The 69,957-nt window shown below is 56.3% G+C and overlaps 1 protein-coding gene across 1 annotated transcript; it reads left to right on the top strand.

Moving 5' to 3' along the window:
• Nucleotides 1–17,805: 17,805 nt before the first annotated feature.
• Nucleotides 17,806–51,880, top strand: EPHA8 (EPH receptor A8). The gene is made up of 17 exons (XM_068969613.1): nt 17,806–17,899; nt 23,204–23,268; nt 29,610–30,273; nt 38,044–38,199; nt 40,679–41,014; nt 44,042–44,166; nt 44,242–44,404; nt 45,708–45,801; nt 47,215–47,282; nt 48,168–48,332; nt 48,531–48,716; nt 49,019–49,080; nt 49,640–49,849; nt 50,776–50,925; nt 51,013–51,203; nt 51,456–51,629; nt 51,766–51,880. The coding sequence occupies exons 1-17, from the start codon at nt 17,806–17,808 to the stop codon at nt 51,878–51,880; spliced, it is 3,018 nt and encodes a 1,005-aa protein (XP_068825714.1).
• The last annotated feature ends 18,077 nt before the right edge of the window (nt 51,881–69,957 follow it).

Raw genomic sequence — 69,957 nt, 5'->3', positions numbered from 1 at the left:
GGAAGTCAGCCAAGGTCACACGGCTACTAGGAGGTGGAACTGGGATTGAAACCCAAAAGTCCAATGTCAAAGCTGTCATCTCAGCCTTGCAGGAGGAGTGGGCCCCAGGGAGGCGGAGGGCCGGAGCTGTAGAGCCCTTGTAGAACTTTCCAACAGCAGGGCGCTCAGATTCTAATAATATCCACAGCAGCTGAATGTCACTGTGCAGCGAACCACCCGTCCACACAGCCTCAACCAGTGTGCCCATGTCTCTCTGTCCCCTCACCCTCAAGTTAGCTGTCTTCACCACACCTGTCACCATCTACACGTTCGTACAGTCTCTCCTCACTGGTCTGTCTCCTCACCTACACGGGAAGCACCGTAGGGGCGGGCACCTGGCCTTCCTGGCTCACTGTTGCATTCCCGGCTCCTAAGACAGGGCAGGTGCAGAATGAATGAACACCTCTCATGCCTGTGTGCCCACAGGGCCCGAGCCCTTCACACCTCTCACCCACCCACCCACCCGCCCAGCAGTCCTTGGATGTAGGAGGTTTTTTCAAAGAGGAAGGGGAGCCCCAGAGGTGTCAAGTGATTTACTCAGGGCCTCTGATAGGTGACAGAGCCAGCCAGTGGTCAGGCCCATTGGGTTCCAAAGACTACCCTCTTGGACTTGTTGTCATTCAGCTGCTAAATCACATCCAACTCTGCGATCCCACAGACTGTAGCCCGCCAGGCTCCATGGGGTTCTCCAGGCAGGAATACTGTAGCAGGTTGCCATTTCCTTCTCCAGGAGATCATCCCAGACCAGGGATCAAATCACGCCTCCTGCACTGACAGGCAGGCTCTTTACCACTGTCCCATTAGACACTAGGCCACTAACAAGGAAGCGGGCACCAGAGAGGTTGACGGACTGGCCTCACCCCCAGCCAGCTTCGCCTTTGTCCTCTGCACAGCCCGCTGGTGGGTCTCTGAGGTTCTGAGGCCCAGACCTGGGCCTATCTGTAGCACTTCTGCTCTGCCTTTTGTGAAGCGTGTAAGGCCTGCAGCCTTCAGCCCTGAAGACTGAGTCCAGAGCTCAGCTGTGCCTTTGCCTTTTTGCCCTTTCTAAATGAGCGCATCCTTCAGCGGCTATGCTGTCCTTAATTCACTGGCCTGCCCCTATCCTTGGTGAGTTCTGGATACTCCTTTTAGGCTGTGTGACCTGGAGCAAGCCCCGCCCCCCGCCCCCAACCTATACCACAAGGGCTAATGGTTCCTCCAGCTCAGATGTTCTGAGACCAAGAGAAATAGAACACAAGCCACATGTGTCGTCCTTATAAAAATATTTGTACTATTTATCTATTTGGCAGCCCTGGTCTTAGTTGTGGCTCGCTGGATCTTTAGTCGTGGCATGTGGGATCTGGTTCCCTGACCGGGGGTGGGACCCGAGCCCCCTGCTTTGGGAGCTTGGAGTCTTAGCCACCGGACTACCAGGGCAGTCCCCACAGGTGCCATTTTAAATGTTACACTAGCTGTGTTAAAAGAATAAGAAACAACAGATGAAATTAACATGACTGTACGTATATTTTGGCGGGGGGGAGCGTGCTGGGTTCCACTGAGAAATAATGAGAAATTATTCTCATTTTAACATGCAATCAATATAAAAATACTAACGAAATAGTCGACATTTTCTTCATGCTAAACCATCTCAGTTCAAACTACCTGCTTTTCACGTGCTCTGTAGCCACACGGGGCTAGTCGCTGCCTGTGCGCCCCGTGCTGGGCTGGAGTTCTCATCTCATCCTGGCCCCAGCCTCTGCTCTCACTGACTCCCCAGAGCCCAGTTGGGTGACAGCTACACAGGGCCTGTGACACCCAGAGCTCTGCTCTGAGGCTGGGGGGATGGTCCTTGTGGCCTTGATGGTCTATGTGACCCTATGAGGCTTTCCCCCATGTTCCCATGCCCACTCAGCCTGGGAGGAGGGGACGCAGAGGAGAAGGGGCACTGCCTTCCTCTCCCCCAGGAGGGGAGACATCACGAGGAAGACAGATCTCAGAACCCGGGGTCTCTTTTGAGGCCATGGGTCCCTTTCAGCTCAGATTCACTTGAGCCAGGTGCTGGGCTAAACCCTTTACACGACTCATCTCATTTAGCCTGGCAAGAGCCCAGTGAGAGGTGGGAACTCGGATCCTGGTTTTTCCCAGAGGAAGAAACTGAGGCTCAGAGAGAAGGAGGGACTCTTTGCCTTGCTCCTCGATTCCTCTTTCATTCTGCCCCTCCCTTTCTGGCTCCTTTCTGCCCATCGTGCGTGTGTGTGTGTGTGTGTGTGTGTGTGTGTGTGTGTGTGTGTGTGTACGTGGGGCGGTGGGGAGGACGGGTTGGCTACAATGCACACGGGACCCACACACAGCCTTGGCATCAGGAGTTATCATCCTGCTCGCGAGCTGCGCCATTGCTGGGGGTCAGGACAGTGGAAAGAGGTTGGGTTCAGAGATGGACTCTGGGACCCAGAGACACAGGACCTAAGACCCTCAGCTAAGGTGGGGGCGGGGGGGGGGGCGGTGGGAGCGCAGGGCTGGGAAGGGAGACTGGGAGACAGAACCAGATTTCTTCTCCTGCCGCACCCAGCGCCCTGAGCCATGTCTCACCCCCAAGCCCCGTTTCCCCTGTCTCATTCTCTGGCACCCCAGAGCCCCAGGCCTGGCCCTGCGCATGCTCAGTGAAAGAGCGTCTGCCCGTAATTCTCGTTTGTCTGTCCGTCCATCCTCCCCGCTCCCTCTCCCGCCCTCCCCTGTCCTCCTGCCAGTTCTGTCTCCACCTCCCTCCTCTTTCTCACGCTCACCGCCCCCCCCCCCCCCCCCCCCCCCGCCCCGAGCCTGGCTCTTGGCCTGTCTCTCTGTTTCTTCCCGTCTCTCTCTTTCTCTGTCCCTTCGCTCACCTTTTTCCCTCTGGGCCTTCCCATCTTTCCCCGCATATCTGGGGTGTCCTCGGGGGTCCCTAACCTCACCCTCAGCCCCTCCAGCCTCTCGGTCCTCTCTCTCTGTTCCTCGGTGTGTGCTCTCATCGCCCCCCAGCCCCCTCTCTCCCTGTCACTTGTTTCTTCTCCTCCTCCCTGAGCTTCAGTGGCGCTCCGGCTCCCGGCTTCTCCGTCCCTCCTCCCCGGGAAGGTGGGCGGCCAGCGAGAGGGCCCCAGTGGATGACAGCCGAGCCCCAGCCTCCCTTGGAGCTGTCACCGAGGAAATCACACACCAGCGCCTGAAATTCAAATTAGAGTTTTGCTGAAGCTGCTAAAACTCATCAAATACTATCTTTGAAGTCCCCGAGCAAGCTGGCCATTGCTCTTAAACGAATCTCTGTTGGAAACTGAGGGGCGGGTGGAGGGTTTGAGCCAGGCCACCCTCCCTGGGGACCCCTCCCTCCCAGGCCACCCCAGACCTGCCCTGCCACATGGGTACCCCCCCCCGACCCCCGGACACTCCCGGGTCAGCCACCACGTTCAGCTGGCTGAGATCCCACTGCCCCACAGGCTCCCCACCCCTCTCCAGGGGATCACCCCCCACCCCAGGCCACGGTGCAGGGAGCGTGACTGAGAGCCGGAGGCAAGGGAACGGGTGGGGTATGACCTCAGCTCTGCACAGACTCTGCCTCCAGGTCCCTCATCTCCTCCCCAGCTCCCTGCTCCTCTGACCGCCCCAGGGTGGGTGAGAGTATTTACCCACACGGTGTGGCAAGGATTAAATGAGCCATCACATGACTCGGGCCAGCTCTCGGCTCGATAAAGAACCACCATCACGATAACAGCAAGAGCAAAAACGTGGGTAGCCAAGCAGCATCTCAGTCACAGCAAACACGTACACGCCAGGCCTGCCTCTCAGACCTGGATCTCTGTGGACTCAGAGCTACCCTGGGAAGAGCTGCACGGATCCCCTTCATGTTTCAGAGAAGCACAGCAGCTCGCTCAGTCTCCTCCGCAGGGCTCTCCCCCACCCACCGCTGCTGGCCCCTCAGTGTCCCCGCCCCAGGGCCTAGCGCTCGGTCTTGAGCCTGTCCTTCGCCCACGGCCAGCCCTTAGTTTCCCAGCCGCCTTTGGCCTGCCCCTGTGACCAGATGTCTGGGCAGACGAGGGCCCGTCACCATCCCCTCCTCCGGCCTGGCCTCCCCTCCCCGCTCCGGGTCTCCCCGCTCCGGGTCTGCCCGCTCTGGGTCTGCCGGCTTTCCCGCCATTCCTGTCCCCTCACCCATCTGACCTTTCCCACTGCAGATAATCCTTTGCATCTGGTCTTGTCACAAGCAAGGACAGGCAGTTTTCTGCCTAGGAACTTTCAAAGTTCTTGGACTCTGCTTCCGGTTATCACTGAAAGATGCCTCCTGGAAAGGGCAAAAGTCATGAGGCTGAGACGGGGAGACAGAGCCCCGAAGATCTTGGGAGCATGAGAGAGGGGGTCCACTGTGTTTGGAAAAAGCATACCCAAGAGGGCATGGCTGGCTTTTGTGACTAGCCCTGCGCCTGGTGCTGTAGGGCGGCCCTCAGTTGAGCTTGCCTATGGCACAGGGTTGGAGCCCTCTGGGCAGGCAGCCCCAGGGAGGGGCCTTGGCCCCAGAAATGGCCATGTTTGGCAGATGCTGAAGAGCCAGGTGGATTCTCAAATCATGAGGCGGGAACTAGTGGGGGCAGGAGGGCAGCCGGAACCCACCAACCCTGAGTTTCCCTTGAAGAGGACGCCAGCCCGCTCTCCCCAGTTCCGGGTGGCTGGAGAAGGCGCCTCGCATGGACACGTCACCGTGACAAGTGATGGCAGACGTCCAGGACGCTGAGAGTCTGAGGACGCACCCAGGAGCAGGGAGCCAAAGAAGGCTTTCTGGATGCCTGAAGTTGGAGTAGCTTGAAGCTGAGTTCACCAGGCAAAGGGGTGGGGCTAGGGGAAGAGGTGTGTACCCACTGAGGGACTGGCAGAGGGGAGCCAGAGAGACCACGGCAGCCTGGGGATAATGAAGCTCAGACTGATTATTGCTTAGCATGGGCAAGGAGGCGCGGTGAGACCTGTGGCTGAAGAGGTAATCAAGAGCCAGGATATAGAGCTCTGAAGGTGGAGAATTGATACAGAAGAAGGGTTTTCCAAATGCTGCCTGAAAATTCACTCTTTCAGGAGTTCAGACTAGCCAGACTACCCTGAGTACCTACTATGTGCTCTAAGTGCTATGTGAACAAAAATGACTGTCGACATGGGAACAGCCCTAACAGAGCCTCCTTGGTCCTGCAGGCTCTGAGTGCCCACAGCGGCCAGGCCATCATCCCTGGTCAGGCTGCAGGGACCACAGGCCAACCAACTTTCACCACGTGATTCAGGCAACCATCACCGATGCTCTGGCAACCAGGGCAGCCCGAGGACCTTTCAGATAAGGAAGCTGACACTACAGAGGAGGATGCCTCGGTCACACAAGAAGCCAAGGTCACACCCGAGTTAGTGTCAAGGCCAGAACTCAGAGCCCAGAGCACTCATCCAGCACTTTCAATTCATTCGAGTGAGCCTCAAAGCACAAGGGTCTCGGTTAGGAATTTCTGATGCTGCTGAAACCTAACGCATTCAGCCTACACACATCTCTTTCTGCCAGCTGTGTGCTGGGCACCGTGCTGCACGTTTGGAGGCTGTGCTGTGGACAGGGGAGGGGCAGGGATCAGACAGCGTCTGAGCCACACCAAGGCCCTTTCAGAAGCATACAGGAGACAAGTGAGTGCTGTGCAAAGATAAAGTGTGATCTGAGAGGGGAAGAGGCCACGAGGGATACAGACTATGAAAGGAAGCCTGGACCCCCAGCCCTGGACCCCACCCTTCCAACCCTGAGGCCAGGGGGATTGCTGAAACCATCTGCCAGGGTTTCCTATTCTGCCCTTCTGTGCTGTTTGCTGCGCCTGTGTGCGTGCACGCGTGAGCTCGGTTCGCATGTGCACGTGTGACGAGCAGGAGCTGCTGACAAGTGCCCCAGGTGTATTTCGGGGGCCGTTAAAGCTCCGTGTTTAATGGCTGGAGCGACAGTGGTCACGGCTGTCATCGGAGATTTCACGGGCTCGTTTACATCTTTAGCTTCCTCCTTCGGAGACGACTTCATCATCCCCAGCCCCCCCCCTCCCCAGCCCCTCGGTGGTGGTGCGGAGAGGAGGTGGGGTTCAAAGCTCTGGTGGGGGAACAGGCTGGCAGAACAAGCCCAAAGCCCAGGCTGAGGGCGGGGCAGGCCCTGGGGTGGGATCCCAGGTCAGGCCAATCCCCAGCTGCCCCGCACAGAGCCAGCGGGCTGGAGGGAGCGGGGTCAGGGTTGGGGGGGAGCCAAAGGCGGGATCTGCACTTGGAGATAGGGAATGGGGACCAGCAAGAGCCAGGATCTGGAAACCAGGAGGTCACAGCTCAGTGAGGTCAGGAACTCTGGAGTCAGTTAAGGGGCTACCAAAATGGAGCTGAGAGTCCCAGGAGTAGGCTGAGAATTCCTGGCTGCACTGGGAAGAGTGTATGCCCTTCCCTGAAAGCTGCTCAGAACTGTCAGGTCCCCAGAGGCCCAGGGCTGCCGGGAGGGATGGTCCTGGCACCAGTCAGACTGCCCAGGGCTGCTTCCAGCCAGAGCTCAGGACCAGCCCCCAGAAGCCGAGATATCAAAGTAAGATGCACGCTCGGTCTCTGTCCGACTCTTTGCAACCCCATGGACTATACAGTCCATGGAATTCTCCAGGCCAGAATACTGGAATGGGTTAGCCTTCTGCTTCTTGAGGGGATCTTCCCAACCCAAGGATCGAACCCAGGTCTCCCATATTGCAGGAGGATTCTTTATCAGCTGAGCCACCAGGGAAGCCCAAAAATACTGGAGTGGTTAGGCTATCCCTTCTCCAGTGGATCTTCCCAGTCAGGGATCAATCCCAGGTCTCCCACACTGCAAGCAGATTCCTTACCAGCTGAGCCACCAGGGAAGCCCAGGACGTGAGCTAGAAGCGGGTAATCAGGAGTTTTGAAGTCTTGGTTTACATCAGCCACTTAGCTGCTGGTGCCTCTGAGGACATCATTCCCATCTGGAGCCCCCCATCCCCTCCTTTAAAAAGTGGGTGATCGCAAGGCACTCAAGTATTGTAAGGAGCATGCCACAGACAAACAGGCATTTCCCACACTCTGGGGGGTGCCAGGGTGGAACGAGGCGACGTGAACACAACACTGAGCACACACCCTGCACAACTTGAGACTCCACCCCTAGTGAGCTGCTGTAGGATGGTGAGGATGATCAAAGGGGTAAATGCCAGGATGCTGGGACCCTACCTAGACTTCTGGACAGCAGTTCAGGGAAGGCTTCAAGGAGGAGGTGACGTCCAAGCTAAGACCTGCGGGAGAAGTAGAATTGGGCCCTGTGGGGAAAATGGCGAGGCAAAGAGAGGGTGCACAGAGGCCCAGGGCAGACAGGAGAAGAGGGCAGGGAAGGAGCAGATGCCAGACTTTGAATGGCTTCGCTTCTCAGGCCAAGAAGCCAGGGCTTTCTCTTGGGACTGCGGGGTACCTGCAGCGGGTAAGCAGGGCAGAGTGGTGCTTGAGCAAGGTCACCTGGCCTGCAGTCGGAAGCGAGATTGGAGATGGGGCACCCGGGGCAGACACCCGCGGCAGACACCCGCCCTGGCATGATGGAGTTAAAGAGGGGGTGGATTCACTGGGTGGTCCCAAACCAGAAGAGGGCAATTCCTGGGGCTCCTGGGGAGGAGGCATGGAGAGGCTGAGAGCCCCTGCCCATCGCCATCTCCAGGCGAGGGGCCAGGCTGTCTCCCCCTCATCAGCACTGTCTCCACAGCCCCAGGCCTGTCACCAGCAGCCCCCGAAAACATCCCCTCGGAGAGGAGACGCTAGCCGAGGCGCCTGATGGACCTGTCAGCACGGTGCCGCCCCGCCCGCCGCCCTATGCCCGGTAATCTGCTTTCACCAGAAACGTCCTTCAGTCGCCAGCTCCCCGCTCAGAGCTGCGAGGGCGGGGCGCCCAGGGCGGAGAAGCTGCCTCTCTTCCCCAACAAATGACCTTGGGCCAGGCTGGGAAGAGCTTGGCCAGAATTCAAACAGCCCAGGCCCCTACCTCGCCCCAACCCTCGGCAGCCCTGGGCTCTCAACCCCTCCTCCAGCCACCTCCCCCAGAGTACATCTGCATTTGGGACCATTTCAAACTAAACTGGACTCTTGGGAGCTCTGGCCACTGATGGGTCTCCAGCTCCCACTTGACTCTCTGTCTCAAGAAGCCCTCCCCCCGGGGGTCGTCTGGCCAAGAGTGACACACACCAGTGTGAGCATCAGATATCCTCGGTTTACATCTCAGTTTGGCCACTTGCTGGCTGGGTGAACTTGGACAGCTTACTCTCCCTCTCTGAGCCTCCAGGGAGACCAGTGTACATGGTGTGATACTCTTGGTGTGGGGTTCCTAGACAGCGGAACTGCAGGGCATCCCAGCAGACACCCACCCCATAAACGATAACCCCCTTCCAGCTGCTGATCTCCCCTTTCCGCGCGGAAGCCGCCTGCAACCCCCACCCCACCGCACCTCTCCATTACCTGTGATCAGACCCTCGGCCTGGCCCCCTCTCCACATCCTAAAAAACGCTCCATGTGAGGTGGCCTTGTGTAAGGGCCCTAGCAGTGGACAGGGGGCCAGGAGATTGGGTGCTGGTCCCAGACGTGTGGCTGCTGCTGGCTGTGACCTTGGGGGGAGCACCTGCCCTCTCTGGGCCTGTGATTCCCCCCCTCCTCCTCCCCCCGCAACAGGCGCACCGTCATCTCCCTGTTTAGCTGTCCCACCGTTGGGCCCTTTGGCAGCTTGTCCGTGTTCCTGCTGCAAGGCCCGGAAAGGCTCTATTCTAGCTCTCTCAGACAGGCAGAGACTGGAGGGCTGCTGGTGTATCCCCCACCTTGCCCCACCATCCTAACACTTCTGGACCTCAGAAACCTGGGTGGAGGGGATGGGGTGGGAGTGTCACAGTGCCCGGTGGCAGAGGAGCTGGTGGGGCCGGGAGGGAGGGAGAGGGGGATGGGTGGGGTGCAGTGCCCCTCGGTTTGGAGCAGCTGTGATCACCGAGGCTGCTCAGTGACCCAGCAATGCAGGGCCAGGGCGTCCCCCGTGCTGCGGGTCCTCGGTGACGGCAGTGACGGTGGCACCCACGAGCGGGTGGGGGTGTGGCCTCGGCACTGGTCACGACCCTGGGGGGCTCCTGTAATCAGATCCTCCCAGGCAGCCAGGGAGGCCCTGCCCCTCCCATCACACCCTCTGCCTCCGTGGCTTTAATGAAAATCAGACAGAGATCTTTAGAGCTGCTTAGCATTTCAATACATTTGATATTAGGTATTACCAAGTCACCCTCCTAAAGCTATTCCCTGCTCTGGAGAGGTGCCATCCCCACCCACCCACCCCCAACAAGTCATGTCACCCAGGCACTCTCATTCTCTCTCTCTCTCTCTCTCACACACACACACACACACGTGCACACACACACACGCGCTCACACATACACGCAGGGCTCTCTCTGAGTGTCTCTCTGCATCTCTCTCCCTCCCTCCTTCTCTGACTGTCTCCCACAAACACAGAGAGCTGCTCCCGTCTGTCAGAATACCGATGGGGGCTCATCTCCTCCCGACAAGCAGAATGATGATGATAAGGTTATTTTTTTAATATCAGGGATATTAATGCTCCTCTTTCTGATAACAAGCCACAGCCTGATCACTTCTGCCTGCACCCACCTCCCCAGAGGATGGTCTCAGGGCTGGGCAGGGAGCAGAGGCAGGAGGGCCTACTGGGTACCAGGCACCTTCTAAATCATCAACCCCCCTAAACAGCAGGTGGTGGTGTCCCATTTTTCAGACAGGGACCTGAGGCTGAGACAGGTGAAGTGGCCTCCCAAAGACACACAGCTCTGGGGACGGCCTGCACCCCACCCCAGCCCCTGCCTCTGTAACCCACAGATCATCACCCAGGATAGCCTCTGCTCGCCCTTGCTGCCCACCAGGCCCGAGTCAGCAGCTCCCACTCATCTGACTCCCTCTCTCCCCTCTCCCCGCCGCCTCACTACAGCGGGAATGCGGGCTCTGAAAACCACAGTTCTGGGTTTGAACCCTGGGTCTGCCACTTCACAGCTGTGGCATCTTGGATGGATCATGTCGCCTCACCTCCACCTGATTCTCCTCATTTATTAAGTGTAGATAATAATAGAACTTGCTTCAAAGGGCTGTTATTAAGATTAATAAGAATAGTGAATATCCTGCCACATCATCCCAGATGTCGAGAGCCTGTGGAGGCCTCCCCACCACACTGAGCTGTGCTCCCAGAGAGGTCACGTCATTTGCCTGCAGTCACACAGACAGGTAGGGGGCAAAGAGGATCTAGCCCCCTTCCGGGGCCTGCGCTAGGCCCTCCCCCACAAAGGGTGCTGGGACCAAGGCAGAAAGTCCTCACGGAGGCGGCTCCATACTGCATGTTGAAGGTTTGGTGTACAGCGCCAGCTGAGATGAGCCCTGCTCTCATAGGAAGGGGGCAGGTGGATTCCCAAACTGAGCTGAGCTCTGCAGGGCTTTGCTAGAGAGCGGACTTGGGCCAGGGCCCGGGGATGGCTTCTCTGAGGATGAGCAGGAGGGGCTGGAGGGTGGGTGGGAGGTCCAAGGGAAGGCGCTCCCCAGGCAAAGGCTGTGCGTGGAGGGGGCGCGGTGCAGACAGGGAGGAGGTGGTGCCTGGAGAGGTGGCCGGTCCAGACGGCCAGGACAGGTCCTGCAGGCATGGAAAGGATCTGGGTCTCTGTCTGGGGAGAGCAGGGGAAGGCTCTGGAAACGCTCTAATCAGGGAAGGAAGCCCCTGGGGCAGGAATGGAGCTTGAAAGTTTGCACTGGCTGGTCTTTCTGGCCACAGCATGGAGCTCCACCAAAGGGGCTTAGAGGGTGTGGATGGGGGCCAGCCGTGTGTCCTCAGAGCTGTCCCGCTGGGGCTGATGGAGGCGCAGCCTGGACGCTGGAAGTGGTGAGGAGCAGAAGCGGTCATGATACATTTTGGTGCCGAAGGACAGTCACGGAGGGAAAAAGCAAACATAGGATTACCAGGGGATTGCGGTTCAGTTCCCTTCAGGGCAATCGCTCAGTTGTGTCCGATTCTTTGTAACCCCATGGACTGCAGCACGCCAGGCCTCCCGGTCCATCTCCAACTCCTGGAGTCCACCCAAACCCATGCCCATTGAGTCTGTGATGCCATCCAACCATCTCATCCTCTGTCATCCCCTTCACCTCCCCCCTTCAATCCCTCCCAGCATCAGGGTCTTTTCCAATGAGTCAGCTCTTCACATCAGGCAGGCAGAGTATTGGAGCTTCAGCTTCAACATCATTCCCTCCAAAGAAATCCCAGGGCTGATCTCCTTCAGAATGGACTGGTTGGATCTCCTTGCAGTCCAAGGGACTCTCAAGAGTCTTCTCCAACACCACAGTTCAAAAGCATCAGTTCTTCGGTGCTCAGCTTTCTTTATAGTCCAACTCGGGGATTGGCGGGGAGAGATAAATTGAGAGGCTGGGATTGACACATACACACTACCACATACAAAATAGGTGATTAATAAGTTTGAGCCAATTCCAAGAGACTGTGAAGGACAGGGAAGCCTGGCGTGCTGCAGTCCATGGCGTCGCCAAGAGTCAGACACGACTGAACAACTGAGCAACAACAATAAGAACCTACCATATAACACAAGGGAATTCTACTCAATACTCTGCAAAGGCCTATATGGGAAAAGAATCCAAAAAAGAGGGGGTATATGTAAACGTATTAACTGATTCACTTTGTTATACACCTGAAATTAACATAGCATTGTACATCAACTATACTCCAATAAAAAAAAATTTGTTTTTTAAAGATTTGGTGTTAAAATCAAAGGACTTGGAATGTCCTGGATACACAGCTGATGGAGAAGGAGGAAGAGGGTTAAAGTTCAGGTTCCTGATACGTGCAACTGGGCAGATGGTGGTGTCGGATGAGGACCGGCCATGGGACAGTGAATCACACAGTGTGCATCTGGGCCGGGGTGTTTGGGGGACCGTGGAGGTGACAATGGACAAGGAGGGACAGAGAGAGTAAAACGTGGAGTCCGTGAGGACAGATGATTCAAGAAGTTTGCTGGGAAGGGGAGGAGAGAAGGATGGGCAGGGGGGATGTGTAAAAAAGGAAGGGTTGGTTCTGTTTTTCCAGGACAAGAAAGACTTGAGCATGAAGGATGGAGCAAGCCCAGACCTTTGAGGCTCATCCCAATTTCGTCATCTTTCTACTCCATTCTGCTGCTTGCCACTGGTTCCAAACTGTGGAAGTGATTGATTATATGTAAACAAGAGGAAGCAATTAGTCTGTGCATGCCTGGCCATTAATAAGCCACTTATGTATTTATAACAACACCTCATTTACCCTCCAACCTGAGAACAAACAGCCCGGAAGGAGCAGAAGAGACCTCTGAACAGCCACGACCACGGACATTCATCTCATGTTCCTTATTCCTGGGAAGATCCCTTGCTTAGAACCCATTGACTCTCACTTTATGTACAATGCTAATCAGCGTTCGTTTTTAAGTCCACAACAGATTAGAAGCAGCAGTTTAGGAGGAAGTTGGGAACTGTCAAAGGCCCAGAGAGCAGAGGCAGCTGACAGCCTGGAGATAGAGAAGAGAGAGAGATGCTAGCAAGCAGAGAAACCTGGGCTCATTCAGCGGACAAGGGAAAACAGGCCCACCCACGTCTGCCACGCTGAGGGCACCTCTGTCTCTTCCGGCCCCGCCAGCAGTGGCTGGACAACTCGTCTCTAGGTCCTTTTCCACATCAAGGTTCACTGATTCTTTGTTCACACCATGACTCTGAGTGCCTGAGAAAGGGCTGAGTTACACTCGGTATGTTCTGCTTCAAGAGAACTTTTTTTTTGTAATATTTTACATTGTAAATTTTAAGTTTGGGTGCCTACGGTTCCTGAAATATTCCCTTACGTGGAGGGGGATTTTGTAATTGCCTCTTTAATGATCTGCTTCCCCGTTAGACCGCAGCTCGGTGTGGCCTGCCTACTTTATTCCCAGCACCTGGCACAGCCCCACAGGAGGGACTCAATACATCACTGTTGAATTACTGAATTGATTAATAAACTAATATTACACACCGGGCAACATGCCTGCAAGAAATATATTATTACACTTAATTCCACCTCTTTTTATTTTTTAATAGAGCTGCTAGGAAAAAATCAAGTTATACATGTGGCACACACTCTTTTCCAGCTGACGGGGCTGGCTTAGGCACTCCTGCCCTGGCTCTAGAAGTGCTGCTGCCGCTGTTTCAGTCGCTCAGTCGTGTCTGACTCTTTGCAACTCCACAGACCGTAGTCCACCACCCCGCTCTGTCCATGGGACTTCCCAGGCAAAAATACTAGAGTGGGTTGCCATTTCCTTCTCCAGGGGATCTTCCAGATCTAGGGATCGAACCCGCGTCTTCTCCTTGGCAGGCAGATGTTTACCACTGTACCATCTGAGTTTAAACGCCTTTCCTGTGGTCCGGGTGAATCGCTGCTATGTCATGGAAGTGACTTCCTCACTTGTCCCCAGGAGGCTGCCTCCCCTCCAGCCTGGGAGCACATCACGAGCAGGGTCCTATCTTATGACCTGCGAACCCCAGCACCAGCCCAGTATGGTGGGGGGCAGCTCCATGCTCCCTTCATGACCACTCAGTTCAGTTCAGTTCAGTCGCTCAGTCATGTCCGACTTTTTGTGACCCCATGGACTGCAGCACACCAGGCCTCCCTGTCCATCAACAACTCCCGGAGTTTACTCAAACCCATGTCCATTGAGTCCGTGATGCCATTCAACCATCTCATCTTCTGTTGTCCCCTTCTCCCGCCTTCAATCTTTCCCAGCATCAGAGTCTTTTCAAATGAGTCGGTTCTTCACATCAGGTGGACAAAGTATTGGAGTTTCAGCTTCGGCATCAGTCCTTCCAATGAATATTCAGGACACTTGGGAAAATGAGTAGAGCCAGCAGGTTACACATGGGGAAACTGAGGCCCTAAGCAACATGGGGCCTCATGTTAGGAATCTGGCTCTTCCTGAGATCTCCAATGGTTCACCCCCACCCCTGGCTCATCCCAGATCCTGGCCCCCGGGGAGAAGGAGAGGTTTCTATGCAAATGTGAGGAATGCCTACCCCCTCCGGTCCCCTCACCGAGTGAACCAGGCAGAGGCTGAGAAGGGGCAGCGGGGCAGGCGTTTCTCTGCAGAAGTCTAGGCCCTGAGCGGACAGCTTGGGGCAATAAGACATCCGGGGTAGGGGTCAGGGTGGCTCAAGGGTGAGCGAGGTCTCACCACCAGCCAGTGCCCCCCATTTACCCATCTCCTGCTGGACATCTCTTCTCCCTGTGCCTGAAGGGGCACTCTGCAGGGCCCATCCCTCACGGGCAAAGGACAGCCGGCTCCCGCCCCCTCCCTTAAAGAACAGCGACGCCTTCCAACCCTAGCTGTCTTGACAGGTCTCCAAGCACGTTTGCACCTGTGAACTCATGTGAGCCTCAGAGCAACCCTCTTTGGTGGCATATCCATCCTCATTATGCATTTTTCTCCTTATTCTCATACAGTTGGGGAAACAGGCTCAGAAAGGTGCAGTGAAAAGAAATACTCCCGGGAGGGTATTTCTCCCAGAAACGGAGACTGTAATGGAGAACGTAACAGGGGGGCTTGGCAGATATTTCTGTGACTTCTCTCCTCACTCCCAGAAGGAAAAGACGAGGGTCAGAAAGGGGCCCTGGGCTGGAAAAGGACTGGCTCCGTGGCCTCCCTGCTTGGTCAGGTTCAGCCCTGCCTGCCCCACCTCCATCTTACTCCGTATAGTAAAGTCCCAGAGCGCCCCTGAGCTGATGGGAGGGCTGAGCGTTGTTCAGATTCACCCCCCGGGAAGAGCTGAGGTCAAGCTCATGTAGCAGGTCTGGTTAGCACAGCTGTACAGCAATCCAGAAAGCAGGATGTCCTGTAAACCAGAAATGGCCTTCCAGCAACAATGGCCTCAAGCGCTGGGCCAGCAGGGCGTGGGTCCCCACGCATCTGCTCGACGTGTATGGGATCATTCAGCAAACATTCTCGGGGCACCCACTGCGCACCGGGAGAAAGCATCAGAACCCAGCAGGGACCCTCTTGTGGGCGCTCAGAGCCGGATCAGGAGGGGCGACACACTCCCCAAGCATCATGGAGCCCGCTCATGTGCCTCGTAGGGTTTCCCACTCCAGCAGTCAAGCCTCACAAAACTCACGCTCCTTTTGAAAATGGGGGTGGTGGTGGAGAATGCAGGGATTCTATGAGAGAGGGACGCAGGGTCCAGCCTGGGTGGTACACAGCGAAGGAAAGGTGAGCTGAAGACGGGTGGCGGGGGCTGGGATGGCGGTGGAGGTGGTCAGTGGCTGCTTCCTCCCCACGGGCAGGTTGGCCACTTGCTCCTTGGAAACTCGGGACAGGCAGAAGGGAAGGTGTGGGAGGAGAGACCCCAAGAGAGGTCATCGTGGGGGTATCAGAAGCTCAGCTAGATAAAAGGAAGCAACCTGCTCTTAGCCCGTGGAGCATCTGGTGGAATACATTTCTCACTTTGCCCAAGAGGATTCAGAATATGGAGCAGGCCCCTGACAGAGAACGCCCCCTCACGCCCACCAAGTCCTTCAAGGCCTCTCCGGCTTCCTCACCTGCAAAATGGATAAAGCCTAGGTTCAACGGGCTTGGCCTCCACCTGGGGATGGAGAACCCCAGCCCCCTACAAAGTCTCCTCCACCAGCGAATATTTCTGGGAGCCCTGGCTGGGGTAGGGGATGCCCAGGAGTGCTGTGATTGCATCCGGAACTGCCTGCTTCTTTCTGCCCTGCCTGGCCCACAGCCTAGTGGCCCAGGAGCCGGGGGCCAGCCAGAGACTCTTCCGTCTGAAGGAAGCTCAGAAGCAAGGTCAAGAGCACTGCGTCCTATGGCCACCTCTCCGCAGATTCCCACACATCTGTAACTAAAATGTTTGCATTAGTAACTTTAAATACTAGGAGACACCACACAAAAATCCCAGATATACAGCTTCTCTTGAAAATGCAGAAAACTGGGCTGATACCCCCAGGGCAAAGTTGACTGGAGCTGGGAAACTTCCCTTGGCAGGTTTCATTAGCGTGCCTGCCTGTCTCAGGTGGCCATTTGAGTCTGCCTCTCTGGGTCTAGTGCAGTCTGCTCCCCTGACCCCCAGCCTCCCTGAGCAGTCTCTAGCCAGTGTCAGTTTGAATGCCTCTGGTAACAAGGGGCTAACTACATCTTTGAGGCAGTTGGTCTGAGCTGTTCAAAAAGGGCTCCTAATACAAGCTGTCTTCCCCTTTCTGTAACAAAGAAATACGCATAGGAAAAGAAGTGGGCTTTGGAGTCCGGCAGATCTGGATCTGAGTGCCTCTCTAGCGTTTAGCCAGCTGTGCAATCTCAGGCAAATGATGGCCTTTGTGCGCTTCAGTTTCCTTAGCTGCGCCTCCCCTGCAGGGCTGTGCGAGGCTTAAAGTAGAGCAAGTTTATAAAATGCCTAAAGCAGGGTCTCCGATGCCGCATGGACTCCCCAAATGGCCTTTATCATCCTGTGTAACCTCCAGCCATGGGTCCGATTCTTCCCTAGGGAGCAGAAGGGTGGCAATACATTCAGAGGGTGCTGAGCAGCGGATGGAAGTCAGAGGCAGAGGCAGAACTTGCCCTGGTGGGCACACACATGCTGGCCAGCCCCAGGACTGCAGATCTCTGCTTCCCAGACAGTTTGGCCCACCAGGTGCTCCCAGGGAGAGAGTCAGCTTCAGGAGGGAGCCCCGTCTCCAGTCCTTCCCCCACCGACTGCAGCCTCCCCCGCCAATCCCCCCCGAGGAGGGGATCCCTAATCCTGGGCCTGGAACTGGAGTGTGGAAGGTCAAGGGAGGAGAAGCAGGGAATGGTAACTGCCTTCAGCCAAGCTGGCCACCTGGCTGTGTGCCTGGTGGACGGCGGGGCACCTTACCTGGGTCCTTGCATATAATTTTCACATCCACTCTAGGACACAGACCCTCTTATCCCTGTTCTACAGACATGGACCTTGAGACTCAGGGAGGTTTAGAAACTTCCTCAAAGCCAGCCCTAAAACGTTGGTCGGGTCCCTGAGCGCTGAGCTCAAGATCACGGCGCTCTAAGGCCTCACCTGAATTCGGGGTGCCCAGTCACGGGGGGCGGGGCAGGGAGAGCATTTTTAACTAAAAGCGCTCGTGAGTTTGTCTCTGAGCCGGTGTCTGAGCCTCCGTCCGTGAACTAATGTGCACATCACCGCGTGCGAGGCAGTTTGTTGGGGGGTGCGTGTGCCTGAGGGTCACGTGTGTAAGTGAGCGTGTCCGTGTCTATTCACGCAGGGCCTCCCCCGCCCCCCCGCAACCGGTGGGTCTGTGTGTTGCCGGGCGTCCGGACCCCTGGTTGGGTGCGCAGCGGCTGAGTCCGTGCGGGGCGCGGGGTGAAGGTGCTGGCGCGAGCGTGCGCACGTGGGGCGGGCGGCGGTATCCACGGGTCGGTGTCCGCGGTGCGGGCGCCGCGTCCCCCCCGCACCCGCCTCGGTGCTGATTGGCTCGGCGCCGCCGTGACAGGCCGGCCCCCGCCCGGGGCGGCGGCGGCGGCGGCGGCGGCAGGGGCGGGCGCGGGTGCCCGCGTGTGCGCTGCGAGCCGGCGTGTGCGCCGGTGTGTGCGCCCGGCCGCCGGGTGTGCGGGAGAGCAGGGAGCGCGCCGACGCGGGCGGCCGCGGCCGAGCCCAGGGTGCGCGGCGCCCCCGCCCGCCCGCCCGCCCGGCCCGGCCATGGCCCCCGCCCGGGGCCGCCTGCCCCCCGCGCTCTGGGTCGTCACGGCCGCGGCGGCGGCGGCCACCTGCGTGTCCGCGGCGCGCGGCGAAGGTGAGCGGCGGCGGCTGGTGGGGCGGGGGCGGCCGAGGGGCCGGGGGCGCGGCGCGCACAGCAGCCGGAGCGAGCCCGCCGAGAGGCTCAACTTCCTTCCCCTCGACCCCAGTGCCCGAGGGGCTGGGATCCCTGGATCTGGGTTGGGAGGGGTGGCACCGCGAGACACCCGGGGTCAGGGGACGGAGCGCCGGGGACAGGGCTGGGGGGAGAGGGACCCGAGGGCTTGAGGATGAGGGACAGAGGCACGAGGGACAGGGGGACGGGACTCAGGGGTTCGGAGCCGGGGACAGGGAACTGAGGACCGGACACGGGATGAAGGGACCGGACCGGAGGATGGAAGACGAGAAGCGATGTAGCGGAGAGAGGAGGCAGGGCAGGGCACGCGGTGCGGGCAGAGGACAGAGGGACCCAGGATGCAGGGTGAGGTTCAGAGGGCTGAGGAGAAGCGGCCCAGCGTCCAGGGCTGGGGACCAGGAGGGGAGCAGGAGGATCAGAGAACAGGGCCGGACGGGGGGAGACGGGCGTGAAGGGCAGGGAACGAGGGTCTTGGAAGTGGGCTGGGCTGGAGGGCTGGGGGGACGGGAGGACAGCAGCCTGCCCAAGGAGGAGCAGCTTCAGTGGGCGATCGGGAGAAGGGGCCCGGGAGGAGGGGGCTGAGCGGGCTGCAGACAGACTGAGGCGGGCAAGGCCCGGAGGGCTGGGTCTTGTCCAGGGACAAGGCTGGGGAAGTCGGGTCACTCCGGGGGGATGCAGGATGAGGGTGTGGGCTGAGCAGTAGAGACCAAAAGGATCTGGGAGGGGATAAGGGAAGCCAGGAGAGGGCGTCTATCAGGCTTCCCCAACACCTAGGGCTGCACACCTATGTGCGCGTGTGCGTACACACACACACACACACACACACACACTCACCCCTTAGTCCACTGGGCACCCCAGGTCCAGCTCAGGACGCTGCCCTGGTTTCTGCTCCTCACCCAACCCCTGCCCTGGCCCCCCTCTCCTCTTGCAGCTCTGCCAGGAGGAGGCCTGACCCAGGGCTCTGTGCAGATCCTAGGGTTCACAGCCTGGCTCCAGAGCTGCATCCTCAGCCTGGCAGGATGAACTCCCAGATTCCAGGGAGCTCCAGAGCCGGTGTTCCTCATCTACGCTCAGACACACCACTGATCCACCCCTCACACAGGAGCAGCTCACAGAGACGCAGTCATACCCACAATCACACATGCATCAGCAGCCACGTGTTGGGATTCACACACAGAGACCCAGGCCCGAAGAGACAGTGTGCATGGACAGCCCCCACACCCCTACAGTCAGATGCACAGAAGTGCGGCCAGTACGCAGGTGCACGCGTGTGCATGTAGAGATTCGTGCGTGTGAAAAGATGCACATTGTGTGTAGACGCCACATATGTGAAAAGGCCCTCAAACTTACACTCCTGTCCCTAGAAATGCGTGTGCACAGCACCAACAAACACAGATGTACTGAACTCAACCTCCAATGAAATAGGGGCCACGCAGGGAGCAGGGACCAGAGCAAGGGAGCTGCGGGGTGAGTAGGGAGGGGACACAAGCGGATGGGGAGAAGGCGGCAGTTTCTTTGCCCAGGGAGATTCTGAGGGGCCCACAGAGAATGCCTGGGCATTGGGTGGTGCAGCCCCAACTCCGTGCTTCAACCCTCTTCTTTGAGGAGGATCCAGCACCCTCCAGAATGGCCAGACTGGCAAACCCCAGATCCCCCTAGGGGGGGACTTTGACCCGGCTCCCGGGCAGAGGGCAGACCGTTTTGGCCCGGGAGAGAGGCTGTGTCCGGGGAGGGACAGCAGCTGGGGAAGAGGTAAGGTCACCAGGAGAGGAAGCAGGGGATGTCTGTCAGGGGTGGGAGGGAGGCAGGCAGGCCTGGTGCCAGGGCCCGGCCATACCTATTTGATCAGCACAGCAGGGCGCCCCTGCCTGGGCACAGGTTACCCTTGTAGGTCCAAAGGTCCTGGGTAGAGACCTGGGGCCTGGGTTCCACGCAGGACAGCCAAGAGTCTGTGCGCTGGTGCAGGGCCAGGACTGGCCGGGGGAGACTGTGGGAACTCAGGGAGGGGACTCTTTTCCCAGTGGGGGTCCTGCAAAGGTGACAGTGCCCCCAGGCTCCCCAAGTGCCCCTGTGCCTCAGGGCTGGGGACGGACCTGCACCTGCAGGGATGCCCCTGAACCCTACCAGGCTCAAAGCCCCTTTTCACTCTCTGATGTGGATTATCCACCAATTTGGGGTGATCTCCGAGGCATTCATATCCCAGCTGACATCCCTGGGCCACCCCGAATTCTCCAGCCTCACCACCATGCGCTGTGTCCTCCGGGAATGTAAATCAATTTAAGTATTAGTCTCAGCGAAATGGAATGGGGGAAGGTGACGGCTCGGGAGGAAAAAAAAGAAATCGCATAATACCTTCCTCAGTCAAACAGGAAAGGCTTAAGAATTATCTGTGCTTCTCAGAGCAGGGGCGGGACCCACCTGATCCCCCAGAGCAGGCCTGCAGGTAGGCCTGGGAGGGACGCCTGCAGACATCTGGCCGATAAGGAAACTGAGGCACAGAGGGGTTCAGTGGTTGCTTCCCTGAGGGCCCTGAGAGACCGAGTGTCTAGTCTCCCATTTGCAAGTGGGGAGATGGGCCCAGAGAGGGTCACCGACTTCCCAGGGGTCACACCATCCAGCAGAGCAAGAGGACAGAGAAAGCCCGGCCCTGGTGAGCCAAAGCGTTGGCCTCTCCAAGGGGACTCAGGCCCCGGTAGGAGGGGCCTAGCCCTGGACTTCCCTCCAGCCCCGTGAGACCTCCTGTGGGCCTGGAGCCTCCCGTGAGAGACCCTCTGTGTCCCCCCAGAGAAGGGGACAGGACATGGGGAAGAGGGGGACAGAGAGAGAGGCAGGGAGGGGATGGACAGAGGCCGGTCTGGAAGGAATTGGAACAAGCAGCCTTGGAATCTGGTCGCTCTTCCTGAATCCAATAGAATCGACTTTTGGTTTATCTTTGGATTATCTGAGCCACCCTCCTTGGCTGATTGATCATGAATCAGCTGCAGATGTGATTGGGGATTCCCAGAGGGGAGGGAAGGGCCTGGAAAGTGGGGGTCTGCAGGCCTCTGCCTCTAGAGTCGGGGTGTTCAGGGGAAGAAGTCCCAGCAGCCCCTGGGTGGGCACAGGTCTGAGTTGTGTCTGGGCGGTGCTGGCCCAGGGGCCCTTCAGTTCCGAGACCCCCATCTGGGATGTGGGGTGGGGTGGGGGAGCCCACAGGTCCCTGTTCGCACCACCCCCCCCACTCCCCAAACTCAGCCCGCTGGTCTGGGGGAAACTGCAGCGCAGCCCCTCCCCCGCCCACCGCCAGCAGGAGGAGAGAGCTCCTGACCCAGTTTTCTCGCCATTGCCGGGGAGGGAGGGAGGGAGGCGGGAAGGCTTCTTTGCCTGCCGCCCTGGCGTGGGGCCGGTTCGGCTCAGGGAAGGGAGATCCCCCCTGCAGACGTTGCCTCCATCCCCTGGTCCTGCCCGCCCCTCTGCCCAGTGGGAGGATCCCAAGCCAGAGCTCAGAAGGCCCTCCCTGGCTTGGCAAGTCCTTTTTCCAGCTGGCCTCTGGAGCCCCCCCTACCCCCGAGCCGACGCTGGATGGGGAGAGTGAGGGGAGGAAGAGGAAGAAAATCAGCGCAGGAGAGCATCTGCACTCCCAGCATTTCCTGAGGACACTTGTCTCCATCACTGAGGGCAGGCGCAGAGCTATGCAAATCTCAGGCCGAAGGACAGCACCCACCCTCTCTTCAGGAAAGTTCCAGGAAGGCCCATTTTAACCCTCTGTGGCCTGCCTAAGTTAGCAGATTGGGTTGGTTGGAGTGGTTGCTGGCTGGGAGAGGTGGGTAGATAGAAGAGAAAGGGAAATGAAAGCTGTGAGACTCAGAGCCCAAACTCCTTTCATCAGATAGATCAAAGGCAGCAGGGGCCCAGAGAGGTGAAGGGACTTACCCAAGGACACACAGCAGTTAGAGGCAGTGCTGGGATTCAAGCCCTGATTTCTTCCCAGTTGAGTGCATCTTTATCAGCTTAAAGTGAGTGATGCTTACTGCTCCTAGGCACCAAGAGAGAGGCAGGAGGGCCGGGACTCAGGGAACAGGAGCCAACTTTGGTGAGGCATTGGGTCCAGGTGTGGCAGTTTACTGTTGGCCACCCTTATGTATCATTATGCCCATTTTACAGATGAGGAAATTGAGGCTCAGTGAAGTACAGGTCACCCACTACCAAGTAGCTGTGAGAGGTGAGCCCAGCAGTGTCTGATTCTAAAAGCAGGTTTTTTTCTCTACCCTGCTCTTGGTACTTTGCAGGGTCCCCTTCGGGGGTCTGGCTTACACTTGCCTTTCTGGCCAGCACTCCTTTCTCTACCACTGTGACAACCCAGAGATTCTGCTCCTTTGGGCTCAAGCTGCCAGGGCTGGTGGCTTTGTCTGAGGTCCTCTGGGTGCCAGCCCAGGAGTCACACCTGTGGAGCGCCAGGCACCGTCCTAATCTTCCCTGAGGCTCAGTGTTTTCATCTGGAAAATGGGCAGAGGAATGAGCACCTTTCGGTGTTGCCGTGTGGGCCACGGATGAGGCACTTCAAGCTCCCTAGCAAAGCCCAGCTCACCCTATGTGCTCCCCACGAGGCAGCGCTTCCTCCTCCAAAGCCCTCCACGCCCATGTGCACCGTGGACCTGCTCAGTGCGAGGTGCCTTTTGGGGACCCTGGTGATGGCAAAGCTGGGTCCAGTCCTCTGGATGGAGGTTTGACTTACAGCGCAAACATCAGTGGGTGCTTTGGATTGACACCATGTCCTGTGAGAGGCCCAGGGTCAGGTCATCTTCACAGCCCCCTGTAAGGTAGGCATCACCATCACCCCATTTTACAGGGGAGGAAGTGGGGGCTCAGGGATGGAGGAAACTTGCTCAGGGACACACAGCTCCCAACTGGCAGAGCTGTGATTCAGATACAGACCTCCCAGACCGCCAAGCCCAGGCATCTGCCTCTCACTGCACCCCCCAGTCGAGGCAGCCTAGCACTCGGGGCAGCTTGAGTCTTCTGGGAGGTGAGAAGATTATATTTTGTGGTGGTGGAGGAAAGCTTCAGGAAAGAGCAAGAACTTGAACTGAGCCTTGAAGGCTAGGGAAGTGAAAAAGGACCCAGAAACCAGAGCTGGAGTGTTCAGGGCTGAGAACAGACCCCAGTGTGGCCAGACCACCCTGGTCCTGAGGGACTGGGGAAGGGGGTGGCCAGGGATCTGATACGTCCTTGTCTTCTTTTCTGCAGTGAATTTGCTGGACACGTCCACCATCCACGGGGACTGGGGCTGGCTCACGTATCCGGCTCACGGGGTGAGTGATGGGCGGGGGGGGGGGGGGCCAGTGCTGTCCCTCTGTGAACAGAGAGGCTGTGATGCCCAGTTCTTATTGTCAGGCAGATCAAAAGGAAGCAGAGGCCACGAGAGGTGAAGGGACTTACCCAAGGACGCACAGCAGTCAGAGTCAGAGCTGCTGACTTCTTAAATTTAGCGCATGCAGTCTTTTGGAATTCCAGAACCAAGTCCGGGGCCAGCTCCCCCTTCTTCTGGTCTGAGGCCTGGATGTGCTATCCTACGTCTGTGTCCCAGGCCCATCTGGCCTCCATGGTGATGCTGGGCTCAGCCCATTAGATCCCTGTACTCACAGGCGACTCCCTTCCACCCTCCCAAGGAATTGGCATGGTAACCCCAAGTGTCCAGAGCCAAGGATGCCCTGCCCAGTCCCCCTGATTCTCCTAAATCTCAGAGGGGCAGGGCGGTAAAGCAACATAAGCCTATGAGCTTGGTGGGGTTGGGCCCCACCATCCACAAGCTGAGTGTCCTTGGGTCACCACTTCACCTCCCTGAGTCTCAGTTTCCCTGTCTGTAGAATGGGATGAACACTGGCAACCTCGTGGGGTTTGCTGGGAGGGTGAAGGGAGATGACACGTGGTCTTGGCACCATGCCTGGCACAGGGTGGGCCTCCATTAAATGTATTATTATCATTATCATTGTCATTAGTGTATATTATGGCTGTATCTCACATAAATTTCCTCCTATAAGCATGATCAGAAACACACACATCCCCACCATAGACACAAACACGTCTGGTGCCCACAGCTGCTTTCATGAATGCTTCTGCTTCCATGGCTCTGGAGACAGAGTGATAATAATACTCGTGATGACAGTGACACCGAGCTGATTTTTGAGTGTTTCTTTACTTTGGGGTAAGATTGTAAGCTGGGCTGTCTGGCGGCTGTGACCAGGGCCAGGGCAATCCCGGCTCCTCTCTCCCTGGGGGTCTGTCCCCAGGTGGTGGCGAGCTGAGCCTGCTGTCATCCCCATACACCAGGCTTCAGGGAGTTGAAGGGGCAGACCAGGGCCCCTGAGAGCCAGGAGGGACCCCTTCTGTGCCTCAGCACATCAGCTGTGCCTGAAGACAGAGGCTTGGCCCTGGGAGTGTCCCTTTACCCCCCAGGGCCTCAGCCTCTCCCCATGAGGGGCTCTTCTGTGTGTCCCACACGGCTGTCTCCCGGGGTGTTCGTGCGTGCGAAGGGCTTTGGTGCAGGAACCGGCTCTGCCAGTGGCAGGGGCTGCCCCAAGAGCAGGTGACTGCCTGGCTGTGGGCTGGGGCAGCGTCTTCCCTGAGACTCAGTAGCTGGGCAGGAATGGACTTGAACCCCTGGTTGGCACTGGCTGTCTCTGTCCCTCTGTCCCACTCAGAGCTTAGGACTTGGTTTTTAGGGTAACAAGAAGTAGGAAGGATTTTAAGCAGGGGTAGGTGGTGAGAAACATGACTGGACTCTGCTGGTGACGTAAGGTTCTTTTGTTTGCTGGATGCTGTGAAGAATGGCTCGGGGAATTCCCTCTTGGTCCACTGGTTAGGACTCCGTGTTTTCACTGCCAAAGGTGCAGGTTCAATAGCCGGTCGGGGAACTAAAGATCTTGTAAGCTGTATGGCACAGCCAAAAACAAACAAGCAAAACCCCCTAAAAAGAGAGTGGTTCAGAGTTACTCATTTCACTTGATAATTAGAGCAAATAATTTATATTCACATAAAGCGAAGTCGCTCAGTCGTGTCCGACTCTCTGCGACCCTGTGGACTATAGCCTACCAGGCTCCTCCATCCACGGGATTTTCGAGGCAAGAGTACTAGAGCGGGGTGCCGTTTCGTTCTCCAGAGGATCTTCCCGACCCAGGGATCAAAACCAGGTCTCCCACATTGCAGGCAGACACTTTACCGTCTGAACTACCAGGGAAGTCACATAGCTCTTAACAATTTGTGGGCATTATCTCGTTTAACCACCACTACTAATTCTGCAAGTGGTACAGCCATCCCATTTCACAGATGAGGAAGCCGAGGCTCAAAGCAGTGAGAAAAATCTTTCCACCATCAGGCAGGTTTCAAGTGATGGATGCGAGCTCAGATCTCTCTGGGCCTGGAGCCCTCACTGAGTCCCTGCGTCACCTTGTGAAGGGCTGGGAACCGATCCTGCATTATTTACTGAAACAGGGACCACCTCCTATCAGTACGGGGCCTGGAGATGGGGCTTGCCCAGAGGAGAGAGAAAGCCAGAGGAGATCTCTGTTTCCAAGCTCTGGATCTTGAACCTGTGGCAGGCTGGCAGGTGAAACGTGCAGGTGCCCACATCCAGGGGGTCTGGGGAGGGGCCTGGGAATCTTTTGTTGAATAAGTTTGCAGCTGGGTGGAGGTTGATGGTCCCTGCGGTTCCATCCATTCTCTGATCCTGGAGTCTGTTAAGCACCCTGGGTACAAGGGTCATCCGTTACTGTCTCCAGCCTCACCAAGTTATCAGACCGTCAGGCAGGCCGCATAGCCTAAAGCCAGCGGTGCTGGGTCTGGACGAGCTGATGGTGCTCTGCAGCCTCTCATCAGCGTGACTCAGGCCAGTCCCTTTACCTCGCCTCCACCTCCTCGTTTATAACACAAGGATGATCACAGAACCTGCTCCCTGCAGTTGTCATCTGAGAGATGATGCAGGGAAAGGACATTGTACCAGCAAGAAACCAGATGCTCTGAGAGGTTAAGCATCTTTGCTAAGATCTGGGAAGTCTGACCCCAGAATTCACGCTTCTAACCAGGCTGCACCCCTCTCTTTGGACCCCTCCATCCACGCACTGGGTCGTGCTCCACCTCAGCTGGTGAATTAACAGCCACTCGTGAATATTCCTTTTTATTGTCTCTTGATCCTCACCATCCCCTGGAGTGATGAAAGGGGCAGGCATTGGCTACCTCGGTTTACCTATGAGAAGTCCAAAGCTCAGAGAGGGAATGTGATCTGCCCAGGGGTGCACAGCTGGTTTGCTGCTTTCTGTTCCCTAGGGAACAGAGTTCCATAGGGATAGTGGGGGCTGGGGGGGTGTGGTATGTGCCAGGGGCCAGAGAGGCAGCTGGGGTGGCCTTGGCACCCGGCATGGAGTGGGGGTGCCCCAGGTAGAGAACAGGGCTGATTCTGCCCTTGTGCCACCCGCCAGGAATTTGTGCCACTCTCTGTGTTTGCGGCAGCCCCTGAGGCTAAGCCAGGCCTTTGGCCCTGCTCGAGCGGCTGGAGCAGACTGGGATCGAGCTGATTAATTTATCTGGGTCCCTGGCAGGAAGCAGACAGTGAGCAGCTGGCTGGCTCTTTGGTGCTCCATTAATTGTGACAATGACTTTAACCCCAGATGTGACACAGTGCTGCCCAGAGCCCCGGCTGCAGAGTGGGGTGCGGCGTGGGGGTCCTTCTTGGGGTGGGGGGGGCGTGCAGGAGGCATACAGTCTTTCAGGTGAGGCTGGCACAGCCTGGTCTGCTTCCCCAGGGGTCCCTGGAGGCAGGCACGGGGGTGATGGCAGTCCAGCGTCGTGTCAGTCCCCTTCTGGGCCAGGCCCAAGCTAAGCACCGGGCAGTTTTCTTTTCCATTCGTCCTCTCAAGTCTCACTGAAGTGGGGCCTTTCTGAGCCCCTCTTACAGATAAGCGGGATGGGGATTGAGACCATATAGCTGACCAAGATGAAGTCAGATCAAGGGGCTTTTGTCGGGCAGGGAAGACTCAGGATGCCCCAGACCCCCACTCTAGTGCTTGTGGGACAGCTCGGGACCCTGCCGGTTCTCAGAGCACAGTGAGGAGTGGTCTTCGCTTCCTCCCCCTCCTCCCAAACTGTCCTCCCCTCCCCGACCCCTGCTTAAGCCATAGGGCCCCTAGTTCAGAGACAATGGCCACAGAGGCCCAAGAGAGATCACAGCCCTGCGTCTCTGATGCACCCAGGACAGCGACCCCAGAGCCTGTCTCCTCCGTCCGCCCTTGGCGCCCAGCCCCTCCTCAGAACCCTGAGGAGTCCACTGAACTCAGCCCAACAGCAACTACTCCCGGCCGATCAGCATTCTGCCGCTAAGGAGGCTGCGGTCCAGAGAGGAGTGGCCATTTGCCCAAGGTCGCAGAGCCAGTTGAGACTGAACCCAGGCCTCTCGACTTCCGTTTCATTTCTCAACGCTGTGTCTTCGGCGTGGCTCTTCTGTGTCCAGACTGGGCTTGCTGAACATTCCTGGCCCTTGCCAGCCTCTGCTGAGGCTCTTCTCTCCCGCCCCTGCAGAAAGGCCCAGCCTCTGCCCTGCAGGAGGTTTTGCCACACCCTGAGTGCCCACACCCTGAATGCCCACACCCTCCACACTCCATCTGTGAGAATGTGAGGGGGCTTGTTGGGGGAGAGTATTTCTTGTGCAATTCTTTTCATTAGTTCAGTCTCTCGGTCATGTCTGACTCTGCGACCCCAGGGACTGCAGCATGCCAGGCCTCCCTGTCCATCACCAGCTCCCAAAGTTTACCCAAACTCATGTCCATTGAGTCGGTGCCATCCAGCCCTCTCATTCTCCGTCGTCCCCTTCTCCTCCTGCAGCAAGATACACTTAGCATAACATTTGCCGTCTTTTAGCCACTTGTGAGCCTCCAGTTCAGTGGCATTGAGTCCATTCACGCTGTTGTGTGACCGCCACCCCATCCATCTCCAGAATGCTTTCATCTTCCCAGACTGAAATTCTGTGCTCGTTAAACAGTAAAAACTCCATGGCCCTCTTGCCTCAGCCCCTGGTAAGCACCGGTCTACTTGCTGTCTCTAGGAACCTGCTGTAAGTGCCTTGCACAAGCAGACGCATACAGGACTTGTCCTTTTGTGTCTATTTCACACAGCATCACGTGTCAGAATTTCCCGAGGCCCCACTGTATCAGTGCACACATCTTGTTTGTCCATTTATCCGCTGGGGGGACTTTTGCGTTTCCACCTCTGGGCGGCGATAAGCACGGGTGTGCAGATCGCTGGTTGTGTCCCTGCTTTGGTTTCTTTCGGGTGCACACCCAGAAGAGGAACTTGCGGTGATTCTATGCTTAATTTCTTGGTATTCGCTGTTTTCCACAGTGTCTGCACCAGTTAACATTCCCACTAGCAATGCACAGGGTTCCAATTTCTCCACAGCCTCGCCAACCCTCGTTATTTTCAATTGCTTTGACAATAGCTAATGGGTGTGAAGTGGTATCTCACTGTGGTTTTGATTTGAATTTCCCTAATGCTTCATGACGCTAAGCATCTTTCCACGTGCTCTTTAGCCATCTGTGTATCTTCTTTAGAGAAAAGTCTGTTCGAGTCATTTGCCCGTTTTCTAATTAGGTGTGTCTGGTTCTTCTCTTTTCGACTGTAGAAGTTCTTTATATATTCCGGATACTAATCCCATATCAGACACGTGGTTTGCAGGTGTTTTCTTCCATTCTGTGTGTTGCCTTTTCACTCTGTTGATTGTGTCAGTGATGGTCACTGGTTCACTTCTGAATCAGTGAGGCCTGGCCAGCACGTGACACAGAAGTGATCATACTCAACTTTCCCGCATCCCAGTACCCCCTTACCCAGGGCAGCCCATGGTGGGGGCAGAAGGAACATCACACACAGCAAGGCAGAGGAATCCATCCATCAGACAGTCATTCAACAAGCACCAGTTCAAGGGGTGCTGCTGAAGGATTTGAGGCCAGGGTACAACATAGCTTCATGCAATTAGAAAGATCTTTCTGGCAGCTGATGTGAAAACTGGACCAGTGGGCTCACTGACTTCCCCACGCAAGTCACCCCACTCTGGGAGTGACGGAGTAGCTGTGTAGAAACGAGGTCAGAGCTGTGTGGCTTTGGCCTCAGTTCCAGTCCTGGCTCCGTCACTCAATAGCTGTGTGACCCTGGACACACAGCTCTAGGTCTGAACTCCTCGGTTCTGTGAAAAGGCAACAGATAACGCTTCCCCAGGATATCCCTGGTGGCTCAGACAGTAAAGAATCCGCCTGCAGTGCAGGAGATGGAAGAGACACAGGTTTGATCCCTGGGTCGGGAAGATCCCCTGGAGAAGGGAATGGCAACCCACTCCAGTACTCTTGCCTGGAGGATCCCATGGACAGAGGAGCCTGGTGGGCTACAGTCCCCAGTGTCACAAAGAGTCAGACACGAGTGAGTGACTAATAACGCTCCCCCGTAACCACATGTGTAGGGTGCTTGGCCTCTTGATGGCTGACAGTCCGCTGGAGGCTGGAGAATGTTCAGTCTTCTTTCCCAGACCTCCCCTAGCACCGGGCGCGTGGCTTGTGGCAAGAGAGGGCCAGCCGCTGCCTCTCGCTTCAGCCGGCTGTGGTCTCTCTGCCCGCAGTGGGACTCCATCAACGAGGTGGACGAGTCCTTCCGGCCCATCCACACGTACCAGGTATGCAACGTCATGAGCCCCAACCAGAACAACTGGCTGCGGACCAGCTGGGTGCCCCGTGATGGCGCCCGGCGCGTCTACGCTGAGATCAAGTTCACCCTGCGGGACTGCAACAGCATGCCCGGCGTGCCAGGCACCTGCAAGGAGACCTTCAACCTCTACTACCTGGAGTCGGACCGCGACCTGGGCGCCAGCACACAGGAGAGCCAGTTCCTCAAAATCGACACCATCGCGGCCGACGAGAGCTTCACGGGGGCTGACCTGGGCGTGCGGCGCCTCAGGCTCAACACGGAGGTGCGCGGCGTGGGGCCCCTCAGCAAGCGCGGCTTCTACCTGGCCTTCCAGGACATCGGCGCCTGCCTGGCCATCCTGTCCCTCCGCGTCTACTACAAGAAGTGCCCCACCATGGTGCGCAACCTGGCCGCCTTCTCGGAGGCGGTGACGGGGGCCGACTCTTCCTCGCTTGTGGAGGTGCGGGGCCAGTGCGTGCGGCACTCTGAGGAGCGGGACACACCCAAGATGTACTGCAGCGCGGAGGGCGAGTGGCTGGTGCCCATCGGCAAATGCGTGTGCAGCGCGGGCTACGAGGAGCGGCGGGACGCCTGTGTGGGTGAGCATGCCTCTGCATGGGTGGGCTGACGGCTGGGCTCAGTACTGGCAGGGCTGACGGGGCTGGGGGGGCGGGGGGCTGGCAGGCAGGGTTGGCACAGTCGGCAAGTGTCTGGGTGGTGCTCACAGCACCTGGGAGGATGCATGAAGCCCTAGCGTTCCTGTGTCTCCAGGCCACCTGTGTGTGTCTTGCTGGGAGGGAAAAACACCACAGCCAGATAGACCCTCCGTGGGTGTTGTGGAGAGCTCCATCTCTGGGCACCTGTGTGACTGGGGTGTACTAACTGGGTACATATGTGTGTTGGGGAACAGTGATGGAACCTACCACAGCCGGCACTATTTTAAGTGCTTTTCACCTATGAACACATTTACTCCCCAAAGCTATCCAGTGAAATAGGAGCTTTTATTATCCTGGCTTTAAAAATAAGGATGCTGAAGCCCAGAGAGGCAAAGTAACTTCCCCAAGGTCACACAGCTGGGAAGTCACAGAGCTGTGATTTGAATTCAGAAGTCTGGCTCCAGAGTCCAGACTCAGAACCACTGAACTGCTACCCTATTGAGGAGGGGGTGTCGATTGGAATCTGGGCTCGGGGTGAATGCACGCGTGGCGTACAGGAGCATTGTGAAGATAGGCGGGCGGGAACAGCCAGGGTGTTTTCCAGGTTGCACTGGGTGTGTCTGCCCGCAAGCAGGCGGAACTTAGCTAGAGATGTGGGGGAGGGGACAGCTGAGAGCACCTGGGTCTTGAAATAGCACCTGTTCCCACAGGTATTCTGCTGGAGTTCCCATGTCACAGACCAGGAGCAGGGCTGAGTCCAGGCTGTGTGCTTGTGTGTGTGTGTGTGTGTGCATGTGTGTGTATGTGTGTGTGAGCGTGTGTGTGCGCGTGTGTGCATGTGTGTGTATGTGTGCGTGTGTGTGCATGTGTGTACATTGTGTGTGCGTGTGTGCGCACGTGTGTGTGTGTGTGCGTGCGTGTGTGCGTCTGCGTCTGCGTGTGTGTGCATGTGTGTGCGTGTGTATGTGTGCGTGTGTGTGAGTGTGTGCGTGTGTGTGCACACTTGTGGTCAGCAGGCACACATCTTGGATCGGTGTAGCCGGGCACCCCGACAGCCCAGGCACCCCGGGAGGGCTGGCGAGCTCACGTAGCTGGTGCCCCAGCTGTTACTGGTCTTGGCCTGGCTGCCCTCTGCTGTCCCTTGATCTCCCCAGGGGCTGGACACATGCCAGGCCAGCCATTCAGCCCAGCCTGGTGAAGCCTGCCGTGGGGACCACTGGGTCTCCTGGGGAAGGAGATGTTCCTGGGCAGGGATCAGAGAGACCAGGGCCTGCCCCCAAGACGGCCTCAGGGAAGACTGGGATGGGGCCCTGAAAGACACTCAGAATATCCTCAAAGCCCTTAACTGCTCCTACACAGGCCCTGGGACCACACTTACAGGGACCCTCGGGCCTCTCAATACTGTGCCTCTGTCCTAGCCAGCAGGAAGGCCCCTGGGTGCTCACAGGAGCAGGACACAGCCTGGCCGTTTCAGGCGATGCTCAAGGTGGCTTCAGAGACCACCCCAGTCCACTTTAGGAGTTGTCTCGCCCCAGGAACTCCGGGGCCAGATTCCTCCGTCCAGCCACCAGGCCCTTTCTGGCCCTTCTCTGGGGCTGTCTGATTTCCTGTACATGTGTGCTAAATCGCTTCCATTGTGTCCAACTCTTTGCGGCCCTATAGACTCTAGCCTGCCAGGCTCCTCTGTCCATGGGGTTCTCAGGCAAGCATACTGGAGTGGGTTGCCGTACCCTCCTCCAGGGAATCTTTCTGACCTAGGGATCGAACCAGTGTCTTTCCTATCTTCTGCATTAGCAAGCGGGTTCTTTACCACTAGTTCCGTCTGTGAAGCCCTTAAATCTTTTTTTACCCTGCTGACTGCTATAAGTTCACTCTCCTGGACCCTAAACTCCAAAGCACCTTCTGGGACGTTTGTCTGTTTCTGGATTGGTTCTACCTTCTGTGGCCTAGTTTGCCAGGCTCCCCAGGCCTCCAACCTCTCCCGGTTCCTTCACAGACATCCCTGTACTTCTCAACTTCCTGCCGGGTAACAGTAGCAACAAACATTCCTATCGCCTTTACAGCTTCCAAGGGGATTCCTAGCACATCAATTCATTGGCTTATTGTAGCAAGCAGGTATTACAATTCCATTTTACAGATGGGGACACTGAGGCCCAAGAGATCGTGTCCTGCTTAGGCACACAGCTGAAGAGAGGTGGAACTGAGTCCTGAGTCAGGTCTGTCTTGCTCTGAGCTATGTGTAGGCTTTTCACCTATCCCTGGCCCATCCTGACTGCATTCCCCGCTAGACCCAGTTCCCAACATCCCCTTATTCTGATGGGGATAATAAAATCTCTTAGAGACAAGTTTTCAAGTGTTTGCTATGTGCCAGGCACTTTAACGAGCACTTCATACAGATCATGTCAGTAACTCATCCATGCATAGGGGATAGAGGCACAGCGCATCCCTGTCTCCAGGGAGTTCACAGCTTCTCATCCTTACAACAGTCCTCAAAGCTAGGCATTGTATCCCCACCTCACAGATGGGGAAAACTGAGTCCCCTCAACTTAAGTAGCAGAGCAGGGATGTGATCCCATGTTTCCTCACTCCAGAACCCTGAACAGCCTCCTCTGTCCACAAAGCCTTCTGCAAAGCCTTGCTTCCCAACTCCCTGGGGTAACACTAAAACAGTTAGTACCCAGGACTGTATAAGCTGTAATAGTCAGGTGGGCCAGCCTGTGGATACCTGCTCAAGGTCAGCTGTCTCCAGCCCTGGGTTGAGCCAGGGAGAACACCAGGCCACTTGTTTGTCCAGCGTGCATCCTTGCCCTTCAAGGGAGACTGGTCCTCCTGAGTTTGGGGTGGGGGCCTCACTCAGAGGTACTGCTCCTTTTTGGGCGGAGATGGAAAGTGAAGCCTGAGACGGAATGCATCTTGCCCAAGGACCCACAGCACGTCAAGGGCAGGAGTCCTGGTGAAAACCCCAAGGCTTGAGCAGCTGGACGTCCTCAGAGCTGGGAGAAGTCAAGGCCACTCCCATTTCCTGACACTTCTGGCCCGTTCATAAAAAATAATAAAGTAATGCCAAAGCAGGGTTTAGGGAATTGCAGCCTGTTTTGATTTTTACATTTAAATCACAATACAACATAATTATGCCAGTTGCAAGATAATTACAGGTTTTATAAAATAATATTAATTCATCGTGCACTGCAGGCAGTGGGGTTTGGGGACAGGATGCCAGTTTTAAATCACGCAGGGAAAGACGTTTCTCAACCCTGTCGGTGGGCGCGTGCGGTGCCCACTCCTTGGTGGGCAGCCCGCGAGCTGAGGGAGCTAGGGGCCTAAAAGGAGCTGGGCACAGACTGGGCGTGCCTTTGCTGATCTACTTGAGATGACCTCAAAGCTGCAGCCCCGTATCCAGCCTGAGCGGGACCTCCGGAGACCCATGGGGCCCTGCCCTTCTCCACTGGGCAGTTCTCTCTGAGCAAACAGGGCTGGGTGAGGGGGTGCCAGCCTCCCCTGCCTGGGTGCCCCTCCGTCTTCTTTCTAGCGACAGGAGAAGGGACCCGGCGCTTGAGGGCTGTAGCAGCGGCCAGGCCGATGGCGACAGCTGTCAGGCTCTGTCTCGGTGGTCTCACCCTCGTGGCTCCCCTGAGAGTGGCCCAGCAGCCACCAATTCTACAGAAATGACAGTAGAGCCCAGGAGAGGGGACCAGCCCAATCATGTGGCTTTTTAGAAGCCTTCCTGAGACCGTGTTTGGGCCTCGGGGACCCACGGAGGCGCATCAGAGCCGGGCGGAGCTAGTGCACTTTACCTGTGGGGAAAAGGGCCCAGAGAGGCCAAGTGACCGTCCCGAGAGCGCACAGCTAGCAGTAGTTGATTGAATCCCAAATCTCCCAAGCGCCTGACCAGAAAACTCCCCACGCCACCCAATTCCTGACCCACTGACCTTCCCCCAGCCACCCACGTGGCTGCGCCCCCTACCCCGAATCCAGAGTAGAAGGGCCTCTCAGAACACCGCGCAACACAGCAGCCACCCAGAGTCCCAAGTCCCTAGCACTGTCCTTTCCGCCACCTGGACGCAGAGTATAAGCCACCCTCTGCGGCCCTAATCATCTTTCTATAAATATCAGAGCATCTCATTTCGAAGGGGCAGCATGAACAACGAGCTCCTTTGCCTTCCTGACTGTGTTTAAAATCTGATTTAGAATTAATTTCCTTTGGTCGGCCACCGGCAGACACCTTATTTGTCAAATCTCAAGCTCTTTGCAGGGGAGAGGAGAGAGGCAGCCGGGGCCCCTGGCAGCTGCCGGCCTGACAGGCGGCCTGGGCAAGGTGCCCTCGGCAGGGGCGGTAGCCCCTCCTGGCCCGCGGCCGACACCAGGCACCGCAGACGCCGGAAGCGCCCTGGGTCGGCAGGCCCCAGCCCAGAGCCGCTCCATCTGTCTCGGCCATTAATTCCCGGCTCTGCCTCCAGGTCTCCAGGCTCCCCGAGGCCTGGTGATTAGTATTCTTATTAAAGATTATTTTATTTTCATTGAGCGGATTAATCTAGCCTTGACACTTTATAGCCATATGGGTATTAGCCGAGCGTGAGAGAACCACCCCCCGGTGGACTGGCGGGATGGCGGAGCTGCCTCTAAGCCGAGGCCGGGTGTTGAGAGGCTGGTCGGGGGAAGGCCCCGGCTCCTCCGGAGGCTCCCCCTAAACCCGGGTTTGCATCCTGGCTCAGCTGGCAGCCTGGGGCGAGGCCCTCAAGTTCCCCCGAGCTTCTGTTTCCTCTCTGCCAAACAGATGTATTCACACCCACTAAGCAGAGTGGTAGTAGCAAGTGCTGGGCACTGTGCTGGCGTGAATTCATGTGTATTCACTCCTGTCATTCTTACAACAGCCCTCGGAGGTGGGAGCTCTTCTTATCCCCATTTTCCAGATGGAGACACTGAGGCCCAGCAACTTGCCCAGGGTCACTTAGCCTCGGGGAGGGCAGGGACTGGTTGAGCAAAGGAGCCCAGCAGGCAGCCTGCTCCTGAGTTTCCGCTCTTGACGGAGGACCCGCTGAACTCTGAATGGTCCGGCACTCCAAACACAAAGGCTGTCCTGGGGCGCTTCCTCAGTGCCACGTGTCACGCAGAGATGTCACACCGCACATGGACTGGTCTGCCCCTCACTGCTCAGAAAGCTCCCTGAAAGCAGCGTTAGCTCTTGTTTGTCTCCAGTCCATCGCAGAAGCTCGGTGAATGTGGGTGAAGGAGCAGACGAGAGACAGAATAAGCAGGCGGTTCCCACGACATTAATCGATGTGGATCCGATGATTCCAGTGTGATAGAACGTCATTTAGCTCACCAACAGATTGGATAAATATTTGCTGGCGAAGTGTAAAGCCTGTTTCCTGTGCCTGCTTCCTGGGCTCAGAAGGACGCTCTTGGGCTGTGCCCCAGAACTGGGCCTCCTGGGGGCCTCCCAGGAAGAGGAAGCAAGGTCACATGATGTCAGCTAGGAGCCCCCCAACTCCAAGCACCTGGCCCCAGTCAGGGGCCTCTCCAGGGGCCAGGGAAGAGGTCTCAAAACTGAACCACGTTTGCCCCGACTCCCCAGCCTTCTGGCTTCACAGTCTCTTGAGTCTGGGAAGCAGTTTAAGGATGTCATCATGTCCTCTGATGGCAAGTTTCCTCCCAAGTTTGTAGAATTTTACAAATTAACTAGAGTTTAGCTATTATAATCAAGAGATACAATCAAATCAAATGAAGCTTCTCTCAAGCCCCGAGTTTTCCCAAACAGGACTAGGCAGAGACAGAGCCCAGTGTTTCCTGGTGGTCTCTGTTTCAAAGCATTCAGTTCCACAAGTGGAGCTGGGAGCCGCCTGACGGGGTGGCATTTGGTCCTCTTGAACTCCTGGGGTCTGTCTCTGCTCAGAGCAGATAATGGAAGGATTAGCTCACTTTGAAAACTCCCACCAGTGTTGACAGCTCTATGCTGGGCCAGACCCTAGGAACTCTGAGATGAATAAGGCCCTACTCAGAGAGATCATCTGCCCTCAAGGAGAGAGAGTCAGATACACAGATGAAAAAAACACAGCCGTAGTGTTGCAGGTGGTGAGACTAAGCAGGGATGCAAAGAGAGAGAGGGGAGTGGTCGTGTCTGTGTGTGTATGTGTTTGTGTGTGTATGTGGAGGTGTCCAGAAAGGCTGCATCAAACACACAGTGAAAAGGAATTTGAAAGAATTTGACAGGGAGATGAAGGAGAATGGGTACAGTACGTGCAAAGGCCCTGAGGCACGGAGTACGGAGATTGGCCGGTCCTCTAGTTTGACCTGAGAAAGGGGGGCGTGAGAGGTGGCACTGATGGGGGCTTCCAGGGGGCTTTGAATGCCAGGCTTTATTGTGAAGGCCACGGAGAGCCTGCGAAGGTTTGGATCAGCAGTGTCACTCGAGAGCCCCTCAACACGCGCATTTGCCCTCCCTGGACAGCTGACTCGTTCTCGGGGCGGGTCACTCCTCCCACTGTTTACCGTCTGCCACATCCTCGGCTTTTATTTTCTTCTGGAAATGATCACAGCTGCTTTTACTGAGTCTTCCCCACCTTGAAAAAGGCCAGCTTCTTGAGGGCAGAGACCATGCAGACCTTGTTCAAGACTGTGTCTCTGGCACCCAGCTCAGAGCCTGGTGTAGACGAGGTGCTCCTGGAAACGGGCAGAAGGAATGGGGTGGGCTGGGGCTGGGGCAGCAGGGCTGGGGGCTGCTTGGCCATCAGGGCAGAGACGCATGGCAGGTGAGGCAGAGGGCGGAGAGAGGGTCAGATGCGAGACGCGTCAGTCCCAGCCACGGCGATGGTGACGCGGATTCTGGGAGCGTCAGGAGCCCACAATTCCCAGACAGTCGGCGGCGCTCAGGGCACTTGTAAGACACAGCTTCCCAGGACACAGGCCTCGGTCTCCTAACTCGGTGACTGTGATGGGGCCAGGGTCCGTGTTTTCATAGGGGTGTCTCCGTGTCTGTCCACGTCTGGGGGCCTCTGGTCTCATCACTCATCTTTTCCGGCCAGGTCTATCGCCCACCCCATTCCCTGACTGGCTTTCTTGTCCCCCCCCCCCCCGACCACCACGCAGGACCAATTCCTGGGGTTTTTTGGCCCCCCTTGGATTCTTCCCTGATGGCTCAGATGGTAAAGCGTCTGCCCGCAATGCAGCAGACCCAGGTTCAGTCCCTGGGTCGGGAAGGTCTCCTGGAGAAGGAAATGGCAACCCACTCCAGGATTCTTGCCTGGAAAATCCCATGGACAGAGGAGCCTGGTAGGCTACAGTCCATGGGGTTGCAAAGAATCAGACACGACTGAGTGACTTCAACTTTCTTTCACTTCCTTTGGATTCTTAGCCATGACCCCTGCCCCCGAGGCTAGTGGTGCCCTGTGAGGGACAAAGCCTGGGAGCCTGGGCAGGAGGGGTCGTTGGAGATGAGGGGCGCTCAGAGAGGTTTCTTCCTGAGCCAGCTGTGGGCTGGTTCTCAGGTGTCAGGGTCCCAGCCTCCGCTCTGCCCCTGCCTTGCCGTGCAGCCCTGTGTAAGTCACCGGCCGTCTCTGAGCCTCGGTCCCTGCACCCACAGATGAGAAGAGGAAAGGGGTGATGCTGGAGGTCTGGACCTCTGTCCCCTGGGGAGCCCTGGGCCTGAGAGCCCCCTCCCTGAGGCCCGTCAGCGGGGCCCGGCTGGCTTACCCGAGGCCACCTTCTCCTCCACAGCCTGTGAGCTGGGCTTCTACAAGTCGGCCCCCGGGGACCAGCTCTGCGCCCGGTGCCCTCCCCACAGCCACTCTGCGGCCCCTGCCGCCCAGGCCTGCCGCTGCGACCTCAGCTACTACCGGGCGGCGCTGGACCCACCGTCCGCCGCCTGCACCCGTGAGTACCGCCCCGTGGCCCCAGAGACCAGGACCCCGTGTCCCCAGGGAGCCAGGTCTCTGCAGGTGAGGCAGAGAGAGGACAGGTGACTCTCTTGGGCCAGGGATCGGTCTGGGCCTGGGGGTGACTCCGACCCTCCCACCATGCCCTTGACCTCTCTGGGCCCTCAGCTTCTTCTCATTGGTCACCTGCCATCTCTCCAAGGAAATCTTGCCTTTCCTCCCTCGGTCTGTCCTCTCTGCTCTGAAGGGCAGAACAAGAGCTGGACCCCTCCCTTTCCAGCACTGGGTGGCCATGGCATCTTCTGACCCAGTGGTCATACCAGTGTCCCGGGGGCCGGGGTGGGCGAGCGCTGTGGAGGGGGTTGCCCCTGAGGCAAGGCGAGTATCAGAAGGTGCCCCCCATCAGTGATGGCCTTGACGCATTGGTAGGAGCTCCTGAGTTCTAGGAGCTGCTATTGTGTGTGGGGGACAGAAGATGCCTGCGTAGAGCATGCGCTGATCAAGTGCTTGTGCCCCGGGTGCACAGTGCACACACGTGTGTGCATCTGGGTACCTGCAGTGGCCTCCTGAGTCCCTGTGGAGCTCTGTGAGCTTGGCGTGTGCACACCTGGCCAGCCAGGGAGACGTGTGCCTGGAGAGCGTGTGCGCATGCCCGTACCTGGGGCACTCCGAGGGAGCTGGACCCCAGGCCCGCAGGGCCAAGTGTCTGTCAGTGTTTCTGCCGATGCAGCTCCTCACTGGCCTCCTGGTCTCCTCTGCCCTCACCCAGAAGGGGCCTGTCACCCCCAGCCCAGCTGGGAGGAGCTGCAGCCAGCTCAGCCCCACCCCCTCTTCGCCTGCCCTGGGCTCTTGGGATGGCGTGAGGGGGGCCTGACGCGGTGCTGAGGAGCTTTGCTCTAGAATTTACCCCCCAGCATGATCTCCGTGTTCCCTGCCCCCGCCTCCATCCCCACTCAGCCCCAGGCCCGCTGCAGAGGCCGATGAGGGCCCAGGTGTGCTCAGATATCATGTACACACACTCATATACCATACACTCACACCACACCACACCCTCATATACCATATACTCACACCACACACACTCACACACACACACACTCATATACCATACACCCACATACCACACTCCCCCCCACACACACACACACTCATATACCATACACCCACACACCACACCACACACACATACACACCAGGTGTACTCATATACCATACACTCATACCACACACACACTCATATACCATATACCCACACACCACACACACACACACTCATATACCATATACCCACACACCACACACACACACACACACACACTCATATACCATACACCCACACACCACACCACACACACACACACACACACACACTCATATACCATACACCCACACACCACACCACACACACACACACACACATACACACCAGGTGTACTCATATACCACACTTACCCACACACACACAGAGGTGTACTCATATACCATACATACACACACGCACTCATATACCATACACCCACACACCACACCACACACATGCACGCACACACACACACCCTCCCTCCACTGTTCCTCCCCAGACTTCCTGTTCCTTTGCCCCTGGGGCACCTGCAGGCACAGAGAGGAAGGCGAGGGACACGGTGACCACTCTGGGCTCCTCAGGCTGAGTGAGCCCAGCTCTCGCTTGTGGACACTTGCTTTCAGCTGGCTGCAGTGCCCTCTACTTCTAGGAATGTTATGCTTGTGAAAAGCTAGACTTCTGCCTTCCACACCCTGCAGATTCGAAGGTTTCTCTGTGATTCTGAGATTCTGTTTTCTTAAAATCTAAGATTCCCTGTTTGGGATTCTGAGAGTTGAAATTCTGAGCCTCGGGGGTCTCCATTACCCCCCCTCCACCTCTGTTCAAACCCCCACCCCCGGGACCCTACCCCAGCCCCCAACCCCCAGCCCCATCCCTTTCCTCTATGTCCTTGTGCTGACCAAGCTGGGGGGCCCGCCCTGGGACGGAAGGGAGGGAGGGGTCTCTTGGGACACAGGCTCCACTCTCCTCCACCTCAGCGTTCCGTGCCCTTTGCATGGAGTCCAGCCGGGGGTTAAGGAGCGGAGTGTGGGACGCAAGTGCCTGGAGCGTCTCACCGGGGGGACTGCTTTGTGCAGCCTCTCCCCAGCTCTGGAGGAGAAGTTTGTGAAGCAGGCTTTCTGTGAGGCAGACCCCGGCATCCCTGTGGTCCTGCATGGCGGGGGGGGGGGGGGGGGTGGCTTCTGTGCCCAGACCCTGACACTGCGCTCCTTAGCCTGAGGGCAGAGACACCACCTGTGCCCTCGGGGAGCTTCCAGAGGATCCAGTAGGTGTGCCCTCATCTCGAGGGAGCCCCAGGGATCACGGGGAACCACAGCCCTTCCTTGATCTGGTGAGGGAAACTAGACCAGCCCAGATGAACACCCACCAGGCCTGCCTGTCTCTCTGTACGCCCCAGGGCCCCCCTCGGCGCCGGTGAATCTGATCTCCAGCGTGAACGGGACGTCTGTGACCCTGGAGTGGGCCCCTCCCCTAGACCGGGGCGGCCGCAGCGACATCACCTACAACGCCGTGTGCCGCCGCTGCCCGTGGGCCCTGGGCCACTGCGAGACGTGCGGGAGTGGCACCCGCTTCGTGCCCCAGCAGACCAGCCTGGTGCAGGCCAGCCTCCTGGTGGCCAACCTGCTGGCCCACATGAACTACTCCTTCTGGATCGAGGCGGTCAACGGTGTGTCCGACCTGAGCCCCGAGCCCCGCCGGGCCGCCATGGTCAACATCACCACGAACCAGGCAGGTAGGCGGAGGTGCCGGTCCCCAGCTCCCCAGCCCTCGCCCTCCGCAGCCTCAGAGCTGCAGGTTGCCTTTGGGCAAGTGCCCACCTGTCTAACCCTGTCCTCCTGACCAGGATGCCGAGCTACAGGCTTTCCATGCCCTTAGAAAAATAGAACACATGCTCTTTGCGATCCTGTGGGCTGTAGCCCCCCAGGCTCCTCTGTCCATGAACTTTTCCAGGCAAGAATACTGGAATGGGTTGCCATGCCCTCCTCCAGGGGATCTTCCCAACCCGGGGATCGAACCCACGTCTCGTACACCTCCTGCATTGGCAGGCGGGTTCTTTGCCACTGGCGCCACCTGGGAAGCCCTCCTGTAAGTGGGAGTGATCCAGAAAGCCCTGTGGGAGACCAGCATGACCATCCAAGGCCTGGGTTCCAGAACTTTCCCCCTCTGCCTCTGTTTACTCCCTCATGCAGTAGGAATAATCATACCTCTGCGATTACTGTCATGAGGCTTAAGTGAAGGAGATAAAAACGCTGAGCCCAGCAGCTGGCCCGTGGTATGTGCTCAATAAATGTCATTAAAAAATAAACTCACTCTGATGGCCATTTTCCAGAACAGCAGCCACTGCTGTCCCTGGGATGGTTTTGGCCACACCGGTTTGGACAACAGCCATTTAGCTCTCTGTTTCTAGCCAGTCGTTGGGCCGAATATAGCCCCTTTCTTTCCCCATCCTGGTGGGTCCTGCCTGTCAAGCAGCGGCCTGCCCTGAGAGCCCTCTGTGGCGGCTTTCCCATTAACAGGCCCCTGGCACGCGCCCCGTGGCTCCTCACCACCCCCACTTTCGTGTCCTCTAACACCACGCAGGCCTGGCCCAACAGCTCTGTTCCCACTGCGTTACTAAGGAGGGCACCGAGGCCCAGAGCCACCCAGGGTCTTTGCTTAAGAGTGGTCGAGTCAGGATTCGAACCCAGGTCTGTCTCGCTCCCAAGTGAACCAGGCTTCCCAGCCCAGATCACAGGGCACCCCCCTCCCAGAGGCCAAGGCTTCATCCTCCCAAGAGACCCTCATTCCTCTGGCGTCTGTGGAGCACCCATCAGATGCCAGGCTGTCCGCTCGATGCTGATGACTCAGAAAGGATTAGGCCCTGCCCCTGCCCGCATGTCTCTGGGGCGGCCGAGGCAGGTGACCAGCTACTGGGGGTGAAGGAGAACCCAGAGTTACTCACACGGCTCAGGGGCTCCCTTGTTAAAAAGAGCAGCCTCCCAAGAACCCACACGCCCTTCCAGCCACCAGACTACTTCTTCCCATGTGGAAGCTTCCTGAAAAGAACTGTCATGCTCGCACACCTGTGTCCTCTCCTCCGCAGACACCTTTGGGCACCCCCAGTCAGACACCTTTGCCCGCCTGTCCCTAGAAATTCAGCTTGCAGTGGGCATTCCCTCCCCTGCTCTCTTGCTTTCCATGCCCAGGCCCACCCCCCATTTTCCATCCACCTGTCTGGCCTGTCCTCCGTCTCTACCAGCCCCTCTTTTCTCAGTTCGGTTCAGTTCAGTCGCTCAGTTGTGTCCAGCTCTTTGCGACCCCATGGACTACAGGACACCAGGCCTCCCTGTCCATCATCAACTCCCAGAGTTTACTTAAACTTATGTCCATCGAGTCGGTGATGCCACCCAACTATCTCATCCTCTGTCGTCCCCTTCTCCTCCTGCCTTCAATCTTTCCTAGCATCAGAGTCTTTTCAAATGAGTCAGTTCTCCCCATCAGGTGGCCAAAGTATTGGAGTTTCAGCTTCGGCATCAGTCCTTCCAGTGAATATTCAGGACTGATTTCCTTTAGGATGGACTATTTGGATCTCCTTGCAGTCCAAGGGACTCTCAAGAGCGTCCTCCAACACCACAGTTCAAAAGCATTGCTTCTTCAGTGCTCAGCTCTCTTCATAGTCCAACTCTCACATCCATACATGGCTACTGGAAAAACGATAGCTTTGTCTAGACAGACCTTTGTTGGCAAAGTAATGTCTCTGCTTTTTAATATGCTGTCTAGGTTGGTCATAGCTTTTCTTTGGAGGAGCAAGCGTCTTTTAGTTTCATGGCCAACAACTCTTCTCTAACAATTTCCAAAAGCTAGATGACCCCCGGCTGGTCCAGGACCCTCCTCTCTTTCCTACTCAGCCCCATCTCTCCTGAGTGAGGACTTCTTATCAAGGGTCCTCCAGCCTTTGGAGGGTGAGCAGCGGGGAAACAGGAAGGCTGTGGCCGGAGGGGGCAGCAGGGACGAGGTTACAGCTCCGAGAGCAGTCCCCTCCATTTGGCCGTGGCCGGGTTGACATCTGACATTCCCGTCAGGCTCACGTCAGAGGCATTTGCCCAGAATGCAGGAGGTGGGGAGGAAATGGGAGGATGAGGGAAAGAGCCAGGGGGTGAAAGGCGACCTAGTGTGGCAGCCAGGGTACTTGAGCTTGGGTGGGCAGCGGGCCAGCTCACGTCCCTTCTCTCAGTAGCCAGCGCCAGCCCACTCACGCCCTCCAAACCCGGGCAGTGAGGGTGCCCGTTCCTTTGACTCTTTCCCCGCCTTCTCCTTTTCTTCCTCCTTCTCTGAGCAGTCCTGAGGTCCTGCTGCACAACCCCTGAGGCCCTGGGCAGGGGCGGGCAACGTGGCAACACAGACATCAGGGCGGATGAGAGGGGCTTCTTGGGAGGGCTGGCAGGGGTCCGGCAAACTTTCTTCCGGCTTGGCCAGGGAGGAGGCAGTGGAAGTTGGGGTGGTCAGGCCTCACGTGGGTCCAGCCCAGCCCAGCTTCCTAGATGGGAGCCAGGCTACTCTGACCCCGCGTAACTGACCAGGCTGCCCGGCAGTGATTTGCCAGGAGGAGCGGAGGGGACTGGTTTTCCTGGGGCAGCGGCAGGACCCTTGGCAGGGTGAGTGTGGTCCCAGCTAGCATCCCGGGGCCGCTCCTGGGCAAGGGACACACAGAGGCCTCAACGTCACCCGTCTCTCCATCTGACCTAACCGAGTCCCCCTCCCCCTATCCTCCGCCCCCCAGCCCCGTCCCAGGTGGTGGTGATTCGCCAGGAGCGAGCGGGGCAGACCAGCGTCTCGCTGCTGTGGCAGGAGCCGGAACAGCCCAACGGCATCATCCTGGAGTACGAGATCAAGTACTACGAGAAGGTACCACCCACGGGGACGGGAGCGGGGAGGGCGGCAGGCGGGGGCCCGAGGCTGACCGCCCCGCCCCCGCCGCAGGACAAGGAGGTGCAGAGCTACTCCACGCTCAAGGCGCTCACCACCAGCGCCACCGTCTCGGGCCTCAAGCCCGGCACTCGCTACGTGTTCCAGGTCCGAGCCCGCACCTCGGCCGGCTGCGGCCGCTTCAGCCAGGCCATGGAGGTGGAGACCGGGAAACCCCGTGAGTGCAGGGGGGAGGCAAGGGCGCCGCCAGGGTCGCGGGGGTCAGAGGAAAGGGGCTAGTAGGCGCTGGGCGGTGTGGGAACCGATTGGCATGTTCATAGGTGAAAAAAGAACTGAGGCTCAGAGAAGGGAGGTAACACACCCCGGGTTGAGAGAGCTCGTAACAGCCCATCATCTGCGGGCTTTTCCCGAGCATCAGTGTGACTGGCAGGATCCTGGTGCTCCTTGCCGACAGGCAGACCCTCTAATTGGCCCTGAGACCCTCTAGGGAGTTGGCGGTGTCCACCTCCCCACTTTTCAGGCGAGGGACACAAGCGTCAGAACAGTCAAACAGATTGCCCAAGGTGACCCAGCAGAGTAAGACTTGAATCTGATCAGCCTGGGGACAGGCTCTGCGCTCCTTCCCCAGTATCGTTCCCCCTCCCACCCCCCGCCTCCAGAAGAGCGGTTCCCACAGCATCATCCAGGACCGGCAGTCACGTCAGCCCCTGGGAAGTGTCAGGAACGTTCATTCTCAGGCCCCACCCCACATCTTTGGACTCAGAAACTCTGAGACTGGAGGCCCAGAAATTTCGGTTGGATCAAAACCCTTGGGGGTGATTCCAGCACACATTCAAGCCTGGGAATCCTCTGCCCTCCACCCCCCCCACCCCACCCCCCACCCCCCGCCCATCTCCGGCCAACTGGGGTCTTCTCCTATACTCAGCACCCTCCAGGGGGCAGTGTTAGGACAACGGGTTTCCAAGGCTGAGTCGCTGCCCTGCCTCTTGCCTGGCATGCCCTTGGAACTTGTGTGTCTCAAGCGCTCTTAGGTTTGACCCCACATTGGCACCGTCCAAGTAGGAATCCTGCCTGACTCCGTGCTGTGTGTCCTTGAGCAAGTTCCTTGAGTTCTCTGGGCCCCAGTTTTCTGGTCTGACAGCTCACAGTAATGCTGGGATCTCCCTGGAGAAGCTGCGGGTTAACTGGCAAGAATGCACGGTATACCCAGCTTCGTCATTTACAGTAACAGGTAGGGCAGGTGGTTTTGGACTCGTCGGTGAGAAAGCTGAGGCTCAGAAGTCTGGTGACTCTGCTTGGGTTGCACCGTCCCAGGAAGGGGTGGCACCAGGTTGGGAAGCAGGATATTGAAGCGGCAGGTTGTAGAGGGGAGGGTCGGGGCAGAGGCAGGTGCAACCTGTGCCCCGACTCTCAGAGCTGAGGAGGCTGCCACTGGGCCCCAGGAAGGCTGCCAGACCTCTGAGGCCTGGGCTAAGAGGTTAGGCAGCGCCCCCACCCCGGCCCTGGTTTCCCCCGCACAGGGCCCCGCTACGACACCCGGACCATCGTCTGGATCTGCTTGACCCTCATCACTGGCCTGGTTGTGCTTCTCCTCCTGCTCATTTGCAAGAAGAGGTGGGTGGTCCTGGGCACCCGGCCACCCTGAGCCCCTCCCCCGGAGCACTGTGTCTCCTGCCTGTCCCCAGCCCCCGCCGAGCCAGTGACGCTTTGTGCTTGGGGCGGGGCTCTCTTATGGACAGACCTGTTCTTTCCCTCCTTCCTGGCACACTTTTCCCTCTCACCTTCCACGCTCAGGCCCACCTCCTGTTTTCCATCCACCTGTCCGGCCTTGTCTTTCTGCATCTCCAGCTTTTAAACCAACTTCCAAAAGCTGGAGGATCCCGGCCCATCCAGACCCTCCTCTCTCACCCGCTTACCCTGCACCTTACCTCAGTGACCTTATCAGGGTCTGCGGCTTTGAATTCCACCTTCACGCTGACATCTGCCCGTGTGTGGCATCCACACAGGCCTCTCCCCTGAGGTCCAGTTGCCCTCTCCCATCTCCACTCGAATGTGTCTCCGACACACAGCACCCCCAAACCAGCCCCTCCCCAAGCCCCGTCTCAGAATGTGGCACCACCGTTCATGGTGTGACAAGCCCCAAACCTAGCCATTATCCTTGGTTCTCGTTTCCTCATGCCATGTCCGCCCACCAGCCAGTCCCACTGGGTCTCCCTGCAGCGTGACCCCCTCCATCTCATTCAGTCCTAACGATGCCCCAGGATGTATAGATTCTGACCTCATTCTGCAGGTGAGTAAGCTGAGGATCAGAGAGGTGAGGCCACTTCAGCTAAATAGGTGTCAGAAGCGGGACAGAACACAGATCTGTTAAAAAACTGAAGACCGGGCTCTTAGTCACTCTTCCACTCGGTTCCAGAGGGAGGTGGGGTGGGCTTCGGATCCTGCTCAGCAAGAATTCGAAAGATCGTCCATAGATGGAGAAACTGAGGCCCAGGGGAGGGAAGGGGCTTGCTGAGGTCACGTGGCAGAGTTGGCATCAGAAGCCTCATCTCCCAGACCTTCTGCCGGGAGTGCTTTTGGTGTAAAATTGAGCCAGGAATACCATAGATTTTGCTGTGAAGGCTGAGTGGACTCAACTGTGTAAACTATACAATGCTTTTTTACGAAGTATTTTTAAAATATTTATTTATCTGGCTGCATTGGGTTTAGTTGAGGCATGCAGGATCTTGCGTTGCGGTGCACGGACCCTCTAGTTGTGACACACGGGCTTAGGTGCACTGCAGCACGTGGGACTTTAGTTCCCTGATCAGGGATTGAACCAGCGTCCCCTATGTTCCAAGGCCGACTCATAGCTCCTGGACCACCAGCAAAGTCCCATGCCGTGCTTGTGAATGTCAAGGATGTCCCAAGGGCAGTGGCTGGGGTGGCCGGAGCTGACTTGAAAGGGGATGGGGGAAAGATAGGGGGAATTCGCATGTGTCGCTGATGGGGGTCAGGGCTGAAGCTGAGGACCGTCCCCCTCCACAGGCACTGTGGCTACAGCAAGGCCTTCCAGCACTCAGATGAGGAGAAGATGCATTATCAGAACGGGCAGGGTGAGTGCAGGAGGCCCGGGGTCCAGAGGGGAGAGGGGCGATCACAGCAGGGGCCAGTGCTGGGCTGGGGCTGGAAAAAGGGAGGGAAGGGAAAAAGTGCCCGCAGATGAGACTAGAGCCCTGGAGAGAGAGACAGCAGGGTGTCACACAGCCCCCAGCCCCCAGCCCCCAGGGGCATGGTGCGGTTCAACTTTGTTGGGTTTGCAGAGGATTCTATAGAGATCTTCCCAGGGAACTGCCCAGATTTCTGCACTCACACACATGTTCATACACAGGTTTTTTTTTTGCGGAGGGAGCGGGGGTTGGTCATATACTGTTGGACAAGAACGCTTGCTACAGAGAACTTTTTCAGGACCCTGCAGAGACCTCAGAAAACAAGGCAAATATGAGGATACCTACCTCAACACTCTACTTCTTTGCCCATGGTAGAATCAGTCATGGTACTGATTCCCATGCAGCCTGAATGTGGCCTCAGAATCCTACTTAACCCAGTCTTTTAGAGAACCACTTTCCATCCACCTGAGTCGGTACTGTGGTGAAACCACTCTTGGTCACACTCCTACCCGAGGAATGAGAAAGATCTTCATAAGGACCTTGGGTTAGTTTGACCAATTGAAAAGGATCTTAAGGACCCTGAAAGTGAGCCCAGAAATATGTCAGACATACTCAGAACTCACTAGAAATCCCCAGATCCCCTAGAGACCTCAGAGCCATTCCACAGAGACCCGTTTTCACTTGGCAAACACTTACTGGATGCCTGCTGTTTGCCCCCCACATCCTGAGATTCCTGAAGACACTTCTCACCCCCTTCCCAGACTCAGGGAAGGGCTGGGAGGGGACGTCCTCAGGGACCCCAGTGATGGCCCTTCTCTCCTGGCCCCTCAGCGCCTCCACCGGTCTTCCTGCCCCTGCACCACCCTCCGGGGAAGATCCCAGAGCCCAAGTTCTATACAGAACCCCACACCTACGAGGAGCCGGGCCGGACGGGCCGTGGTTTCACCCGAGAGATCGAGGCATCTCGGATCCACATCGAGAAAATCATTGGCTCTGGTGAGCTGCAAGGCTTGTGCATGGGGGGACGTCATGGAGGTGCCCGGGAGAAGGGCACGCTGGGCAGAGGGAGCGGGGCGCCAAGATGCCAGGCGTGGCCAGGCATATGGGTGTGCAAGACGGGGCAAGTGCAGAGTTCAGGTGGAGGAGGGGAAGGTCCCACCATCTGCCCCCTGCCTGCTCCACTTGGGTCCACAGGCGAGTCCGGGGAAGTCTGCTACGGGCGGCTGCGGATGCCGGGGCAGCGGGACGTGCCCGTGGCCATCAAGGCCCTCAAAGCCGGCTACACGGAGAGACAGCGCCGGGACTTTCTGAGTGAGGCGTCCATCATGGGTCAGTTTGACCACCCCAATATCATCCGCCTTGAAGGTGTCGTCACCCGTGGTAGGTGCCAGGTGAACAACAGCCTCAGCCTTCAGAGCCCCTCCTGCTGGGGTCAGGGCTCTGGGTCCATCTGCCTACCACCCTGTCCTGCCCCATCCCCCTGGTTTAGGTCCCCGGATGACTTGGCAGGGAAGGGGACCCAGAGCCAGGACCCTAGTGGAAACCTTACGGTCCCTGGGCCCCGTGGGCTCCTGGCAGCTCATAGCTGGGTGGGGGGTGGCATGGTCATGGAGTCACGGCCCTGCAGCCCTGATCCCCCACCAAGAGCCACTTCCTCCCCATTACGCACCCCCCGCCCCCAGGCCGTCTGGCAATGATCGTGACTGAGTACATGGAGAACGGGTCTCTGGATGCATTCCTGAGGGTGCGTGCCCCACTCTGCTTTCCACATGGGCCGGGAGAGGGGGTTCAGTCTGGGTGATGGGAGATCACGCGAGGCCTCCAAATACCCCCTGGTCCCCAGAGCTTAGACCTAACAGACCTGGGGAAGGGGGAGCCAGGGATGGAGAGGGTCAGTCCATCCAAGTGCCTTTCAGCCCCCATCACATGAAAGTCCCTCTGCTGTGGGTCCTGCGGCCCTGTCCTGCACACAGGCTAAGAGCAGTGCCTCTGTGGGTTCCCAGGGCCCCACCCAGCTGGGAGGCATGGGGTGGGGGCCAGAAACCCCGATTCCCAGCCCTCGCAGGGCCATGTGTCTGTCGGGTGGTCAGGGACAGGGCCATACCTCTCTGGGCCTCCCTCTCCCCTTGGGCAAAGTGGATGACAAGTCTTCACGCCCCACCTACCTACCTGCCTCTCAGGGTTGCTGTGAGGGTAAATGAGACGTGAGAACAAACCCTCATCACTAGCATGCTTCCTAAGCAGGGAGGCCCTTTGTGAACTTCAAGGAGCCTTCCTGAAGCCCGCGCCGCATCCCTCTGCAGACGCACGATGGCCAGTTCACCATCGTGCAGCTGGTGGGCATGCTCCGAGGCGTGGGCGCTGGCATGCACTACCTCTCAGATCTGGGCTATGTCCACCGCGACCTGGCCGCTCGCAATGTCCTGGTTGACGGCAACCTGGTCTGCAAGGTGTCAGACTTCGGGCTCTCCCGGGTGCTGGAGGACGACCCTGATGCTGCCTATACCACCACGGTGCGTAGCCCATGCCCCACGTGTCGTTAGGGAGGTTGGAAATTTCAGTGTTGCCTCCAGCCTGGGGCGACTCCTGTCTCTTCTCTGCACCTCTGTTTACCCCTCTGTCAAATGGGTGCAAGCTTTCCCACCTTTGTGCCGTTGAAGAGACACCAGGGCTGGTCCCCATGGCCCCTCATTCACTGGGAGATTTGGGGAGAGTTGATTTCTCTCTGAGTCACACATCCACTCTGCATCTGTCCTTAAAGTTTGGCTAAAACCCCCCAGCATTTTCACAATGTACTCTGTGGGGATTTGGGCTTCTTGAAAGGGGCCTTAAGTGCAGAGGTCTGCCTCAATCAGAGCCTACCCTTAGGGTCTCACCCACTGAGGTTTCACTTAGAGAAAGGATTTTGTAAGGGGGTGACGGGAGCTGGAAACCTGCTACACCGTGTTGTCTGAGCTTCATCACTTGTTCAGGCATCAGTTCAGTTCAGTCGCTCAGTCGTGTCTGACTCTTTGTGACCCCATGGACTGCAGCACACCAGGCCTCCCTGTCCATCACCAACTCCCGGAGTTCACTCAAACTCACGTCCATCGAGTCGGTGATGCCACCCAACCATCTCCTCCTCTGCCATCCCCTTCTCCTCCTGCCTTCAGTCTTTCCCAGCATCAGGGTCTTTTCCTATGAGTCAGTTCTTTGCCTCAACCTGTTGACCGGCTCTTACTGACCATCTCCAGGGTGCTGAGCCCACCACCCACTGTCTCTCGTTCAGTGTCCCCTCCTGCTCCATGTGCAGGTCCCCCCCGCATCAGAACAGGTGATCGTGGAAGGTCATGGAGGCCGTGTCTCTCCAGCCAGCCTGCAAGTTTCCCAGCCCGGACCCCTGCGCTCAGCTCCCGGTCAGGCTGGGGAGGTGTTCTCAACACGCGTGTGTCCGTCACAGGGAGGCAAGATCCCCATTCGCTGGACAGCCCCCGAGGCCATCGCCTTCCGGACCTTCTCCTCGGCCAGCGACGTGTGGAGTTTCGGGGTGGTCATGTGGGAGGTGCTGGCCTACGGGGAGCGGCCCTACTGGAACATGACCAACCGGGACGTGAGTGCCAGAACCTGGCTGGGCAGTGGCGTTCTGGGGCCAGGGGGCCAGGGGGCCGCTCCAGCCCAGCACCGTGTTCCCCCTCAGGTCATCAGCTCGGTGGAGGAGGGCTACCGCCTGCCTGCACCCATGGGCTGCCCCCACGCGCTGCACCAGCTCATGCTTGACTGCTGGCACAAAGACCGCGCCCAGCGGCCTCGCTTCTCACAGATCGTCAGCGTCCTGGATTCGCTCATCCACAGCCCTGAGAGCCTCAGGGCCACGGCCACCGTGCACAGGTGCCTGGCGCCCACCTCAGCCCCGCCCAAGCCGGGCTGCCCTCCCCGCTTGCCCTGGACAAGGCCCCGGCTTCATCCAGGCCTCGGGACAGCTCCGCCTGGACCCCTGGACCAGACCCAGCCTGGGCCTCTGACCCCTGTTCACCCCTCTCCTTCCAAGCCCGGGTAAACCCCTTAGCTGCTGCCGAACCTGACGGTGGCGGGTGCCAGTGTCTCCTGGCAGGCGCCTTACCCAGGGCCCCTGTGCCTCAGGTGTCCGCCCCCCGCCTTTGCCCGGAGCTGCTTTGACCTCCGAGGGGGCGGGGGCGGCAGCGGGGGCCTCACCGTGGGAGACTGGCTGGACTCCATCCGCATGGGCCGCTACCGGGACCACTTCGCTGCTGGGGGTTACTCCTCCCTGGGCATGGTGCTCCGTATGAACGCTCAGTGAGTGTGGTGGGCCCACGGATCGGGATCCGAGCGGGGTCAAGGGCAGGGGGCGGGGTCAGAGGCGGAGCCGCTGAGCACGGCAGCTCCCGGGATGGGTCCCAGCCTCGCAGGTCAGCACCGCCTTCCTTTCCAGGGACGTGCGTGCCCTGGGCATCACCCTCATGGGCCACCAGAAGAAGATCCTGGGCAGCATCCAGACCATGAGGGCCCAGCTGACCAGCACCCAGGGGCCCCGCCGGCACCTCTGACCTAAACTCAGCCAGCCCCGGGGCCCCTCCTGCCGGCGGAGGACTCGCGAGGTGGGCGGTCCCAGGCCTCTGCCCTTCCGCCTCAGCTGCCTTCCGCTCAGGTGCCAAGGAGACCGAGGATCCCGCCGCAAGACCCCAACTTATCCGGGGTCAGGCCACCTGGGAAGGGAGTTTGGCGCCCAGCAGAGGGCAGAGGGCCTTCTCTTTCCCAGAAGCTGGAGCGTCAAGGGCCCTGAGATGTCGCCCACCTGCCTCCGTGTGCATGCGGGTGTGTGTGCGCGCGCACTCACCTTCTCACGAGGTCATGGGAGCCCTGGTGAACATGTGTGATCATGTGTGATCATGTGTGATCATGTGTGTGTGTGTGTGTGTGTTCATCTTTCAGGCCCCCATGGATGTGTGCGAGTTCGGTGACCGTGCTTATTCATTAAGGCTGGGGGTGCACGTGTGTGTGACTGCGGCTGGCGTGTCACAATCGTGAGGATGTGTGAGCTTGGAGCTCGGTGTGACACTGCCCCTCGAATGTGGGCCCGGGTCCCAGCACCCACAGGGTCTGGGGAGAGGCTCAGCCCCTCCCGCACACCTGGAGGCTGGAGCCAGGGGCTACTTCCGAACCTCACCAGCATCAGGCCCACTCTAGTTCTCCGCCCGGGTGGGCCCACCCCCGGCTCTATCTCAGGTCTGAGCCCTCCCTCTAGCTGGTAGGGGCGGGGGTCACCTGCTTCCCCCACCTGGCTCCCATCACTGCTTCAACAGGAAAACAGGGTTCCCGGCCAGCCTCTCTGGCCCCCTTCTGTGCAGGCATCACCACGGCACACACGCGATGCCCTCAGCTGAACTTGGCTACCTGGCCACAGGCCAGGGGCCACCACCTTCCCCCTAGTCTTTGGTACCCCTCCCCCCCCACAGCCCAGGGCTTCTCACTTGGAAGGGCCTCTGCCAATGTCACTGCCCAGCCCTGGCCTGTCCCCCCCGGCGCCCCCCGACCCCATGCCTAGGATCAAGGACCATAAGATCCTAGTTTTTCAGCCCCAAGTCCACCCCTCCTTCACCTTCTGGGCAGACCAAGGGAGTGTGTGTGCTTTGTCCAAGGTCACACGGCAGCTTCAGAGTTTCAGAGCTGCGCCTCCAAGGGAGGCTCTTTCCCCCAAATCCTCCCACACAGACGGATGTGGGTGGGCGGGACTTGGGAAGCCCCCACCCCACCCCTCCCCCACCCCCACCGACTCAGTTGACCTTCCTCCTTACGGCCCACCAGGGTATGTAAATATCTTTTTTCTACCATGTCAGAATATTTTTTTCCTCACTCCTGACAATGCAAAAATGGTCTTCAAAGCACATAAAAAAAAAAAAAAAAAAACCCAGGTTGAGAAAGCCCCATCCCAGGGGAAGCTGGCAAGGCCCACGGAACCCCACCAAGCAGGATACTCGGTGAGCCCTGCCAGCCTCCAGGGAGGGACGAGCCCAGCCCCACCCCACCCCCCACCCCCCACCGAGCCCTCCCGGTAGCCAGCACAGCTGTCCCGCGGAGACGCCAGCACTGAGTCCCCTCTCCCTCCTGCAATAATTTGGGGAGCCTCAGCCCCGCCCAGGTGCCGCGGCCAGCTCTCTACACCTCTATATATTATATTACTATATCGCCGAGCTGTTCTTCCTTCCTATGGAAGTCGGAAACATGGTCAGGACACGATCTGGGGAGGACCCTGTCTTCCTCCCACCCCCATCCCACTCTTGCCCAGTTCCTGGACTCTGGATCCTCATGGCCGGGGGGCACACAGTGGGCCTGGCACTGGGAAAAGTGTGGCCCCTGCCCGTAGCGTGAGGCACCCCAGGGACCTGCCTCTCTGTGGGCTCCATCCTGAACCTTGTACTTGCCCACAAGGAGAATAAATTCTGCCTCATCTTTGCCTGTGTCTCCCGTTTCTTTCCATCCCTACAACTCTGACCTCTCCTGGGAAGGAAGGAGCAGCCTTATGCTATGCACCTACTGTATGAATCCCATACATTTTTTTCCCCCTCTCTGGTCTTCTCATCTATCCTAGGAGATAGGATTCATGTGCCCATTTTGTTATTAGAGGAGGCTGAGTTTTACAGAAGTCAGCTTGCCTAAAGTCAATTTTATGGGAGTCTGAATCGAAACTCAGGTTTGTCCAGCTCCGAAGCGCATCGTCTGCTAGGAAACATCCCTAATTCTCTCTTCTGTGAACTGCAGATGGCGCTTAACCCTGGAGCTTGATTGCCCTGACCTCGTGTTCTCTTGGGGACTCCCCTGAAGGAGGAATGTGTGAGGAAAGATCTTCTCATGCAAACAGCTGCCCTGGGAACAAGAAGTCCACTGAGACACCTGGGCGCTACAGGGCAGGGAAGGGAAGACAGGATGCAGGCAGCTTCCATAGTTATATCAGGGGCTCAGGATGCACCTCTGCTCCCTGAGAGAGGAAAGAGTGTCAGGAGACAGGCTGGTGGCCTGAGGCAGAGCAGAGCCCCGCTGTGTCCATTTGAGTCAGTGGCTCAGACAGTTGGGGAAAATACCCCTGGGGACTTGTTGATGAGCAAATAAATGATCTCCAGCTACCCCTCCGGCTGAGGGAAGGGTCTTCTTTCCTGCCCCTCCTCCAACTTGGGAAAGGAGGACCAGAGAGGAAACCCATGTAGTGTGTTCCCTACAGTCTCACTAATAGTCCTTCTCAGAGAGGCCAGTGTCCCATATGGCAGAACCCTCACATAAGCCAGAGCTGTTTGATCTCAAGCCAGATGTATATCCCTCTAAAACCCCAAGCTCTGCTCCAGACTCTGCCCCATGGAACCAGCAGTTTCCTGTGAGGAAGAATGTGTTACTACACACCTCTCTTCTCTAAGGACCAACCATCAGAGCCTACTGACTGCCTACCACGGACTGGGTGCCACTGGGGACACAAAGATAGACGTGCAGCCCCTTCTGTTTAGAAGCTGAGAGCGGGTGGAGGTACAGAGAGCCCAAAAATGTTTCCCTCGATCAGATCCAGGAGGCTATGTCCAGAAAATGGTACACACAGCGGGGTTAGAGGAGGTCAAAGGAGAAAGAGAGGGAGAGGGAGCCTGGAGGGCCAGGGCTATCATCAAGGACTTCCTGGAGGAGGGAGCGTTCAGCTGGGCATTGGAGGATGAGAAGGGTTTGGAGATTCATTTTCCAGGCAGCCCCCTGTGCAAGGGTGGAATGCAGAGGAGAGAAAGAATAACAGCCACGGGAGACACAAACTGTGCTCCTGGTGAGAAGATCCCCTATTATCAAGTTGGCCAGTAGACTCCAATTTAATCTATACATTTTATTCTCAATAAGATTTGAAACGAGGTTTTCTCTGGAGCTTGACAAGGTCATCCCAAAATGCATATGGAATAATAAAGAACCCAGAATAGCTGAGGCAATTGTGAAGAAGAAAGAAGAGGAAGAGGAAGAAAAACTCACCCTGCCAGATCTCAGTAATTGCTACAAAGCTTTAAATAATTAAAATCATTTGATTTGGTCCCAGGAATAGAGAAACAGAGAAAAAGCAGAATAATGACTAAGAACAGATCCAAATATATCTGAATGTTTGAAACATGGTAGTCAACGAGTGATGTTAGGACAATTAAATACTCCCATGGAGAAAGATAAAAGTACATCCCCATTCATACCACTCACAAAATAAGTTCCAGGTTGATCAAAGTCCTATCAGTAAGTATAAAAAGCAGAGTACAAAGCTTTTCAAACAAAACAGGGAAATAACTTTAAGACCTCAGAGTAGAAAATAAATAAGACACAAGCACAAATGATAAAGGGAAATGATAAATCTTATTTCATTAAAATAAAAAACTTCTACATGACAAAAAATAAACAAATTTGTTAAAGCCACAGCTGGCAGAAGATATTTGCAACTTGGATCACCAACCAAGAGAGAATTAGTTTCCAAAATAAAAAATTTAAGTTTCAAAGAATCAATTTACCATAAACATTCCAAAGTAGTAGGAAAATGGACCAAAGATGTGAACAGACAAATAACAGGGGAAGAAATTTGAATGCCAATAAAGATAGTAACAAGATTCTCAGTATCACTAGTGAGCATGGAAATGCAAATTAAAACAAAAATTAGATAGCATATTACACAATCTGATTGGCAAAATTAGTCTATAACACTAGTATAGATGAGTGTGGCGGGTGGGGGGGACAGCAATGTTTGTAAACTGCTGGTGGGAATGTAAATTGGTACAACTACTTTGGAGAACAATTTGGAAACACAGTGGCTCTGCCTTAGGGTAGGTGTGTGCCTGTCTGAAGTTAGGTCCCCTAAGCAGTGCCCGAGATTCTTGTGCAGATGGTTTCTAGAGGGAGGACTCTCAGGTGGACAGAGAGGGTCAGGCAGATAGGGTAGGAGGAAATGTTAAGTGATGGTAGGTTCTCAGCTGGAGATTATCTTCAATCTGACCCCATGGGGAGCTCGGAAGCATTAATAACATTGCAGAGTGAATCTGCCTTGAGGCAAAGAGGCCAGGCTTTTGCATCAGTCATTGGCTGTATCCATCAGTCATTGACTGTGGGCTGCCCAATGCAGGGGGCGGGGTGGGTAGCTTATAACTTCCTGGATGAAGAAGTTCCCAAGAAGCTGTGAGCAGCTGTGAGTCCCTAGCAGCCAGCACTCACAGCAGCTGGGGGATGAGTTGCACCTGCAGGTCATAGAATCTGGGTGGAGAACCCAGAGTGTTTTCCATGCATCCTAGAGAAACTCATGTGTGCGTGCATGCCAAGTCACTTCAGTCATGTCTGACTCTTTGCGACCCTATGAACTGTAGCCAGCCAGGCTCCTCTGTCCATGAGATCCTCCAGGCAAGAATACTGGAGTGGGTTGCCATGCCCTGCTCCAGGGGATCTTCCCGACCCAGGGGTCGAACCTGCATCTATGTCTCCTCCATTGGCAGGCAGGTTCTTTACCACTAGCGCCATTTGGGAAGCCCTGGAGAAACTCATATTCATGTGCAAAAGGATACGTGGTCAAGGATATTCACCACATCTTAGTATGTAATAGAAAAATGAGGAGCAGTCTAACTGCCTCTCAGCAAGAGAACAAGAAAATAAGCTGCTTTGTAAACACAATGAAATCATCTATCACAGTTAAAAAGAACAAACTAGATCACCATGTTCCCAATATGGGTAAATCTCCAGAACATAAATAAGGAATGAAAAAATAAATGGCAAAAAATGTGTACAGTATTATACCATTTATACAAACTTTTGAAATATATGTAACAATAGACTTATAGGTTTTGCATGCATAAGTAGAAGATGACAGTACATGCCCGGGACAGTAAACATCAGCTTCAGTTCAGTTACTTCTGTGAAAGAAAGGCGAGGAGGAAAGAGGTATTGAGCTGTATTGATCGTGTTCCATCCATTTTCCTTTTTAAAAAAGAGAGAGGGCTTTGAAGCAAATATGACAAAATGTTAACACCCATTTAACCTGGGTGGGCACATACCTGTCTGTTACTGTATTTTCTGATTTTCCTGTATGTTGGAACATTTTCTAATTAGAAATTAAAATGTTTTACAACCACAATGGAGGGTGTTCTGAGGAAACTCGTGTCTGGGAGAAACCCGAATCAGCCCTTCTGGGAATGAGTGGGGTGCGCTGTCCAGGGTGCTAGGCCCCAGTGACTGGGTGCACCCGTAGGTCATAGAATCTGGGTGGGTTCTATCTAACCATTTATTCCACACTTGCCACCAAGTCTGAGCCACCGATACCCCCTCTCCTCTGGACATCTGTGGGAGCCTCTTCACAGGTGTCCCTTCTTCCTCTCTCACCCCCATAATCCATTCTGCACAAGGGATTCTGGCCAGAAGGATCTTCACAACACAAACCACTTCCCTGGTTACAACCCCTCCAAAAGCTTTCTATCAAGTTGGTAATGACATCTAAAATCCTCACTTGGCCTAAAGAAAACCTGCTCCAGCTTTAAAGCAACCTCCCTCCACCCAACCCCCCCCCTCCATTCACACCCTTCTTTTGATTTCTTGAACACACCAGGTGTTGGCATGAGTTCTCCCTCCTGCCTGGGGTGTTCCTCCATGTCTTCAAAATAACCCCCAAAATGACTGCCTTTCCCTGAGTCACTTTCTGCTATGCTACACAGGGTTATTTTTACAGCACTTAAAACCTGCTGAAGTTATACATTGTCTATTTACTTATCTTCTGCCCCTATCACTCAACAGACTCCAAAAAGCAGGTATGGTATCTAATTTACCCAATGCTTTAACACTAGCACACAGCACACTGGTGGCCTTCATTTGTATATAAACAGATGTTTGTTGAATGAATAAATGAATGATTGTATATTCATCGAGCATTTCTTCTGTGACAGGTCCTTGCTTGAATCTGTGAATTCTGGAATAAATGAGATAATTTTTGCCCTCAAGATGCTCACAGGCTAAAGAAAATAGAGAAGCCAAATTATAGGATCATAGGGAACTGGAATAAGTTCCTTTGCTCTTATTATAAAACCAGACAGCTTTGAGGGGACCAGTTTGTTTGTTCTCCACACCCTCCATGTTTCTTTCTTTCTCTGTTTGTGGCCATGCGGTATGTGGGATCTTAGTTCCCCAACCAAGGATAGAACCCCCACCCCTGCAGTGGAAATTCAGAGGTTAGCTACTGGATAACCAGGGACATCCCCTTCATGTTTCTTAAATAGAGAAACCTAGCCTTACCCAGAGAGGTCTCACCCAAGTTTGCATAGCATTAGAGACACAGCCTGGTTCTGAACCTAGGCCACTCAACTTCTCATAGCATGAGTCAAAGGAAGGCTTCCCAAGCAGCTTTGGACTCTCTTTTACTTCGTGTACTTGGCATCACTATTCTAGGAACCACCTGCAGAAGGAAAACAAATTACCTAGAGGAGCCATTTGAGGAGCAAAAGGAAACTCTCAAATAGACAAGGACCTCACCCTTTCATCAGACACAGTGTCTGAACCTTCACCATTAGTAGCTCCTGTCTTTGGAGAAAGTCTTGTTCTACTTGGACTCCTCTGAAGAAGCGCAGAAGCACCAGGAAGAATGACCCTCTGGGCCCTCAGTGTGGGCAAAGCTGGCCAAACCCTCCTAATCCTCTGAGGGAACTTCTGGGGAGAGGAAGACAGACGGTGCAGCTGGGGTTTAGAGGAGGCATGGGAAGAGATGTTCCAAGGCATCAAGCAGAACTTTCTTATCTGGCCCCACTCTGTGTATCTTTCTTATCTGGCCCCACCCATGTATCTTGTCTCATCCCTTGAAACCCACAGAGGACCCTCCAGCTACAAGAAAACACTTCAGTTCAGTTCAGTCATTCAGTCGTGTCTGACTCTCTGCGACCCCATGAATCGCAGCACGCCAGGCCTCCCTGTCCATCACCATCCCGGAGTTCACTCAGACTCACGTCCATCGGGTCCGTGATGCCATCCAGCCATCTCATTCTGGAGTTATTTCTCCACTGATCTCCAGTAGCATATTGGGCACCTGATGATGTGGGGAGTTCCTCTTTTGGTATCCTATCATTTTGCCTTTTCACATTGTTCATGGGGTTCTCAAGGCAAGAGCACTGAAGTGGCTGGCCAGTCCCTTCTCCAGTGGAGAAAACATTTGCGGGTCCGTAAACACTCTCAGCCCTTTTCTGTGGCTGTGCCATGTGTATCTTCCATTAGAGGAATATTCTTCCTCTCCCTTCCTCTCTGGCTAACTCCTCCCCATGCTGAAGTTCTCAAACTCTGGTACCCGCCCCCCTCCCCTGACTTAGGGCTGGATGCCTCCTTTCTCTGAGTGCCCCCAGACCCTTAGGCTTCCTATGAAAGCACTTACATGGCACTGTGATTAATCACCACTGGCTAAGGCCAAGAATGTCCCTATGAAGCCAGACAACCCCAGTACCCAGCCCAGGGCTGGATCTTGGTCAGAATTCAGTGAATGATAGAGGCACAGGCGAATGACCCTTCCTGGGGCCCTGGGGATCTGCTCTGTCTCAGGGTCAGTTTCTTCATCCTCCCTTCCACGTGACCCCATCGCATGGGGTCAATACCATACACACTACACAGGCTTGTCATGCAGATCAGGAGATGATATGAAGGTACGACACGGGAACAGTGTCTATGACTGGAGGAGGGTGACTGGGTGTCTCTGGGGTGGTGGACGGCTGAGGCAGTTGGTGAGTGTGGGTGAGGCCTTGGAAGCAGGCAAGGGTGGGCCAGCATCTTAGGCCCCAGGGAAGCCCCCTCACCCTTGTTCCCCTAGCTCTCATTTTGCCTAGGGGGTGATGGCCCAGGCCCATGGACGATAAGCTCTCCAACTCCATCCCCAATGCCTGGACACCTCGTTAGGATACCTTCATCTCTCCCACCCTAGGTGGCTGGCGAAGGGTCAGCTGCTGGCATGAAACTCGCAGTCCTTGGAGGGTTTGCATTTCCAAGTCTCCTGTGTTGGGGCTGGTGGAAGGTGATGAATAAAAGATGGGAATGGGGTGGGGGGAGCTCCTGTGGCTTTAAGAGAAATGTGATGAGCATTTAGAGTGGGGAGATTAGTGCAAGAGCTTCTCTCAGAATACCAAAAGTGAGGGGCCCAGCATCAAATAAAATAAACCAGAAAGCCACCTCCCGGCTTTGAGATAGCAGGAGCCCAAGGGAAGAAGAAGCGGGCTGGAGGCCTTGGCAAGGGCCGAGGTGATGCAGATCCAGGCAAAGGAGGCTGGGAACCATCAGGAGAAAGTTCAAGTGGGGGCATAGCCAAGGCGACCCAAGGGTGGGGGCCAGAGCAGTGCGGGGAAAGGAGCCCGGGGCAGCCCCCTCCCTCCCAAAGCTGACATCATCTTTGGATGCTGAGAGTAATTACCCCCACCTCCACCCACTTGTGTGAAAGAGGCTGTGGAGAGAAGAGTGTCTGTATGGCATCTAATGGGAACCTATGTGGGTGGCTTACTGTTATTAATACTAATGAGTCACTATTTACCACCCTTTTACCATGTGCCAGGCATGGTGGCAAGCGTTTCCAGGCATGCTTTCCAGTCCTTACAGCAGCCTTATGAGAAGGTTGCTGTCAGTATCCCGTTTATACCAGTAAAGAAACCAAGGCACAGGAAACTTTGCTCCGAGCTGGTGAGTGGTGAACCAGGATCCAAAGTAAGTCATTCTGACTCCTGTGGGGAGGAGCACTGGTGAGGTGTGCTGGAGGGGGTGGTTAGGGATGTGGACCCTGTCCTAAGATCAGGAGTCACCCAGTCGGTTAGCTGCTCACACCTGGGAAAGCAGCCCAGGCTCACTGGACAAGGAGGATGAAGGAGGGAGAGACCGGGGATGAGGGTGGTGGTGGAGGCTATTGCTACGGGTTTGTGCTTCAGTGACTCCGAGAGATGGCACAGGCATTTTCGTGCCTGTGGTGGCATGTGACTATGCAAAAGGGCATGTGTGACATTATCTCCATGAGGATCTATGGCTGTTGATTTAGGATTGCTTGTGTGTGGGTCTCTGGAGTGTGACTCTGAGGAGTAAGTGTACGCCATGAGAGTGAGGGTGGCTGAAGTTAATGGATGTCTTTGTATGTAGAACCCAGCGACCAAAATACATGAAATATACAAATGTGTGTGGTTGGAGTTGGCATACAATTGTATGTAGCTTCCCTGGTGGCTCAGATGGGAAAGCATCCGCAATGTGGGAGACCTGGGTTCCATCCCTGGGTTGGGAAGATCTCCTGGAGAAGGAAATGGCAACCCACTCCAGTACTCTTGCCTGGAAAATTGTATGGACAGAGGAACCTGGTAGGTTACAGTCCATGGGGTCGCAAAGAGTTGGACATGACTGACTTCACTTTCGATACTATTGTATATGTGATTGTATGTGTGTGTGTGATATACATGCATTTCCATGACGGTGACAGGAATCAGTGTGTGACTGAGTGTATGAGTGGTGTAGAGGGTGACAGTATGAGAGTATGTAGAGGGTGGTAAGAGCACTTATGTGTGTGTGTGTGTATGAGTGTGTATGCGCGCATGCGAAGCTCAGGCGGTCACCTCTGATTCCCTCCCTCCCCTAGTCGAGATGCTCAGAATAGGAATCACTCGGCCTCAGTGTAAGGATACTCACAGAGATATCCCAGACGTGGAATGCCAGTTGCAGATGCACAGCAGAGCCCCAGGAATCCAGTTTAACACATGTATTTGCTTCCTCCTCTGAGATCCTCCCAGCATCGTTCACAGGCCAGGCAGACATGCCTGGCTCTATCCTCAAGAAAGGTCAAGTCTCAAAAGGATTATATACCAAGCCCTTTCTATATCTCCATCCTTCTCCCCATCCTTTCACAGCTGGGGAAACTGAGGCTCAGACAAGATAAGACTCTTGCCTCCAACTTCAGGTCCAAATTGCCGTCCCCTCAAGGTCTCCAATTTCTGAATTTATGCTCCATAATTTGGCCTGCCTGAAACCAAGGCACTCAATCAAGCATTCGTTCAAAAGTTACTCAGCACTTCCACCCTGCAACCAGATAACTGCCAGCCTCGAGCCAGTTGTCTGAGGTCTGGAGCCATCACCTTGCCTGAGCTGCGCTGAGCCTCAAACCCAGCTGGACAATCTTGCCAGCAAACCCGGTGGAGCTGTCCTTGGTGCTGAAGTTGCTTCTGCAGGCGCCTGCTTCCAAGGCCACCTCTGGACTTTGGGAGGAACTGAGGCTGAATTATTGGAAGTATTGAGTTCCTGCCATGCTCCATGCTGGCCTGGCGCATCTAGAGACTTGACTCTCTTCTTGTCCAAATACTTTTGATGCATTGTCTTGTAGACTAAGTGAGGCTGAGGCAGCTTATGTCCTGGTTCAGTAATATTTGCTAGACTGTGCTGGAGGAGAAAAACAAACCCTTGGGTGTATCAAGGGGAGGATATTATGTTGAAGGGGGTTCTGGAAGCTAAGGCAACTAGAAACTGTAGCAGGACCCCAGTAAGGACAGGGGAACATTTCCTATCATTGTCTTCAGATCCTGGAGGGCCTGTCCTGGGAAACGGGCTTGGGATATTTTCTCCCACAGTCATAAGGTTGAGGTTTCAGAAAGAGAGATTTCAGCTCTACTTAAGAACGCCTTATTAGGGTCAGAGTCCCTTCAGTGAAGGAAGGGTCATTTTGCCTCAGGAAGAAAGGCGCTTCCAGGCAATGAGAATGACGAAACACTCCATTTTCCAGACAAGCCCTTAGGCACAATGGCTGCAATTTACTGAACACCTACTATGTGCCTATTACTTGAGAAGGAAATGGCAATCCACACCAGTACTCTTGGGAAAACTCCATGGACAGAGGAGCCTGGTGGGCTACAGTCCATGGGGTCACAAAGAGTCAGACATGACTGAGAAACTTCACTTTCACTTTTTTTTCACATTATTATGTGCCTGGCATGACCTATGGGCATGGATATCATTAGCCTCATGTTATAGAGGAGGAAACTGAGGCACAGAGAGAGGAAATGACTTTTTCAAGGTCACGTGGACAGCAAGTAATGAGCTGAAATTACCCCCATGTATGTGATTCCAAACTGCTGTGCTACAAAGCCTCCCTGAATGCATCCAGAAGGTGTGGAATTATCCTCTCACCCACATCCCTCCATAGCCTTCTCCCAGCTACCTCCCCACCTCCTCCCCATGGGTTAAGTTTTAAGGAAGAAATAAATTAAAAATGGATGAGATGCCCAGCACAGGGTATGGGGCCTGATCCGATTAACACTGATGTTTCTTTCATGAGGGATGGGACGGTAATTCTCACCTACAGCAGCCCAGGGTGGTGGAGGAAGCTGTCTCTAAGTCACCAAGGCCACCTGCCTCCCAGCGCTGTGGGTTCTCTGACCCGCCCTGCCCCGCCATCTGCCACCCCCTTCCCCTGCCCCCGTCCTCCCCGTGGTCCAGTCATGGCTCTCAGAAGCCCCACCAGGCTCCGGCTGCATCTCCAAGCCTGCCTGGGGCAGCAGAATTAGCCCAGGCTTTGGAGTGAAGCAGAATCTAGATCCTGGCTCTGCTTCTTACTATGAGACTGTAGAGAAGCCACCTAGATTTGGCTTTCCCTCCAGTAAAATGAGGAAGAGGCCTGCCCCGCAGACCCGCTGTGAGGTGTGAGTTAATGTATCTGGAGCTCAGAACATAGTTTATCTTCTCTCACTGAACGCTCTGTCGATGGCTGTTACTGCTGCTACTGCGCTGCTACTACTATCATTCTATTGACGAATGGGAAGCATTTCTTGTCCTGAGCACTTGATGACCCGAAAGAGAAATGGATAAAAATCAAGGGGTGGGAATTGAGGTTCCATTCATGGAAAAGCGGGGCACTCCTTAGGGGAGTCACAAATTTTTCCCAACCAGCCAAGTTCACAGAGCAAAGAACAAGCAACAGTCAGCGTGACCAGGGCTCTGCTTATTGGGGGTTTGCCCACCTAACTCTGCATCCAGCTGAGAGGCAGATGGCAGTCCCTCAGATGGAGGCCAAAGGCATCTTGGTCACTGGAAAAGCTGATCCCGGAGGAAGGAGGCATCCTCTGTCTCAGCTGGGAGCTGGGAGGTTTCCTATGGCGAACTCCAGGGGTTGGTAGACACACTGCCCAGCCACAAGGAAACTGGACCTGCCAGCCCCATTGACTGCCGAGGATCGGTGCCCACCTGGGCTTCCTACGCGCAGCCTGGCTCCCACCACCTCCTGCTGAGTCCTTGGCCTGGGCACTTCCCCTCTCTGAGCCCAGTTTGATGCTTTGTTAAACAGAGGTAATAGTGGAACCTTCCACAGAGAGTGGTGGTGAGGGTTAGAGGTTACACGTGAGGCAAAGGGGTGGCAGACCAGGGCTAGGACCCTTTGCTTGATCTCAGCCCTGGTGACCCAGGGAGGGGTCCCAGCACTGCCCCCACCTTCCACCCGTGGAGCACACCTAGTCAGCAACTCTGAGCCTCTTGCCTTGCGTGCCAGACGCTGCACGTGGCTGAGAGGAGGAGAGGGAGGGGAAGAGGCCGGGAAGCCTGGGGCCCAGGGGAGCACCCCGCACGCCAGACTCCCTCACGCAAGGGGTTTGGGTTTGACACGCGAGAGGAAGACATCCACCAGGCCTCCCCACTTCCCTTCCCCCTAAGTGCATCCAGGGAGGGTTAGCAACCAGCCTCTGCCACAAACCCAGCCTCCGCTTGCCACGGCCCTTCAGTCCGTCTGTCCATCTGCCTTCTCAATGGGCAGGCTGGCCACCCGCCTCTCCCTTATCTGCGTCTCGGCTGTCACTGTGCCCGTCTGCCTGCCTGTCGGTCGTCAGGCTCCTCGTGGGTCAGGCTGGCTGTCCGTCTGTCTGTCAGCATATCCATCGGTCTTCCTCTCTGTTTCGCCATCAAGTCTGTCTGTCCGTCCTCCCAGCGGTCAGACCGGCCTCCCATCTCTCTCCTCCCCCTATTGGTCTGTCTGTTCCTTAACGGTCTTTTTGGTCAGGCCAGCAGCCCATCTATCTTTCAGCGCCTGTGCCTTCCCCCTGTCCACCTGCCAAGGGGTCACTCCTGCCTTCCTCTCTGTCTGCCCTTCCATCAGCCTTGTTCTTCGCACCCCTCACTTCTCTCCATGTGTGGAGACGGCGTCACTCATCACCAAAACCCACCTCCGTCTGCCGTGGACCAGGGCTGGCTGGCCCCCGGTGAAGCAGAGCAGACAGGCCAGCCAGCCCAGGGCCCCTCCACCCCAGCCCTCCAGCTCCAGGGTCCCCACCCCCAGCCTCCACAGCACAGCCGCTCCCTACTTTTGGTTCCCACACCCTCTCCCAGCCCTGGAACGTTATAGAAAGATTTAGCCGAAGGTATTTAGGGAAGACCAGGTTCAAATTAATGGTGAAAATAAGGTTTTATGATTCCATTTCAGTTTTATTTCTCGACCGATTTTCTCCATTGGCATTGAGCATCAGTTGTGGAGGGCTGTTCTCTGCAGTGTGTATGGTAATGCAGGTTAATGCCTGAGTTCGAGGAGCTCGATTAGCAAATTCATGGACAAGGGGGTCTGTTCGCACTTCTCTTGTGAAGCCCGATGATTCATTAGCCACAGGGAGAAACTCTGGGTTTCAGGTCCGCATACAAAATGCTGGCTGCCGTTCTCCCGTCCGTGCGGCATACCTGGCTCTGTGCTGGTGCTCAGGGAGCCCCTGGGTCTCTGTTCCCTGCACCTGCCATAGTGCTTGGCACAGAATAGGGCCTCGATATTTGTTTGACACTCAGCATAGGGAATATGGCAGGCGTTCTAAACCGTGAACAAATCAATGAATCGCTTTGTCCCCAGGGCCAGGCACAGAGCCTAGAACAGAGGATGTTTAATGTTTGGTAAAGAAATTGACACACCCCTGAGCTCCTGAACCTAACATGGGGTTGCCACACAGTCAATGCCGGATGAGCATTTGTTGCCTGGCTGATTGCTTACAAACAGAAAATGGATGAGTGGATGAAGGTGGTCTTCTCCAACAACAAGGCTGCCTAGATCCCCAGATCCCACTCTGAGGGTGACTGGAAGAAACAGGATCTCAAGGTCCTAGAGTGGAGGGTCTAGGGCTGGAGAAGACATGCCGAGCTGTTGCCCCCACCTTAGGGCCAGACTTGAATAGGTGGGGCAGGCATTTCCAGGTTTGTAGCTTTGGGATATGCTGGGCTGGGCATCGTCGTTGAGTAGAAGTGCTGTAGGTGGGACCCCCACCCCCATCCTCTGCTAGCTCCCCAGCCCTGAGTCTCAGGAAGAGAGCTGAGCAGCGGGAGGGGAGCCCCTTCCCCTAGTGCCTCATTGGAGACTCATCTCTTGATGATGCCGGGCTGGGCAGTTACTCCCGTTTTACAAATGTGGAAACTGAAGCCCAGGGAGGTGAAGCACTCTGTCCAAAGTCACACAGCAAGTTAGTGGCTGAGCCAGGATTTGAGCACAGGCTTTCTGTGTCCTTTTCTTTACTTCTTACTGCTGCCCAGCCCCATTCTTTGTCCCCTCTGGGCCTCTCCCACTAGAATATCAATTCCAGGGGGGCAGAGATCTTTTCTATGTTCAGTAATGCTTCCCCAGTGCTTGGAACTGGGCTGGCAAATTATTTCAAGTGCACAAGGAGGCATAACTGAATAGGGAGTGAATGAATGGATGGATGAGAGAACCACATGCTCAGCTGTGAGGGTAAGAGCTTGACAATATTCATAGCATCTTCCTCCTATGAGGCTCCTACTGTACGTGTCAGGCACTGGCTCTGGAAGATTGTTGCAGTGTCCCCATCAGCCCTGTGGGGAGGGCATTAACCCTGTTCCTACTCTCAGATCAAGAACCTGAGTTTAGAGACCTGACCCAGGTCATACCGGCTTCCCTGGTGGCTCAGGCGGTAAAGTATCCATCTACAAGGTGGAAGTCCCAGGTCCGATCCCTGGTTGGTAAGATCCCTTGGAGAAGGGAATGGCTACCCATACTAGTATTCTTGCCTGGAGAACGCTATGGCCAGAGGAGCCTGGCGGTCTACAGTCCACGGGGTTGCAAAAGAGTCGGACACGACTGAAAAGCCCACTAAGCATGCACACACCAGCGCACACAGTTCGTGATCGGTGGAGTCAGCGTCGGGATTCCAGCCCAGTTCATTCTGTCTCCAAGTCCCGAGCCCAAACCTCCTGGGCACCTGCCCTGTGCACCTCTTGCTTGAGGTTGAGCCCACCCAACTACCCACCACTTAAGGCTCCATTTAAGGCCCCTTGACTGAGGGTGCCCCAACCCCAGGGAAGCTTCAAGGCTGTCTCCCAGCGGTGGAAGCCAGGTTGTGACGGGGAGACCAAGAAAGTCTGGGCAGCCCCGCGGAGTGAGGCTGGGCCCTGGGCTGCTCCCTGCCCACTCTGCCCCCCGGGGGTCTCAGCAGTGTCAGCAGAGGCCCCTCAGTGAGAGGAGGTTGACATTTCCCGCACAGCCCACCATGGGCCGCCTGTCCCTCCCAGGAAGGGGCTCTGGAGGGAGGGGTGTGGCATGCAAAGCAGACATGACAGCTGGACCTGGGAGACGGGCCCTGGGTGCCCTCCTTTTCCATGTGCCTGACGGAGAAAACAGACGTGTCTCCAGCCCCAGGCTAAGGACCTGCAGGAGCAGCTGCTGGATTTAGGGAAGGCCCATGCATGCCAGGAGCCACACATTATCCTTAATCCTTATAGCTGTGCACAAAGAAACCCGTGGAATAGGCCCATTTTACAGTTAGGGAAACTGAGTCTCAGAGATGGGAAACCGTTTGCCTGAGATCCACATAAATAGGGCGGTGAATGCAGGACCCCAGATTCTGTTCTACCCCAGAGTCCTCACACTTAAACTCCACTCTCAAGGGCCTCAGTTGAAAAATGTAGATCACGTGAACATGGCCACTGCTCTCTGGGAACTTCCTTCTATTGTTAAATGAGGCAGGAGAAAAAGCCGGTCCCACCAGCTGGGAAGCTAGAACACACAGATTCAACCCTGCTGCCACAGACTCCCTCGCTGTGTGACCTCGGGCAAGTCACTTACCCTCTCTGATCCCCAGCTGTGACATCCTCAAAGTAGAGATTTTTGTAAACTTTTTTTTTAATCTATTTGGCCATGCCCAGTCTTAGTTGCCGCACATGGGATCTAGTTCCCCGATCAGGGATTGATCCCAGGCCTCCTGTGTTGGGAGTGAGGAGTGTTAGCCATTGAACCACCAGGGAAGTCCCCCAAATGGAGATTTTTCTGCACCCGTGTCTGAGAGGGATCGTGCTGCCTGTCTGATCCCTGGAGGGCCCTTCCACTTTGCTCTCTGATTTCCTGGGCTAAAGAAGACTTTTCATACTGAGAAGAAAGAGGTGGCCTAGGGGAGTGAGTCTCGGGGGAAAACAAACAGCATAGCTTGTAAGAAGACCCCAAAGTGGGGAAGGGGGCAGAATCGGTCCAGCCTTCACCAGCGATCTGACTAGCAGGGAGCAGTGGCTCGCCCAAGGTCACACGGCACATTAGCATCCATGAGAGGATTCCCAGCCCGGCACCTTCCCCAGCGCGGCTGCCACCACGGTAAAAATGTTCAAAGACATTTAAAAGCTTTACCTTTGGCCCTTAATTTTTTTTGTTTTGTTTTGTTTTTTAAAAATCTTTATTCCTTTTTCTTTGAAGAGAATAGCACATTAGGGTTCTTGGAAACTCTTTTTTTTTTTTTTTTTTTTTTGTCCTTTTAAACAAAAAATAAGCAAACCTCAGTCTAGAAAAGACCCTGAAGACAGAGATGGCATCTCAGCTTCCTCCTGCTCCCCCCTCCCCCCATCCCAGAGACCCGGTGGCTGTCTCCCCGAGTCCCTGGTGGCTGGCACCGTCATGGAAAAAGGCCCGGCGGGGGGACTTGCCGGACCAGCTGCTGCATAAACAGCCAGCGACTTCAGACAGACTGGAAAATCAGGCGCCACTTCAAAGGCTCCATGACAGGCGGCCCCGGCAGTGGGAGCACGGAGGTGGCCTCCCCTGACGCCCAGCCAGGCAGGGGAGGCTGGACCTGCTGCTGTGTTCTCACCGAGAAGCATCCGACAGAAGGACAGGCACCTCCTCGCCCCACTGGCACCGAAGTTCTTACAATATTTGTCAACCCGACGGGCTCCAGGTCGGGGAGGATCATCCTGCTTGGGGAGGGGGGATGCGGTGGGCGACAGCATGGAGCTCTGGCCCTGGGGTCCAGGACAGGGGTGGGGGCTGAGCCCTCCCAGGGCCAAGGGTCACCTGCCGAGCTGGGGAGGGTGGGGGTGGGGCTGGGAGCCCAGCTGAGATGGAGGAGGAAGAGCCCAGCCCCCTCACCCAGCCCCCTCTGGGTGCCGAGCAGGTGAGACCACTCGGCTCCTCTCCTGCTCTACGGGGGAGGGCAGGGTGGCCTCCCTGGCCCCAGAGAAGCAGCAGGGAGCCCTCCTAGGAAGGGCGGGATGGAACAGAAGCGGTGGACGTGTGTGCATGCGTGTGGGTGCGGCCAGAAGCCTGTCCTCAGCACCACCTCTTTCACACTCACACCTTGCTGGGCATACTCCCCCATGGGCTCATCCCCTCTCAGGCCCCTAACCACCTCCCCCGCTCACTTCTCCTTGTCCCCAC

Source organism: Capricornis sumatraensis, chromosome 3 (genome assembly GCF_032405125.1).
Source record: "Capricornis sumatraensis isolate serow.1 chromosome 3, serow.2, whole genome shotgun sequence".
Taxonomy (NCBI): domain Eukaryota; kingdom Metazoa; phylum Chordata; class Mammalia; order Artiodactyla; family Bovidae; genus Capricornis; species Capricornis sumatraensis.
Note: the sequence above shows the minus strand (reverse complement) of the source record. Positions and strands in the feature narration are given on the sequence as shown.

Bases quoted from the DNA above. Each gene is read 5' to 3' on its own strand.
- EPHA8 (XM_068969613.1), top strand. From the start codon at position 17,806: ATGGCCCCCGCCCGGGGCCGCCTGCCCCCCGCGCTCTGGGTCGTCACG. The intron at 38,200-40,678 runs GTGAGTACCGCC...TGTACGCCCCAG, and splicing joins ACCGTCCGCCGCCTGCACCC to GGCCCCCCTCGGCGCCGGTG. The intron at 41,015-44,041 runs GTAGGCGGAGGT...TCCGCCCCCCAG, and splicing joins CATCACCACGAACCAGGCAG to CCCCGTCCCAGGTGGTGGTG.